Source organism: Primulina eburnea, chromosome 3 (genome assembly GCF_022965805.1).
Source record: "Primulina eburnea isolate SZY01 chromosome 3, ASM2296580v1, whole genome shotgun sequence".
NCBI lineage: Eukaryota > Viridiplantae > Streptophyta > Magnoliopsida > Lamiales > Gesneriaceae > Primulina > Primulina eburnea.
The window spans coordinates 31353917-31426005 of record NC_133103.1 but is presented as its reverse complement, the minus strand read 5'-3'; the positions used below and the strand labels follow the sequence as shown (position 1 = coordinate 31426005).

Genomic DNA, 72089 nt, shown 5'->3' with positions numbered 1-72089 from the left:
GTGTACCTGCGGGACAAGTGAAGCTTCAGAAATTCTAAACAGGTTTTGCTTAACAGTCTAGACTCGCTTGCACGGACCACGATTCGACACCCCAAGACTCATCCTAGCATGCCATAACATCAAACCATATTCGTACAAAATCCCAAAGCGACGATGTTCACCCTACGACACATACCACTCAAAACGTAGCAATTGACACCAATTCGTTTCCTACGACTTCTAATGCATTCGAGTGCCTATCGACGCTAAACGACGTATAAATTAACATCCCAACATCATACTAATCATACCTAGACGCAGCAACGATCACCCGTCGATCCCCAACGAAGCCTGCAACATAGAAACTTCAAGAACACAATTTTCGTAAAAGTCGTAGTTTGAGCAGTCCCACGAAAAACACCATAACTCACTCAATTTGCATCCAAAAATCTCGAATTTTATATCAAATCGAAGGCATCGAAAAGTTTTACAATTTTATAGTTGAAAGTTTATCAAAATCTCGAGCAAAAATTCTCAGTTTTGACCAGAACAGTAAAAACGTGTTTTAGATCTAAAAATTTTCCTTCAAAATCGATCCCAACAATTAACCGCTCAAACTATGAACATCATACATGAGTTTAACGCATAAAACAACGCAACACATAATATGACTTGATCAACGCAGCAAAAGAGAGATTATACGTGCCTTTTGATGATAAACTTTACCGAAACGGCGACACCGAAGCGGAGATAGAAGCGAGGTTGATCCGGGACGAACGTGACGCCATTTTCTTGCAGTAAAATCGATCAAAACTTGCTGAAAATTGACACGGGAAGGGGCGACTGCTGTTCTCCTCTTAGAACCCTAGGTTTTGTTCTTTTAAAAAAAATAAAAGAAGTGGAAATCTGAATGTGTAGGTGTGTTTAGGCGTTAATAGTGTGTGTGTGTGTGTGTTTGTGATTAATTAGGAGAAATTAGTGCTAAAAGTTAATTAATTAAAAATACTAATTAAAGGGTAACCCACACTAATTTTGTCAAACTATACAATTAAAATAGTTCCACACCAATTTTAAAAGTTTTAAACTCTTAAATCACTCAATACATAAATAAGGATTTAAAATACTAAAACTCTATAATTTATTTAAAATGCCACATCCATAACTTAAAATAAAATACCACATTTTTAAATTACCAAAAATCGTCACCTGGTCTTTTCCTCAATCCCGCTTCGAATGAACGCCTGAAACATGAAACTCGAAAAAAACATTTTAACGTGTGTCCAATTAAACATGAATAATTTAAAATAATGCATTTTCATAATTTATGCATGGCAAAAACTTATATAAAATTACTTAAATGATTTAATAATTAGATAAATGCATGGGTTATACGTGTACTGAATTTGGGCACTACAGTTCATCCCCAACTTATAAAAATTTCGTCCTCGAAATTAAGTCTTACCGAACAACTCCGGGTAGCGAAGTCTCATATCTGCCTCAGACTCCCATGTGGCTTCTTCCACTGATTGGTTTAGCCACCGAACTTTGACTAACTTAGTCACTTTGTTCCGGAGCCTACGCTCTTGCCTGTCTAGGATTTGGACTGGTTGTTCCTCATAAGACAGGTCTGGAGCCAACTGAAACGGCCCATAACTCATAATGTGTGAAGGATTGGCTAGATATTTCCTCAGCATAGAGACGTGGAACACATTGTGCACCCCGGCCAGATTCGGCGGAAGGGCAACACGATAGGCTAGTGTCCTAACTCTGTCCAAAATTTCAAACGGCCCAATGAACCTCGGGCTCAGTTTGCCTCTTTTTCCAAATCTCATAACACCCTTCATAGGTGCTATCTTAACGAAAACGTGATCACCAACGGCAAACTCAAGATCTCTCCTCCTCTTATCAGCATAGCTCTTCTGAAGACTCTGGGCAGCCTTCATTCTATCACGAATCTTGGCTACTACGGCTGCGGTCTGCTGAACTATTTCTGGACCAAGTTCTGCTCTCTCACCAATTTCATCCCAATGAACTGGTGACCTGCACTTCCTTCCATACAACGCCTCATAGGGAGCCATACCAATGGATGCTTGGAAGCTGTTGTTATAGGTGAACTCTACTAGAGGTAGTCTAGACTCCCAAGTTTCTTGAAAATCAATCATGTAGGCTCTTAGCAAATCCTCCAAAATCTAAATAACCCGCTCAGACTGACCATCTGTCTGAGGGTAAAAAGCTGTACTGAAAAGCAACTTCGTCCCCATGGAGGCGTGTAAGCTCTTCCAGAAGGACGATGTAAACCTCGGGTCCCTGTCGGACACAATCGAAACTAGGAACCCATGCAAACGAACTATCTCCCGGATATAAAGCTCCGCATACTGCGTTATGGAGAAAGTCGTCTTCACTGGCAAAAAGTGTGCTGACTTCGTGAGTCGGTCCACTATAACCCAAATGGAATTAAAACCTCTGACTGATCTAGGCAATCCAACGACGAAGTCCATCGTAATGTTCTCCAATTTCCACTCTGGGATGGGGAGTGGCTTAACCAATCCTGCTGGTCTCTGATGTTCAGCTTTTACTTGCTGACAAGTGAGGCATTCAGACACAAACTTGCGGATGTCTCTCTTCATCCCTGGCCACCAATACAAACTCTGGAGGTCCTTATACATCTTGGTACCTCCTGGATGGATAGAATACGGAGATGCGTGTGCCTCTGTCAAAATATCCTGTCTGATCGAACCAACACTTGGCACCCACATTCTGCCTCTTTATATCACAATTCCATCTGCCACTGTGTAGAGAACACTGCCCTTGGCTTCGTCTCTCAGTCTCCATTTCTGAAGCTACTCATCTGAAGACTGTCCTGCTCGGATACGGTCTAGCAGAGAAGATTTGACTGTCAGATTAGACAACCTCGGAGCTCTGCCCTTGCGGTAAACTTCTAAATCAAACCTCTGAATCTCAGACTGAAGATGTTTCTGTACTGACAACTGTGCTACGACATCCACTTTCCTGCTCAAGGCGTCTGCGACAACATTAGCCTTTCCCGGATGGTAGCTAATCTCGCAGTCGTAGTCCTTTACCAACTCTAACCACCGTCTCTGTCTCATGTTCAGTTCTTTCTGTGTGAAGAAATACTTGAGGCTCTTGTGATTCGTGAATATCTGGCACTTCTCGCCGTACAAGTAGTGTCTCAAAATCTTCAATGCAAAGACGACGGCGGCTAATTCTATGTCATGCGTCGGATAGTTCTTCTCATGCACCTTTAGCTGTCTGGAAGCATAAGCTATCACCCGACCCTGCTGCATCAACACTGCGCCTAATCCGAGCTTAGATGCATCGGTAAAAAGCACAAATTCGCCTTGTCTTGTCGGCATGGCTAGTACTGGCGCTGAAATAAGAGCTTGCTTCAACGTATCAAAGCTCTTCTGACATTCATCACTCCACACAAACTTAGCATTGGTCAGTGCCGTGAGTGGCACTGCTATCGATGAAAATCCTTGGATGAACTTACGGTAGTAACCGGCTAAACCCAGAAAACTGCGGATTTCCGATACATTCTTCGGTTCAACCCAATACTTAACTGCCGCTTCCTTGGTTGGGTCCACCACAATTCCACTGCTAGAAATAATATGACCCAAAAACTCTACCTTCTCCAACCAAAACTCGCACTTACTGAACTTCGCAAACAACTTGCGACCCTGCAAAACCTGCAACACTGTCATCAAATGCTGGCTATGCTCCTCATGGCTCTTCGAGTAAATGAGAATATCGTCATTTAATACTATGACGAACTGATCAAGGTAAGGCTGAAATACTCTGTTCATGAGATCCATGAAAATTGCTGGAGCATTTGTCAATCCAAATGGCATCACCAAGAACTCGTAATGCCCATATCTGGTCCTAAAAGCTGTCTTGTGGACATCTGCATCCTTCACTTTCAGCTGATGGTACCCTGATCGAAGATCTATCTTAGAGAACACGGTAGCTCCTTGCAATTGATCGAACAGGTCTTCGATTCTAGGCAACGGGTACTTATTCTTGATCGTCACCTTGTTCAGCTCACGGTAATCGATGCACAGTCTCATGCTCCCATCCTTCTTCTTTACAAACAGCACTGGTGCGCCCCATGGTGAGAAACTGGGGCGGATGAATTCCTTGTCGAGAAGCTCCTGGATCTGCTGCTTGAGTTCTAACATTTCAGCTGGAGCTAATCTGTACGGTGCCTTAGAGATTGGCACTGTGCCTGACATGAGATCGATTGCAAACTCCACCTCTCTCTCTGGTGGAAGGCCTGCGACGTCGTCAGGAAAGACATCTGGGAATTCTCTGACTACTGGCACATCTGATAGTGATGGAGTGGGCATGTCAGGTGCTGCGATGATGCTGGCAAAGAAAGCCTGACACCCCTTAGAAATTAGTCTCTTCGCCTGCATGCACGAAATCATGCGAGATAAACTCCTCCATCTAGCTGGCTCAAATAGGAACTGCTCCACGCCCACCGGTCTGACCAACACTGATCTCTTTTGAAAATCGATCAGAACTCTGTTCTTAGTCAGCCAGTCCATTCCCAATATGATGTCGAATTCTGGCATCGGCAATAGGATTAAATCTGCATATACTAGGTGGCCATGCAGTTCTAGATCGATATCTCTGACCACACTGGTAGCTAACAGCTCTTCCCCTGATGGGACTGTCACTGAAAAGTTCAGGTCTAGGCCAATGGACTTGAGGTCCAAATGATTAGCAAACGTCTCCGATATGAAGGAGTGAGTGGCTCCTGAGTCTATCAGTGCAGTTGTGGATAATCTCTTAATAAAAATGTTTCCTGAGATGCATTAGCACAACACAACTTATATTCCCAAAATTACTAACATAAACCTCAAGCATAATAGAACTCAATATCCCAAATCACTCAAAATTATTATTAGCACCCTAATGATCCCACATAAAATTCCACATGCGAGGCAAAATAATACTGAGCTTAGGTAGAAAAGTTTACCTGTCAGTAGGGTAGTGTCTGGGTTCGCCTCCTATGCATGCATGGCGAACACTCTGCCTTGAGTTGGCTGTTTCCACTGTGGGCACTCTTTCAGCATGTGATCAGTAGCTCCACATTTGAAACACTTACCTGTCCCGTATAAGCACTTCCCCGGGTGCTGGCGGTTGCATTTTGGGCACACTGGAAAAACGACTGGCCTCTGTGGCGCTACTTGATGTTGAATTGGACCCTTGCCCTTTGGCGGCCCTGGATATGGTTTCTTCCCAGGCGGCCCCTGAAACGGCCTCTTAAACTGGGGTCTCTGCTGTTGTTGTTGCTGGTGTTGCGGTGGTGCCTGATAGGACCTCTTGCCCTGCCTGTCGACCTCAATGTCCCTCTAGGCCTGCTCCGTCGCCAAGATTCTCGACACGGCAACTGCATAAGTCATAGGACCAGCAACTCGAACATCACGGCGCAAGATCGGCCGCAACCCATCCCTAAAATTACTCATCTTCTCCCGGGCATCATTTGCCACCAGGGGCACAAAGTGACACCCCTTCTCAAACTCCCTGACGAAGTCTGCCACGCTGCTGTCTCCCTGTCGCAGCGACATGAACTCCCTTGCCAGGCGAGAGCGTACTTCTTCAGTGAAGTACTCGGAGTAGAAAACCTCCTTGAACCAATTACACGTCAGTGTTTGTAAGTTCACTGACATTGACGCGCTTTCCCACCAAAGCCTTGCGTCTCCAGTCGACAAGAAGGTGGCACATCTAGCTCTGTCAGCATCCTGTAGCTCCATAAATGCAAATATTACCTCGATGGACTTAACCAATCCTTCCGTTATCATCGGTTCAGTGGTCCCCGAAAAATCCTTCGGATTCATCCTCCTATATATTTCATAGACTGCCTCCAGTCTGGACCTCGCCCCTGTGTCTACTGCAGTCTGGTTCCCCACAAATTGTACGAAGAACTGGGTCATCCCTGCAAGCATCTGAGCCTGCATATATGGGGTGGATGAGGAGAAGTGACCATCTCCCCATCCTGGGTTTTGCAATTCTCATCGCCTGCTTCACGCACAATCCCATGTCTGGGGGGCATACTGTTCTAACATTTACCCAACACGTAAACCAACATGCATGAACATAATATAGACAACATAAGATGCACGTACTTGAACTTCAAAATATGCGCATGCCGAAATCAAAACTTAATGCTTACTACATAACATAAATTCAAAACTTTAAAACTTACAGACTTGAGGTGTGACTTCGTGAGCTTCTTGCGACTGACGGTAGGCATAACCCTTAACAAGAACACCGCTCTGATACCAACTGTAACGTACCGTATGTTCATACTTAAAAATTTGCGGAAGAATTAAAAATTTTCTTAAAAGTAAATATCCATACGGTCGTCACTCAACATTCATAAAAATAGATCTCCAAAATCATCCGTCACCAATAAAATTTTGCTAAAAGAAACTGTCTCAAAATATTTCGCATAAAACGTAAACATTGCAGTCCTCGGGTCTAGCCTGCCACTCAGTCCAAGCCTGCCCCTTGGTCGCCACCTCCTGTCTCCTCAACATAGTCACCTGCATTGATCAAGTTTAGTGAGTCTAAAGACTCAACACGTATAAACTGGAATAACGAGTACTACGTAATAAAATCGCATGCAACTTTAAAATAGGACATACATAACTTGAAACTTGAACTTGCATAATAAACTTGAACATACGTACGTACATAACTAGACGTGCCATCAACATAAACTTTCATAAACATACTGCATACTTGAACATACATAACTTCATCATTTTGCGTAGAGGATGTTTCAAAGCAAGTGACCCATAACATAATAAATGCCTGATCAGACAACCACAGTACTGGGCTGACAGGGACGTATCCACTGCCACATACATGAGATCCCCGTTCATAATTTAACGGGCTGGTTGGTCCCCGTTCATAATTTAACGCTTTCCAACCACGATCTAACCCGTTCAAAATTTAACGGGCGGATTGGTCCCCGTTCATAATTTAACGCTTTCCAATCCTAAACATAATTTGGTCACAAGACATTTAGCATACCTCAAAAACTTAAAATATTTTCTTGCACGTCATACATACTTACTTGGCATTGAGGGATTCGTTTGACTTCGATCGGGGCCGTCGCTGCACATACTATCATGAATTCACTTACTTAAATTGCATAACTTAGACGTAGAAATCATACTTACTCTCAAGCTCAATCATTCCTTAGAACATTCTACAATTTCCCATGGCTCGACCTTGCAAATCATTGTACTAAACCATGACATCAAACCTCAAACATGTCATAATATTTTTCCCAAAATATGAAGGACACGGACCCCGTGCCTACCTCTGTGTAGGGGTCCGTGTAGACGAGGATGTAAGGTTCGGAAAGAAGGGTGGACACGGACCCCGTGTCAGGGTCCGTGTGGGGGTCCATGTAGACTCTGGAAAAATGCACTCCGGAAGGAACAAAGGCACGGACCCCGTGCCAGGGTCCGTCCGTGGGTCCGTGTACCTGCGGGACAAGTGAAGCTTCGGAAATTATAAACAGGTTTCGCTTAACAGTCTAGACTCGCTTGCACGGACCACGATTCGACACCCCAAGACTCATCCTAGCATGCCATAACATCAAACCATATTATTACAAAATCCCAAAGCGACGATGTTCACCCTACGACACATACCACTCAAAACGTAGCAATTGACACCAATTCGTTTCCTACGACTTCTAATTCATTCGAGTGCCTATCGACGCTAAACGACGTATCAATTAACATCCCAAAATCGTACTAATCATACCTAGACGTGGCAACGATCACCCGTCGATCCCCAACGAAGCCTTCAACATAGAAACTTCAAGAACACAATTTTCGTAAAAGTTGCTGTTTGAGCAGTCCCACGAAAAACGCCATAACTCACTCAATTTGCATTCAAAAATCTCGAATTATATATCAAATCGAAGGCATAAAAAAGTTATACAATTTTCTAGTTGAAAGCATTCTCAAAATCTCGACCAAAAATTCTCAGTTTCGACCAGAACAGTAAAAACGTGTTTTAGATCTAAAAATTTTCCTTCAAAATAGATCCCAACAATTAACCGCTCAAACTATGAACATCATACATGAGGTTTACGCATAAAACAACGCAACACATAATATGACTTGATCGACGCAGCAAAAGAGAGATTATACGTGCCTTTTGATGATAAAATTTAGCGAAACGGCGACACCGAAGCGGAGATAGAAGCGAGGTTGATCCGGGACGAACGTGACGCGATTTTCTTGCAGTAAAATCGATCAAAACTTGCTGAAAATTGACACGGGAAGGGGCGGCTGTTGTTCTCCTCTTAGAACGATAGGTTTTGTTCTTTTAAAAAAAATAAAAGAAGTGGAAATCTGAATGTGAAGGTGTGTTTAGGCGTTAATGGTGTGTGTGAAAGTGTGTGTGTGTGTGTGTTTGTGATTAATTAGGAGAAATTAGTGCTAAAAGTTAATTAATTAAAAATACTAATTAAAGGGTAACCCACACTAATTTGGTCAAACTCTACAATTAAAATAGTTACACACCAATTTTAAAAGTTTTAAACTCTTAAATCACTCAATACATAAATACGGCTTTAAAATACTAAAACTCTATAATTTATTTAAAATGCCCCATCCATAACTTAAAATAAAATACCACATTTTTAAATTGCCAAAAATCGTCACCGGGTCTTTTCCTCAATCCCGCTTCGAATGAACGCCTGAAACATGAAACTCGAAAAAAACATTTTAACGTGCGTCCAATTAAACATGAATAATTTAAAATAATGCATTTTCATAATTTATGCATGGAAAAAACTTATATAAAATTAATGAAATGATTTAATAATTAGATAAATGCATGGGTTATACGTGTACTGAATTTGGGCACTACAACTAGCAACCCCGAACCATCTATATTTTCTTAGAAATCTACATGCCACAAAAGCATTCATAATTGTCAAGTTTAACTTATGACCCACAAGTAGAACATCGGTATTACTAATAAAAAATCAATATGCTCAAATCATTAATATCAATTCGTAACCAATAGATGAATTCTCAAGCATGTCCAATACCACAAAACCAACATGCATGAAAGTCATATAATTTCACATTCATGTCGTAACATGCAATAAAACTTTAAAGATCCATTCTCAAATCATAACGACTGGAAAACCTGTACTCTAAAACGTATGTCATGTAAACATACAGATGATAGAAATAAAATATGCACATGCTAAAATCATGACTTGATGCTTACTACTTAAAAGACTTTAAAACTTTAAAACTTACAGACTTGAGGTGTGACTTCATGAGTTTCTCGCAACTAGTAGTAGGCATAACCCTTTACAGAACACCGCTCTGATACCAACTGTAACGTACCGTATTTTTACTATTTAAAATTTGCGGAAAAATTAAAAATTTTCTTAAATAAACATGAACGTTCAAAATTCAATAAAATAACTGTACGTCTCAACTTGTCGCAATGAAAGATCTAAAATAAAGCTCGACAAAAGTGTTTGAACGTTTTCATAAAGACTTAAAAACATGGGCGTTCAAAATCATATGATGATTTGATGAGATTGTTTGACACGTTATGCTTTTACGACATGTTTACGTTTATGCTTTTAAGATCATGAAACGTATTTTTATTACATTATTTTTCATTTTTACTTACTATGTATATGTATTCGTTATAATGTTACAGGTGTGTTTAGTCTTTAGACTCACTAGGCGTGAATGATCCAGGTGAACATGTTGATGCGCACGCGAACCCGAGGACCATTATTTTTTCGCACATCATGTTTTGAGTTAGGAGTGGACATACATATTTTATAAGCTCTGTTTTGACTTGTTGATGGTCGTGAGGATTTTTACTTGTTTCATGTTATTTCATTTTTTTACGTAAGTCTTGCGTTGTCGACCCGGTGATTTTTAAACTGCGGTATTTTTGTTTGTTATTGGATGGAATCTATTTTAAATGGGAAACTTTTCAGGATATTGCATGGATGCATAAGTTATGAATTTCGCTAATGATCTTTCAAAAAAAAGTTTCTAATAGCATTTTAAGTAGTAAAGTTTCAGTTGGTATCAGAGTAAAGGTCCTGTTTAGGGTTGTGTCAATGTCAGCTTCTGCAGCTCAGTATTCAAGCCTCAAGTCTATAAGCTATTACGTTTAAATGTTTTAAATATTTTATTGTTGTCGCTTGTATGATTGCATGTTATACGTTTTAGAGTGATTACAGAACATGTTTAGCTTCTTTCATGATTTAAAGATTAAATGTTTTGAAAACTAGATTAAATGTCATGATGGGTTACATTTAGAATTTAGACTGTATTCAGATATCATGCCCCCCAGACGCACTTCTAGTATAGATCGTCATGATGATAATTAAGGAGGCGATAGAGGCCTTCCGCCGCCGCCGCCGCCGCCACCATTGGATGCAACTACTCGAGTTCTCGAGGGCATGGCTAGACTTCTATAGCAGGAGCAACAGGCTCCTAGACCTCAGGCATACATTTATGAGCGGTTTCGACTTCTCAACGCGAAGGAGTTCGGAGGTTGTAAGGCTCGAGAATTGTCAATTGGCATTGATGTGAGACTTGAAACCATGAGAATGCATGACATATAGAGTGAAATTTTTGAAGCATGGCCGAAGCCACACCGCACCCGCGGTGTTAGAGATACAGCAACCGCGGTGCATTAAGAGGAAATTAGTGAAATTGTGCGAACAGACACCGCACCCGCGGTGCTAGCACGACCGCACCCGCGGTGTGAGACCGCACCCGCGGTCATGTAAGGACCGCACCCGCGGTCTAGGTGCTGCAACATTAGATTAATTTGCCGTGAGCACAGCGCACCCGCGCTCTTGAGTTGCCGCACCCGCGGTTTGCATGCGAAAATGCCACCTTTGAATTTCGTCTTGACACATGGCACGTATATATATATGACAAGCTGCTGAGTCTTCATTTTCAGAATTGCTCCATAACAAGAACTGAGAGCTCCCAAGAAATCCTTCAAACTTCTTTCAAGTTGTGATTTAGATTGTGCAAGATTTATAGATCCGATTTTTATTCCGAGCCCGGATTTATGATCCTTGCAACAAGAGCTAGCTAAGGATGTAAGTATGGTTCATTTTCAACATGGTTTGAATTATAGATGTTGGAGAAATGGTGATATGTTAGTTATATTGTGTTCTTGAGGTGTTGAGCATGGTATATTCGCAACCGCATCAAGAAACGGATGTTATTTGCCACGATTGTTAGTTTCCAGCATGTATTACGTTAAAATGGTACAGATTTCGGCTTATGTATTGAGGTTGATGAGTTCATGAGTTAATTATGATTGAGCATGTTATGGTAGAGTTATCGGTATTGAAGAACTACGTCGTTACGCTGTCGAATTGTATTGAAACCGATTTCAGTTATGTTTATTGAGTTGTTTGAGATGTATATTGAAAGAGTGCACCTTGACTATGCCATTTCAGATTTGTATTGGCTATTGTGAACTCGAGACTTCGACGACGACATCGACGATTCGGCAAGAAAGGTATAATTCATGTGGTCACGGGATTGCACAACTCGATTCAGATTTGATACGAGTTTCCCTAAATCACATACTAGATTGTTATTACATTTGATTATGTAATGCTTTGTTTATTGATTTATATTCGAGTCCTGAGATAGGAGAGATTGGCAGACTTGCCAAAACTAGACGTTTCGGTGTATCGACGCATAGGAGCAGATTTGCTATATGTGTAGACCCTCGATACAGAGTTGACCGAAGTCTAGGAATAAGACGTACCGTTGCCCCGAGTGGTTGGGTAGGTAACAGACCGTCTTATTCACACCGGGATCCCTAGATTAGAAAAGAGTCGAGTCAAGATTTGAATGTTGAATACAGATTTGTATTCTACTACATGTTTAGATTTATATTCATGTTACTTGATTTATGTTATGCATTTGTACATGATTTATTACATTGCATGCATCCATGTTTTATACTGGGATATGTTCTCACCGGAGTTATCCGGCTGTTGTCGTGTCTGTATGTGTGCATGGCAACAGGTGGGGCAGGATCGGGGTCACGAGCTAGATGAGAGATGATGATAGCGTGGAGATTTCGGGCATTGCAGATTACTAGTGTTTTCTTATGAAACTTGTACTACTTATGTTTTATAGTTATCATTTGAACACTAGTGTATGTTTGTACGAACAGACTTGTATGTACATTACGTTGTTTAATTTCTATCGAGATATGTTATGCTTTAGTTAATATATTTGAATTACAGTTAAAAGTAAAATTTTGACCCACATTTTCGAACAAAGATCCAATTAAATCCCAAAAGAATTGAGTTAGAGCCCGGGTCCCCACAACAGGTGGTATCAGAGCAGTAGGTTCTGTAGACTGAGATAGAATAGAATGAGCGGGGTAGATCGAGTCATCTTCCTTGCTTTTGAGATGCTAGCATGATCTATTGCTTTCCCTATTATATGTTGTGTTGTATTATCTGAATTGATTTACAGCATTTCAAGCCTGAATCAGAACCGATTCTTGATCAGAGTCTATGATCAGAGGAAGGCTGAGACAGATGATATTGATTATGTACTAATCAGTTTGATAATCAGATTTATGCCGCCTAGACGAGTGCCACAGCCAGAGCAGGGTAGCACATCAGGTGTACAGATGGATGTTACCGCTACACCGATGGAGACTTTATTGAAGAGATTCCAGTCTTTCCATCCGCCTACCCTGAAGGGCACAGAGAGTGCAGTAGAGTGCGAGAGCTGGCTTGATGATATCGAGATGTTGTTTGAGTCTTTGGCATATACTGATGAGCGACGTGTGAAGTTGATAGGGCATCAGATGCAGGAGGTTGCCAAGAGTTGGTGGTTGACTACGAAGAGAGCCTTGGAGCACCGAGGCATTGACATCACGTGGAAAGTCTTCAAAGATGAGTTCTATCAGCGCTTCTTCCCCGTCTCCTACCGGAAAGATAAGGGAGCTGAATTTGCGAATCTGAAGCAGGGACAGTGGAACATCGAGGAGTATGTGGCTAAATTTTCTGCATTGCTACGATTTGCACCGCATGTGGCCGGGAACGATGAGGCAGTGGCCGATCAGTTCATCAACGGGCTGAATCCCGATGTCTTTACTTTGGTGAACACGGGCCGGCCTAGTACTTTTCAGGAGGCACTGAACCGAGCGAAGGGAGCCGAGGCTGGCTTGATCAGGCAGCGAGGGGCTTCCTACGGTGTTCAGGGGCAGAGACCGCCACAGCCTACTACCGTACAGTTTCCACCACCTCCTCCTCGTTTTGACAGCGGAGCTAGTGGTAGTGGTAAGAAGGAATTTCTGAAGGCTAAAGGCAAACAGTTTAAGAAATCTGGGAGTAGTTCATCTAGTTCGAGTGGATCTCGACAGAGAGGTCAGGGGTCAGAGTATAGTGGCGCATACTGTGGTTCGTGCGGAGGGCGACATGCGACGGAGCAGTGTCAAGGAGTTCTGGAACGCTGCAACATCTGTAGGCAACAGGGACATTTCGCCAGAGTTTGTCCCCAGAGAGGTGCACAACGATTCCAGAGCACTGGATCATCAGCACCAGCGCCACAGATGGAGAGACAGACATCTTCTGTACACTCCTTCCAGCCACCCTCTACACAGACCCAGCAGAGACCAGGAGGTAGTCAGACGGTGAGTCAGCCTCCCAGACAGCAGGCACGTGTTTTTGCCCTGACAGAGGAGCAGGCGCAGGAGGCACCAGATGACGTCATTGCAGGTAGCTGTTTTCTTTGCGGTTATCCTGCATATGTGTTGATTGACACATGGGCATCTCATACATTCATATCTGAACATTTTGCATTGAGACATTCATTGCCTGTTGAGTCAATGTCGACAGTAGTGTCTATAGCTTCTCCGTTGGGAAGTGGTTTGATATCTGTGACTACTGTTAGACACTGTATGCTTCAGTTTGAGGGGCATGAGATTGATCTTGATTGTGTAGTACTTGGGTTAGCTGATTTTGATTGTATAGTTGGTACAGACATGTTGACCAAGTACAGGGCCACTGTAGATTGTTTCCACAAAATTGTCAGATTCAGACCCTAGATGACAGATGAGTGGAAATTCTATGGAAAGGGTTCCAGATCTCGGATTCCCTTAGTATCTGCTCTGACTATGAGTAGATTGCTTCAGAGAGGAGCAGAGGGCTTTCTCGTATATTCAGTAGACCTACTGAAGTCGAGCCCAGCATTGGCAGATCTGCCAGTGGTTTGCGAGTTTGTAGATATTTTTCCTGATGAGATCCCAGGGTTGCCTCCGATTCGAGAGGTTGATTTCAGCATAGATCTTATGCCTGGTTCTGTTCCTATTTCGAGAGCTCCGTATAGGATGGCACCGATAGAACTGAAAGAGTTGAAAGCACAGTTGGAAGATCTTTTGTCCAAGGGATATATCAGACCCAGTGTATCTCCTTGGGGTGCTCCGGTGCTTTTCGTTCGAAAGAAAGATGGTTCGATGCGACTGTGTATTGATTACAGGCAGCTGAATAAGGCAACAGTGAAGAACAAGTATCCTTTGCCTCGCATCGACGATCTGTTTGATCAGTTACAGGGATCTTCAGTATATTCGAAGATTGATTTGAGATCAGGGTATCATCAGCTCCGAGTTAGAGACGTTGATATTCCGAAGACTGCATTCCGAACCAGGTATGGACATTACGAGTTTGTTGTTATGCCTTTCGGTTTGACGAATGCACCAGCGGTGTTTATGAGTTTGATGAACCGCATTTTTCAGAGATATTTAGATGAGTTTGTAATTGTGTTTATTGACGACATTTTGGTGTATTCGAAAAGTTTGACTGAGCATGCAGATCATCTGAGAATTGTGCTGAAGACTTTACGACAGGAGCGGTTGTATGCCAAACTGTCCAAGTGTGAATTCTGGTTGCGACAGGTTGTCTTCTTGGGGCATATTATATCTGGAGAGGGTATTGCGGTAGATCCAAGTAAAGTTGAGGCTGTGATCAGTTGGCCGAGACCGACTTCTGTGCCTGAGATACGCAGTTTCATGGGTCTAGCCGGGTATTATCGTCGTTTTATTCGAGATTTCTCCAGTATAGCGAAGCCTATCACCCAGTTGACACAGAAGAATATGCCGTTTGTGTGGTCTAAAGATTGTGAAGCTAGTTTTGTAGAGCTGAAGAAGAGGATGACTAGTGCGCCTGTCTTGACGATTCCTGCAGGTACAGGTGAGTTCGTTGTATATTGTGACGCATCTCACAGAGGGTTAGGATGTGTTCTTATGCAGCGAGGGCACGTGATAGCATACGCCTCTAGACAGTTGAAGCCGCACGAGACTCGTTATCCGATTCATGATCTTGAATTGGCGGCGATTGTGTTTGCACTTAAGATCTGGCGTCATTATCTGTATGGCGAGAAATTTGAGATCTATTCCGATCATAAGAGCCTGAAATATCTCTTTTCTCAGTCAGAGTTGAACATGAGGCAGCGACGATGGCTTGATCTGCTGAAAGATTTTGATTGCGAGATCAAGTACCATCCAGGAAAGTCGAATGCAGCGGCAGACGCCTTGAGTCGAAAGGTATGTTCTTTGTCCTTGTCGACTATAGGTGTATCGAGTTTAGTAGAAGATTGTTGCTTGTCTGGATTGACATTTGATACAGAGAGTAGACCGTTGCAACTTGCTGCGATTCAGATTGAGCCAGATGTGATTTTGAGGATCAAAGAAGCGCAGAGAATTGATCCGAGTGTTCAGAGATCAATTGATATGGTCAGAGCTGGACATATCTCAGAGTATCAGGTCAGAGATTCTGTTCTGTATGTGAATAACCGCTTAGTAGTGCCAGAGATTTCAGATTTGAGACGACAGATCATGTCGGAGGCACACTGTAGTCGGTTCAGCATTCATCCTGGTGGCAGGAAGATGTATAACGACTTGAAGACACAATTCTGGTGGAAACTGATGAAGACAGACATTGCAGAATTTGTGTCTAGATGTCTGAATTGCCAACAGGTGAAGGCAGAGAGGAAGAAGCCCGGAGGTTTACTTCAGAGTTTGTCTATTCCTGAATGGAAATGGGATCACATTTCCATGGATTTCGTGACGAAGTTACCTCGATCATCCCGGGGCTGTGATTCGATTTGGGTCATCATTGACAGATTGACCAAATCTGCCTGTTTCATTCCGTACAGGATGACCTATCGACACGATCAGATGGCCGAGTTGTATGTCAGAGAGGTCGTCAGATTGCACGGTGTGCCGAAGTCGATCGTATCAGATCGTGATCCACGATTCACTTCTCACTTTTGGCACAGTTTGCAGCAGGCTTTGGGTACGACTTTACACCTGAGCACTGCTTATCATCCCCAGACAGACGGACAGTCAGAGCGGACTATCCAGACTCTAGAGGACATGCTGAGAGCTGTAGTACTAGACTTTGGTACTAGTTGGCAGGATTCATTGCCGTTGTGTGAGTTTTCATACAACAACAGCTATCAGACGAGCATAGAGATGGCACCGTTCGAAGCTTTATACGGAAAGAAGTGCAGATCTCCATTGTACTGGGATGATATTTCTGAGGTACCAGAGTTAGGGCCTGATATGATTCGTGCGATGACTGAGAAAGTGAAGATCATTCAGAAGAGAATGAAGATGGCACAGGATAGGCAAGCGAAGTACGCCAATATCAGACGCAGACCGTTAGTATTCGAACAGGGAGACAGAGTATTTTTGAAAATTTCACCTTTCAGAGGCGTTGTCAGATTTGGCAAGCGTGGGAAGTTGTCCCCTAGATACGTCGGTCCGTATGAGATCCTTGAGAAGATTGGCGATCGAGCTTACAGACTTGCTCTTCCTCCTTCACTGTCCGGTATACATGACGTTTTTCATGTATCGATGTTGCGCAGATATATGCCGGATGATTCTCATGTCATTCACCCTGACGAAGCTGAGTTAGATCAGACTTTGAGCTATGTTGAGCGACTGATACACATTCTTGATCGGAAAGAAAAACAGCTTAGAACCAAGACTATTCCGCTTGTGAAGGTTCAGTGGAGTCGTCATGGCATCGAGGAAGCAACTTGGGAAACAGAGTCTGAAATGAGACAGAGGCATCCCGAGTTATTTTTATGATGTGAGTCTTTCTTCCCGATTTGACTTTACAATTTTGTATATAACTGCATGAATAATTGCTTGTGAGTTCGAGGACGAACTCTTGTCTAAGAGGGGGAGAAATGCAAGGCTCGAGAATTGTCAATTGGCATTGATGTGAGACTTGAAACCATGAGAATGCATGACATATAGAGTGGAATTTTTGAAGCATGGCCGAAGCCACACCGCACCCGCGGTGTTAGAGATACAGCAACCGCGGTGCATTAAGAGGAAATTAGTGAAATTGTGCGAACAGACACCGCACCCGCGGTGCTAGCACGACCGCACCCGCGGTGTGAGACCGCACCCGCGGTCATGTAAGGACCGCACCCGCGGTCTAGGTGCTGCAACGTTAGATTAATTTGCCGTGAGCACAGCGCACCCGCGCTCTTGAGTTGCCGCACCCGCGGTTTGCATGCGAAAATGCCACCTTTGAATTTCGTCTTGACACATGGCACGTATATATATATGACAAGCTGCTGAGTCTTCATTTTCAGAATTGCTCCATAACAAGAACCGAGAGCTCCCAAGAAATCCTTCAAACTTCTTTCAAGTTGTGATTTAGATTGTGCAAGATTTAGAGATCCGATTTTTATTCCGAGCCCGGATTTATGATCCTTGCAACAAGAGCTAGCTAAGGATGTAAGTATGGTTCATTTTCAACATGGTTTGAATTATAGATGTTGGAGAAATGGTGATATGTTAGTTATATTGTGTTCTTGAGGTGTTGAGCATGGTATATTCGCAACCGCATCAAGAAACGGATGTTATTTGCCACGATTGTTAGTTTCCAGCATGTATTACGTTAAAATGGTACAGATTTCGGCTTATGTATTGAGGTTGATGAGTTCATGAGTTAATTATGATTGATCATGTTATGGTGGAGTTATCGGTATTGAAGAACTACGTCGTTACGCTGTCGAATTGTATTGAAACCGATTTCAGTTATGTTTATTGAGTTGTTTGAGATGTATATTGATAGAGTGCACCTTGACTATGCCATTTCAGATTTGTATTGGCTATTGTGAACTCGAGACTTCGACGACGACATCGACGATTCGGCAAGAAAGGTATAATTCATGTGGTCACGGGATTGCACAACTCGATTCAGATTTGATACGAGTTTCCCTAAATCACATACTAGATTGTTATTACATTTGATTATGTAATGCTTTGTTTATTGATTTATATTCGAGTCCTGAGATAGGAGAGATTGGCAGACTTGCCAAAACTAGACGTTTCGGTGTATCGACGCATAGGAGCAGATTTGTTATATGTGTAGACCCTCGATACAGAGTTGACCGAAGTCTAGGAATAAGACGTACCGTTGCCCCGAGTGGTTGGGTAGGTAACAGACCGTCTTATTCACACCGGGATCCCTAGATTAGAAAAGAGTCGAGTCAAGATTTGAATGTTGAATACAGATTTGTATTCTACTACATGTTTAGATTTATATTCATGTTACTTGATTTATGTTATGCATTTGTACATGATTTATTACATTGCATGCATCCATGTTTTATACTGGGATATGTTCTCACCGGAGTTATCCGGCTGTTGTCGTGTCTGTATGTGTGCATGGCAACAGGTGGGGCAGGATCGGGGTCACGAGCTAGATGAGAGATGATGATAGCGTGGAGATTTCGGGCATTGCAGATTACTAGTGTTTTCTTATGAAACTTGTACTACTTATGTTTATAGTTATCATTTGAACACTAGTGTATGTTTGTACGAACAGACTTGTATGTACATTACGTTGTTTAATTTCTATCGAGATATGTTATGCTTTAGTTAATACATTTGAATTACAGTTAAAAGTAAAATTTTGACCCACATTTTCGAACAAAGATCCAATTAAATCCCAAAAGAATTGAGTTAGAGCCCGGGTCCCCACAGAGGTACTACTGCCCTTTCGTAGCGAAGGGTTGGATTCGATCCTTGGAGCTACATTTCCACTATTTGCAGATGATGGATGGCGACCGGGTCGGGTGCAACACTTTTATGTTGAGAGATGATGCATCCCTTTGGTTGGAGGGAGCATCGCATGGGTTGAACATGGCTACACTCACGTGGGATCAGTTCGAGGAGGAATTCTACGGTAAGTATTTTCCAGCAGACGTCAAGGGCCGCCTGACGATGGAGTTTATGAGTCTCTGACAAGGGGACTCGTCTGTAGCAGAATTCATCAAGAAGTTTGACAGGGGCTAGAGATAGTGGAAATGCACCTATCCAAGATCGAGGATTTATTTGATCAGCTTCAAGAATCATCATTATTCTCGAAGATAGATCTCTGCTCTGGATACCATCAGCTGAAAGTAAGAGAGTCTGACATGCATAAGACGACATTCAAGATGCATTATGGGCATTATGAGTTTTTGGTGATGCCCTTCCGTCTGACTAACGAGCCAGCGATCTTCATGGTTCTCATGAATCGCGTGTTTCAGCCATATTTGGACCAGTTCGTCATAGTTTTCATTGACGAAATCCTGATCTATTTGAAGAGCAAAGGGGAGCACAATCAGCATCTGAGGACCATACTGCAGGCTTTACAGGACATACGACTGTATGTCAAGTTCAGTAGGTGCGAGTTTTGGCTAGAGAGAGTGGCATTCTTGGGCCATGTATCTAAGGATGGTATAGAGGTCGACCCCAGTAAAATTGAAGCAGTCAGAGATTGGCCAGTTCCTAAGAGCGTGACAGAGATCTGTAGCTTCTTGGGATTGGCTGGATATTATATAAAGTTTATTTAGGGCTTCTCTTCTATTGTAGTGACATTAACCGTCCTGACGAAGAAGAATGTGAAGTTTGTTTGGGGACCGAACTGCCAGAAGAGTTTTGACCGGTTGAAACAGGCGTTGTTCATGGCACCATTTCTAGCTATGCCATTAGGACAAGGAGAGTTTGTGGTATATACAGATGCTTCGAAGCTTGGGTTGGGCTCAGTGTTGATGCTGCATGACAGAGTTAAAGTTTATGCGTCCCGACAGTTGAAGGTCAATGAGCAGAATTATCCGACTCATGACCTCGAGCTAGTGGCAGTGGTATTGATCTTGAAGAATTAGAGACATTATTTGTATGGGGAGAAGTGCAGGATTTTCACTGACCACAATAGTCTGAAGTACTTCTTCACACAGAAAGAGCTGAATATGAGAGAGCGGAGGTGGCTAGAGATAGTGAAGGATTATGAATGCGACATTAGCTAACATCTGGGTAAGGCTAATGTAGTTGCTGATGCCTGAGCAAGAAGACTGAAGTGATCACTCAGTTGTCAGTACTGAAACCGTTGAAGGCATATATTCTGCAGTTTGAGCTTGTAGTTTATGCCAGGGGCAACTCCCCTAGTCTTTCTACCCTTGCAGTACAGCCGACATTGAGAGACAGGATCCGAGCGGGGTAGGTGTCGGATGAGCCGTTACAAAAGTGGAGACAGAGGGATGAGGCTAAGGGCTGGAGGTTTTATACAGTTGTGAATGGCATAGTCAGTTATTGGGACCGACTATGTGTTTCAACAGTGATTCCCTAATAGCAGATATATTGAGTGAGGCCCACAACACCCCGTACTCCATCCATCCATGGAGTACGAAGATGTATAAGGATCTTCAGTATCTTTATTGGTGGCCGGGCATAAAGCGGGATATTCTGTGTTTCGTATCCGAGTGTTTGACATGTCATCAGGTTAAGGCCGAGCATCCGAGACCTGCAGGGAAGCTGATACCACTCCCTATTCCCGAGTTCAAATGGGAGAACATTACCATGGAATTCGTGATAGGGCTTCCGAGGACGACTGGTGGGTATAATGCCATTTGGGTGATAGTTGATCGGCTCACTAAACCAGCATACTTTTTTCCATGACTCATTACGCAGTTCTGTACATCAGAGAGATATCCAGGCTGCATGGGATTCCAATGTCCATCGTGTCAGACAGGGATCCGAGATTCACATATGCTTTCTGGAAGAGTCTGCATTAGGCATTGGGTACTAAGCTGCTATTCAAAACTGTTTCAATCCTCAGATCGATGGACAGTCGGAGAGGGTGATTTAGATATTGGAGGATCTGCTCAGAGCTTGTGTGATCGAATTCCAAGGCAGTTGGGAGCCAAAGTTACCTCTTGTGGAGTTCACATACAACAACAGTTATCATACATCGACTGGTGTGGCTCCATATGAGGCATACATGAGGAAGTGCAGGTCTCAAGTGTATTGGGACGACAGAGGAGAGATGGCAGATATAGGGCCAGATATTGTCAATCAGACTACAGAGTTAGTGGTCAAGATCCGAGATAGGATGAAGACCGCTTAGAGCCAGCAGAAGAGTTACGCAGATCATCGACGCATAGATCTTGAGTTTGCTGTAGATGATCATGTGTTCGTGAAGGTCGCACCGATGAATGGTGTGATGATATTTGGGAAGAAGGGCAAGATCAGTCCTAGATATATAGAGGGCCATTTGAGATCCTAGAGAGAGTTGGACACTCGCATATAGAGTTGCATTACCGCCGAACCTAGTGGGAGTTCATAATGTGTTACATGTCTCCATGCTGCAGAAGTACATGTCGAATCCTTCACATGTGCTGAACTATGAGCCACTTCAGCTGACACCGAACCTGTCTTTCGAGGAGAGACCCACTAAGATATTGGACATACATGAGAGGAGGCTCCGAAACAAGGTGATCCACATGGTCAGAGTTAAGTGGCTAAATCATTCCGAGGAGAAGGCTACTTGGGAGACGGAGTCCAAGATGAGGAGTTATTCAGTATGTTTTAAATTTCGAGGACAAAATTTTGTTGTAAGGGGGGAGAATTGTAAGGTCCGGGAAATTCGAACTATGTAACCTAAATGCATGCAATCTAGGGTTTTATTTAAAATATGTATTTAATGATTTTTATGCATTTAATGCAAGATTATTGCATGGCTAGGGTTTATTTCAAGATTTTTTTATGTTTCATGCATTAGGGCTTTAAGTTGAATTTCGAGTTCGAACGAGTAACAGAGACCGGGGTTAATCAATAAAATATTTTTGTTGAATAATTAATTTTAATTATTTAATATTAGGTGTTTTTAAGTATGATTTTGTAAAATGGGCCTTGGTTGGTATTTTTACTTGCCGAGTTATATTTTTACCGGTACACAAATTTTAGCGATTCGAAGGACTTTTTGAGGGTTCGGACAATATTTTCTAAAATGTATCAAAACGAAATATATTTCGGGAGTGTTATTGGGCTTGATGGGTTTGCGTTAATGCTTAATGAGCTCAAAACCCACCCTTTTTATCCTTTTAAAATTTAATTAAGGACCCATTAGTAGGTTATTATACTAACTTAACCTAGCTTAATATACCCTAAACCTACTACCAAACCCACGGCCGCCCCTCCCCTCCATCAGCAGCTATTTTTAAACCTTCTTCAACAGCAACCTCGATTTCCTGCATAATTTTCAAAGCAAGCTCCTTCCCCGCTTATCTGGTGCTAGTCCTACGCGCGTATCTTTGAGTTTTCAATCGTAAAAACGTTACGGCATTCTTTGTATTATTCTTTTCTCATCATTCATGCTATGTGTTCATGTATATGTAAATGCATGAGAATTTATTGATCTATCTCGAGGTTTCGGTTTTAGAAAAGATTTGACATGAAAGTAAATCCTTTTTGTTTTATTCTCATGTTTTCTTGATTTTGGTGCAAGTGGATGCAAGAATTAGGACCTTAAGGGGCTGCACACGTCGAGGATGAAGTTGTGATAGGTGCTGGATTCTCGGGTTGTCGAGCTTGAGAGGGAATTGTCTGGATCGAGAGCTTTGTTCAAGGTGTCGGGTAAATCGGATGATAGAAGGGAAGCCGACAGTGCGAGGGTGGCTCCAGGCCTTGGACTAGAAATCGGTGGGTCTGAGTCATGTACTGGAAAGGCTCGAACACCACTGGTCTTGACCTTAGGGCCACACGAAGGAGACAGGTGAAGGGAGTGTCACGGTTGTAATGCCCGAGATTTAATTATTGTAATCAGACGTTGATTGAGTGACGTAATTGAAGTCATAAGAACTCAAATGAACCAATATGCCGAGATCGAGCGTTGTTGCGTGGTTAGCCAAGAAGTTGGACAGAACCTTCGGCGCTCGAGCGGTAGAAAAGGACCGCCCGAGCGCCAATCCACCACAAATATGGAAGTTGGGCAGAATGTTCGGCGCCCGAGCGGTAGAAAAGAACCGCCCGAGCGACAGTATTCCGTAAGAGTAGGCTTGGGGCAGAATATATGGCGCCCGAGCGGTAGAAAATTACCGCTCGAGCGCCAATGGATAACCACCCGAGTATTTGAACAGAAAGTGTCGCGCCCGAGCGGTACTTTCTTACCGCTCGAGCGCGAGACGTGGAATAGGCGAGACGAGCCACTTGCCTTCTTGCATGTTTCGAATGTATATATATATATATACACATGCTAATCTTTCAGAGAAGAGAGAAACGAAAGAAATCGAGAAAGGGTCGAGAAATTCCTCCAGAAATCCTTACGCCTTTTGTGAGAAATCCGTCCGTCTTAATTAGAATCCGACTTCAGTACCGTGTTCCTATCAACACAGGCTACAACTGGACGTAAGTTTTATTACGTTTAGACAAGATTTGAATTTATGATGTTGTTAGAATTGAATACGATTCAGATATGGGATTTCTGCTACCGTAGATATTGTAGAATCGAAGTCAGATTTAGAAACAGATTGTTTATGGAATTGTTATGAATTTTAGAGTTGATTTGATTGAGATTGCTATCAGAATTATGCTGTTATTCATTTTAAAGTGTACAGATATTGAGGTTATAGATTGTACTGAGATTTATTAGGAATTCTGATATTATAATTGGGATGTTAAGACTGACGGGGTTACAAGACTGTATTGTTATACCGTCTAAACATCAGTGGTACAGATTGATCAGATTCAGTATTGGTTTCTGTTATCTTGTGATACTGTTGATATGAATCAGATTGTAGATTATTCAGATATTGACCAGACAGATTGTGAATTGGATTACACATTGATACAGTGTATTGGTTATTGTCATTTCAGATCAGATATGGACAGATCAGATATGGACAAATTCGACTTCGAGACGTCTTCTTCATCAGATCAGGAAGACAAAGGTATAATTCATGTGATATTCGGGAAGCATAACTCAAATTAGATTAATCTGAGTTTCCCAATAAAATCACATACTAGATTATTGTTTATACTGTTACCTGATTATGCTTTGATTATAGAATTGTATTCAAGCAGGTAAGATAATTGAGATATTCAGTTATGGATATGATTATGCTGTGTTTACAAATTCTTATTCATTGCATCTAAGATAGGAGAGTCTTTGACAGGCATTGTCAAATAGCTAGACGTTTCGGTGTATCTCAGCATAGGAGTAGGTATTACTCTTATTGCCGCCGTTGATACAGCTCAGACCGAAGTCTAGGAGTGAGACGTACATTACCCCGATTGGAGGGTAGGTAGTGACGTCTTATTCACCCCGGGATCCCTAGAGTTATAGTTGAGTCGAGTCTAGACATGATTTGATTAGGACTGCATGCTCATATGGATGTGGCTCCTAGATCATGGGACCCATCATTATTACTTTCAGTTATGATAGCATGTTTGTATGATTTAGATTGTTTATATGCACGTTTAGCTGATTTGAAGTGCATGCTTGTTGTGATTAGATTTCATAGCTTATGAAATCTAATGTTTTGATTTTATTCGTGACAGCATGTTTCATGAATTATTTTATGTATATACATGTTTACCATGTTTTATACTGGGATTTATTTCTCACCGGAGTTATCCGGCTGTTGTCTTGTTTTGTATGTGTGCATGACAACAGATGGGACTGGATCAGGGTCAAGATGATGAGGAGAGAAGACGAGTGTAGCGTGGTGATTCCGGACTTACAGTAGACTTGGTTTTATTACTGGACTTTAGTAGTTGCACCTTAAATTAGCTTGTTGTACTTTAATACTGAAATGTATTTTATACAGACATGTATAGTATTTATATTCCATTACCTTCCGCAGTTATATTTTAAAATGAAAAATTTTTAGACCCTGTTTTATCTTAATTGATAATTAAATCCCAAAGATGATTAGCGTCCGGGTCCCCACAACGGTTGTGCGTTTTGGGTGGCTAGCGAGTTGTTTGCAGCATGCATTGGGTTCTGAGTTGTGCTTAGGTTCGTCCAGGAGGGCCCTAAGATGGGCTAGGAAGGGCTGGTCCAAGGCTAGTCCTCGAGGGTTAGGTCTAGGATTGATAAAACATGAGTTTGGCGCTACTAGGGTCTGAGGTTCGCAAGGGCCGAAAATCCAGCAGCTTGCAGGGGCTATTCGATGGGCTTAGTGGACTGGTCTAGATGGTTTAAGGGCTGGATGTGATTAAGGTGTGTTAAGAATTTGGGAAAAGTTTGGTTAAGTTTCGGGTTGATTCGGGATAAAACCGGGACCCTGGTCCAAGTTTTAAAACGAATCACATAAGTTTGGAATCGAACTCGAGTTTACGTCTAAGAAATGCTTATAAATATGTTTTAGGGTGTTTTAAGGAGCTTGATAAGCTTCGGGTTGAAATTTTGAGGTCCAGGGGCAAAATAGTCATTTAGGGTTTCCAGGGGCAAAATGGTCTTTAGGGTTTCCAGGGACAAAATGGTCATTTTGCACCTGAATCGAGTTTTTAGTCCTGGCAGCGCCCTAAACACGATTTTACATGTTTTAAATGTTTATATTATCATGTGTATGATTCTTTATAAAATTACGTAAAATACGTTACATTCTTGATTTAAAGAAAAATTTACGTATATGCATAATTTTTATAAGTGGTGAAAATGATGATGTTGTTGAGGGCTGGGATCGGAGTTGGTTGTGACAGATGATATATGTGTACGATGAGCTGTAAGGCCAAGTCTCAGTGGATGGGTAACATTGTTTGTAACCTACCATACATTAAAACTACGTAAAATTTGCGGAATTTTTTTTTTCTTAAATAAGTAATAATCTTTCAAAAAACAATATAAATAAAATTCTTGACTAAATATTTGAAATAAACGAGTACAAACTATTTCTATGTCATCAATGTAACAATCAAAACGAGCTTGCAAAAAGTACTTGTTTAAGCAACATGAAGTAATTTCGTTAAAATCAGAGTAAATGAATTTAACATGTATCAAATTCTTGAAAACTTAAGCGGTCCTCAGGTTAGTCCTCCGCACAGTCCGAGCCAACTCACTGGTCCCCATCTCTCGCCTCCCCGTACTCGTCCTCACCTGCATCGATCAAGTTTAGTGAGTCTGAAGACTCAACATGTATAAACTTAGAATATCAAGTAATACATAATAAAACCATATGCATTTTAAAGTAGCACATACATATTTAAACTTTAAACATACTTAAATAAACATAGACGTGCCATCATTTCATAAAATTTTTCATAAATGTGCTTGCTTCATACATACATAAACATGCATAATCATCATTTTTTTTTTGTATAGAGATATGTTTCAAAGTAAGTGACCCATAATATAATGCGCCTGATCAGATTAAACCACAATACTGTGCTAGCAGGGATCATCACAGCTTTTCGACCGAACATCCACTCCCACATACATAAGATCACAGGTCATGTTTTACCTGGTGGATTGGTCCCTTGTCATGCTTTACCGCTTTCCAATCCTGATCAAAACCTGGTCATGCTTTACCGAGGTGCAGAGGTCCTTGGAAATGTTCTCCGGATTCCAAACCCATAATATAATTGGTCACAAAACAATTTGCATACCTCAAAAACATAAAACATTTTTTTTGCACGTCGAACATACTTACATAGCGTTGAGGGCTTCGTTGGATCTCGCTTGGGTTACTGCTGCACATACTAACACATTATTCATGGAACTTAAATTCCATAACTTAACCGTACTGATCGTACTCACCACCGAAGTAATTAAATAACTTATGACTTTCTAGACCACTCGGGACTTAACAATGTTTAATCATCATACTAACCATGACATCGACCCCGAAACAATCCTAATATGGAGTATGAACATCTCCCAAGCAATGGAAAATACGGACCTCGTGTACGCGACCGGGTCTGGGTCCGTGTAGACTTTGTAATTTCACACTTCGAAAGAAACAAGGGCACGGACCCCGTGTCAGGGTCTGGCTTCGGGTCTGTCTACCTAGGAAAATGGGAAACCAGCTGAAATCACTACGCTTGTGGCTTAATCCTCATAACTCGATCATACTGACTGTGAACCAACATATCGAGACCCATCCTAGGACGCTATGGCATTGACTCAAACCCATACAAACGTCCCCAAGCAATAACACACAACCACAACGCTTCACAATCCCATAAACCCGAAATTCGACATAATTCGCTTCCCCACGATTTCTATTATAACCAAACCCTTTCCGACCCAAAACAAAACACCAAATAGCATCTAATCACAACACATGACATACCTAAATGTAGTAGTGACTACCCGACGGTTCCCAACGAAGCCTGCAACCAATAAACCTCAAGAAAACATGAAGAACACATTTTGATAGCATCACAGTTTGAGCAGCCAAACGATAATGATCATAACTCACTCGTCTCTTGTTCAAAAATTACGAATTTATTGTCAAATCGAAGATATCAAAAAGTAATACGTTTTATATGTTGAAGGTTTTCCAGAAAACCGATTGAATTTCGCAGTATTTGAAATGACAGCAGATTCATTTTTTATATATATATCTAAAAGTTGTTCCAAGCATCATCGCTCAAACTTTGCATAACATATATGGATTTTTACACACAATATGCATCAAAATATTTACTATGACAATATCGATGCCGAAAAATGAAAGAGTATACATGCATTGATGATTTTTACTCACGATACGACGAATATCGAAGCGAGAAGAAGCGTGAACCGATCTGGGACGACTTGTGGCACGTTTCTTACTATTAATCAAACGTGAGTGCTTAAAAACCATAGGGGAAAGGGGTTGGCTACTAGAGGAACTTAAGAACCCTATATTTTCTTTCAAAAAGAAAATCCCAAAGAGTGTGTGTGTGTGTGTGTGTGTGTGTGTGTGAAAGCCGATGAGTGTGTGTGTGTGTGTGTGTTGTAACGTGTGAGTAAATATATGTGGTGATTAGGGAGTTAATTAGGAGCTTAATTAGACTAACAAAAATATATAATAACCAATTAACAGGTTAATTAAAATACTAATCCAATACTATTAATCCACCAATAACTTTACTAGAACCCATATTTATAATAAAATACACATATGTCAAATTTTCAAAATCTAAAATCCCCAACGATTCAAATTAGTATTTTTGAAAAGCTTAAAATCTTACAAATAAAAAACCACATTATTCATAAATAGTCTAAATTATTACTGGTCTCTTTTCCAGATCCCACGTTGAATATTCGCCTGAAACATAAAACTCAAGAAAATATTTTAACGTGCTTCAAATAAACATGTAATAATTTAATATAATTCAAATCATAAATCATGCATCGTTAAAATTATTTTAAAATTAAATAAATAATTTAACAATTTAATAAATGCATAGGTTTACGTGTACTGATTTTGAGTTCTAAAATTACTCCCTCAGTTAAATAAATTTAGTCCTCGAAATTAAATCTTACCAAACAACTCCTGATAGAGACTTCTCATATCTGCTTCGGCCTCCCAAGTGGCCTCCTCCACTGATTGATTCAGCCACGTACTTTGACTAACTTGGTCACTTTGTTTCGAAGTCTTTGCTCTTGTCTATCTAGAATTCGTACAGGTCTTTCTTCATATGACAGATCTGGAGCCATCTGCAATGGCTCATAACTCAAAAAATGCGAAGGATTTGCCATATACTTCCTCGGCATCGAAACGTGGAACACATTGTGTACTCCGGCCAGATTCGACGGTAGAGCTAGACAATAAGCAAGTGTCCCAACTCTGTCAAGAATTTTGAATGGCCCAATGAATCTCGGACTTAGGTGCTATCTTCACGAATACGTTGTCTCCTACGGCAAATTTGAAATCTTTTTTTCTCTTGTCAGCATAGCTCTTTTGGCGACTCTGGTGGTTTTCATCCTTTCTCGGATCTTGACCGCTAAGTCTGCATTCTGGTGAAAAATCTCTGGGCCAATTTCCGATCTCTCACCGACTTCATCCCAATGAATCTGCAATCTGAACTTCCTTCCATATAATTCTTCGTAGGGAGCCATACCTATAGATGATTGAAAACTCTTTTTGTAGGTAAACTCCACTAGGGGTAGTTTCGATTCCCAATTACCATGGAAATCGATCACACATGCTCGTAACAAATCTTCAAATATCTAAATCACTCGCTCAGACTGGCCATCTGTCTGAGGGTGTAATGCCGTACTAAATAGCAACTTCTTCTCAATAGCTGCATGTAAACTCTTCCAAAAGGACGATGTGAATCTCGGGTCCCTGTCAGACAAAATAGAAACTGGGATCCCGTGCAATTGGGCTATATTCCGGATATAGAGCGCTGTATACTGAGTCATGGAGAAAGTCGTCTTCACTGGTAAGAAGTGTGCCAATTTAGTAAGTCGATCCACTATAACTCAAATGACATTAGACCCTCTGAATAACCTCAGCAATCAAACAACGAAATCCATGTCGATATTCTCCTATTTCCAGTCGTGAATAGGGAGCGGTTTATGCATCCCTACTGATCTCTAATGCTCTGCTTACAGTTGCTGACAATTGAGGCATTCAGATACAAATCGGCGAATGTCCCGCTTCATCCCTAGCCACCAATACAGCATCTGTAAGTCCTTGTACATCTTGGTACCCCCTGGATGGATGGAATACGGAGACGTATATGCCTCTGTCAAAATATCCCCTCTGATCGAATCAACACTAGGCACCCACATCTTTTCTTTGTACCTCACAATACTATTGTAGAGTACATTGTCCTTGGCTTCATCCTTCAGTCTCCATTTCTGTAAATGCTCATCTGAAGGCTGACCTCTAAAGATTCGGTCTAGGAAAGAAGACTGGACTGCCAGATTAGACAACTTGGTGTTAGAGTAGGTGCATGTCGAGCCAAGTGTTGGCCGAGTGTTCACAATGAAACTCTATGTATAAACAATCTTTATTTTAATAATATTTGAATTTATTTTTTTGGCACTTCTTTATCTGTATACCCATGCTAGTTGCATAGATAAAGCCCTTGAATATACAAATAGTAGAAAGTATGAGATGCTCATATGATGAGTATCATGAAACTCATATTTGTAATACTGTATATTCTAAACGGTTCCTAGTCGATTCAGCCGCCACTAAGAAGGATATAGGACGCTAGAGCTCGAGACTAGTATCTGCGATGTGTGTACCATGTTTCTTTGGTAGGGGACATTGTGATGTCCAAGCATGCAGATAGGTGCTCCTGGTAGTGTGCACTGAACAACCCTCTATAAAGGACTTTTCAAGTGGTTCTCACTTATCGATTGGAAACGTCCTAGTTTATGGTTGTATACCATTAGTCCTTATGACCCGAGACAACATTGAGACTCTATATGCTAGCGTTTCACTTTGGCTTGTTTACCGACTCTCATGGGGTCATCAGGTGGCAAGGTTGGGTGTTATGTCGAAACATATAGGAGTCGATGCATTGTAGTCGGGGATTCACCGCTTACCTACGGGTATGGATATCCTATGTGTTATCATGTGTATGTAGTTTGAAATCTCTGATCAGAGTATGGTGGTAATTATGAAAGGGGTTTCATAGATTACACCATCGATGCAACTACGACATGACACATAGTATCGATTCATTGACAACTCTCGATATACCAATGGTTGTCGAATCGGTCGGGATATATGAGTTGAAGGGACCGTACTGTACGCTAACCATAATTGAATGGTTCTTGCAGGCACTATCATTTGATACCTAGGGAATCATGTAAGCGATGCTGCTAGGCGTTTAACATGATTGGTTGGGTACTATCAGACCTGAGTTTTGACGTTCTTATTATCAAGAAGTTGATAAATAAGAATGGAGCAATTGGGGTATGCTCATATAAGGACATGTTTAGTCCGAATCACATGGAGATGTAAACCCACGGGTAGTTGTATCAGTGAACCATTGAGGGCCACACAAGTACTTGCTTTCTAGATCCCGTTGAGAAGTAAAATAGTTCAATGTGTTGAACGGCTTAAAAAGAGTTTATAAGCGTAAAGAAAAATAGAATTATGAATTCTATGAGAGAAATGTAAATTTTAATTTATGAATGTGTTCCTAAATTAAAAGTTGGCCAAGTGAATAATGTATTTGAAAATTGTGATTTTCATAAACATTATTATGGACTAAATTAAATTAATTCAAGTGTTGAATTAATTAAACACTAGTGGACCTAGTAGAGTCCAAATAATTAAATTAATTCAAGTGTTGAATTAATTAAATTATATTGAGTCTTGTGGAGCTCAATTTAAATAAATTATTTAACTAGTGGACTTGAGTAAATTCAAGTAATGTTTAATTAGTCTCAAATATGTTTGAGATAATTAAATTTAGTCCATGGTTTTTAATTTTTAAAAAACATATAATATATGCATGCATGGGAGGTGAAGAGTTGGAGACAACTTTTTGTGGCTCCAAGGCTTGGCATGCAAAAGTCGGTCTCTATTTTTTCACAAAACAAGACAACTCATTTACTTTTCCCTCCCACAAGCAATGGCCGAAATTCAAGTTGTTCTCTCCTTCAAGTTTTTATCTCTTTTCTTTTTCAAGTGTTGAGGAAGAAATAATCTTCTCCTTGAAAAATCCTCTTGATTTTCTAGTGCAAATTAAGAGGGGATTTACCAAGCAAGTGGTGGACCTAATTTTTGAACGAAGGAGGAAGCTTGTAGATCTTCTTGCCATTCAAGAGCTTTGTTGTTTAACAACAAAGTTGGATCCACAATCATGCGTTTTTTATTGTATTTGCTACACATTCTTGTGGTGACCAAAAATTCTTGATGAAAATAAATTTTTTGAACTTTCGTTGCGCTTCCGGTCAACGTAACCGATCCCCTTTCAAGTGGTATCCGAGCTAAGTTTACGATTTCTTGCCATTCCAGAGCTTTGTGTATTTTTGCAACCAAAAAACCGAGGCTTATTGTGGGGAATTTCGGGCAGCATGTTGCTGCCCGTTTCGGGTAGCTCGGGTTGCCCGAGGGGCTGCCCATTTCGGGCAGCTATGGCAGCCCGAGGGGCTGCCCGAACTGCTCCATTGAAAATTAAAAAAAAAATTGCCGGAATCCGGCGACGGCGATGACGACTAGGGTTTCCAAAAGTGTTTTGGAATATCAAAGTGTCATGGACCTTGAGTTGTTGGGCCATTGGATGGCTAACATATTTGTGAATTTTAAATGGGCCAAAATATTTTTGGGCCCTTAAGTTTAAAATTACAAAAGTTGCAAATTTTTCTCATAAAATAAATAATTGAAGTTGGACTTTAATTATTTATAGTAAATTGTGATTTACAAGAAATTCGGTTATAAATAAATTAATTTGAAAGTAGACAAAGGTGTTTGTATACTTTGTTAATTTAGTTTATAATCGTGGCGGTTAGTGATTGGATCAAGATATATAATATTGGATCAATTAATTATTGTGATAATTAATTGATGGTGTATGATATGTGATATTATGCATGAAGGATGATCAAAAGCCCAAGTCCAATTTGCTAGGTGTATGCTAGGATATTTGTGTTGAATGATTGTAATAATTATCAATTTATAAAGTGGGCTTGGTTTATGGTCCGTTCTCATCCCATGAGATGTATCCCTATTTGCCATGGATATTTATTTGTAAATATTAGTATAGTGGATGATCAAGATTGGACGATGGTGGCCATGATGATTATGAAGATCGAAGACATGTAAATATTGGAAGCTAATGTAATAGTTGCATTTGCATCCCATGCATTTCCCTAGTATTGGACCTAGGCCCGTGTTTAGCTCACACGGGCCATTAGTTTTGGGGCGATTGATCATCCTTGTTTTGTTTACTGTTTATAATATATGCATGATATGTTATAAATAATGAGTATGTGCGTTATTATTATGATAATAACAAAGTTGCATGAATCCGGCAAACATACGATGAAACATGGCGAGCTTTTAAATAAAATTAATGATGAGACCTTTCAAAATTAAAAACCCTCATTTTGAATAAGATTCAAAATTAATATCAACCCTGAAAAGGGGAATTATAAATTTGTTAATAATTTCCATGTCTTTCATCGACAATGGGTGCATGATGAACGCTACCCGTACTCGGGGCTCGGCTCTTATTATTGGGGGGGGGGGGGGCCCTGGGTGCCAGAAAGCTGTGACATCCATTGACATGGTGATGTGAACTACTTGGAACTCCCATGATTTCGGCTCATATTATTGAGGGAACTCATGGCGACCGTCCATTAACGTTCAACTTCGATGGGTAAGGCTTGACACGTGAAGATGAACGATGTCATATTATTGGGTCCTAATCAAACGTGAGACAAAAGTTTACGTAGAGGGTTGCATTGTGATGCAATTGGAAACTACCTTTTAGGAATTATGATTGGCTGATATTATTCGGGATCATAATTCGCTAATTGGACCTTACGTACCTACTGAGGAAAGGAGTTTCCCGTTTTCACTAGAGGGTAGTGAAAGATGTCAAAACAGTGGGAGCAAATATTTATGAAGTAAAAGTCCAAACATCATATCTTACTAAATATTTTAAAATAGTCATCAACATTTATCTGTTTTTACTTTTCAGTACAAATTGACAATGTCTTCGATTCGCAATCCGATATTCGTAATACTCGACAAACACATATTAACTGGACCTAATTACCTCACTTGGCTAAGAAACCTGAAAATCGTCTTGAATTCGGAAAGGGTAGCATATACATTGACTGAGTTGCCCTCTGTTGAGGCTCCGACTGACTGCACTCCTGAGGAATTGCAGGCTTACAAGGAATGGTGTGATCATGACTTGATAGCCAGGTGTTATATGCTAACTTCTATGAATTATGAGCTGCAGAGGCGTTTTGAGGATGAAAAGAGTGCTGCTGACATTCATTTGCATCTCAAGGATCTCTTTGGTGAGCAAACACGGCCTCTTAGGCATGCTACCGTCTAGGAGCTGATCACTTTGCACATGCGAGATGGGGCCTCGGTCCATGAGCATGGCCTGAATTTGATTGGGCTCGTGGACAAGCTCGTTGGCATGGATCCGATCTTTCCTTCGGAGTTGACCACCGACGTGTTGCTGTTATCATTGCCTAGCTCATTTGATCTTTTTGTGGTGAACTTCAACATGAACAAGATGGAGCCGACCCTTGAGGAGTTTGTGAATATGCTTGTTACGTTTGAATCAACCATCAAGAAAGAGAAGTTGGTTCTTTATATGGGTTCTTCATCTGGTACGAAGATTGATCCACATGGGAATGGAAAGAATCGTTCTTTCAAACGTCCCAAGAAGAACGTGCCCTTGATGAGGCAATCTCCGAATCCCATTGAGGTAGCCAGACCAGTTAAGGCTGACAAGACTAGTGATGTTTGTCATCACTGCAAGAAGCCTGGACATTGGAGGCGAAATTACAAGGAATATCTGGCCCAGAAGAGTTCTGGAAACTGGTATGTTCTATATTGAAGTAAACATTTCAATTAACTCTACTTCTTGGGTATTGGATACCGGTTGTGGCTCACATCTCTGTAATGAGTTATAGGTGATGGGAAGAAGTAGGAGGCTTAGGGAAGGTGAGACCTTCTTGAGGGTGGGCAATGGAGCAAGAGTTGCTGCCAAGGCCATAGGAGATATTTACTTGCTGTTGAACAATAGTTTTAAGTTAATTTTATGAGATGTTTTGTTTGTACCTAATTTTGTGAAAAACATTGTTTCCATTTCTATGATGATAAAAATGGATATTCTTGTTTATTTTGCAAAGGTTTTTGCAACATTTACATGAATGAATGTTTGATTGGTACTGGTGAACTTGAAAACGATCTCTATAACTTAAAATTGAAGGATATTCCATTAAAAGTCCATTCAAAGGCAGACACCATATGAAATATGGATGGGTAAGCCTCCCAAATATTCTTATCTTAGAATATGGGGAGCCCTGCTTATGTGAAGCAGGTAGTGGAAGATAAATTGGATAGTTGATCCATTTTATGTTACTTTGTGGGATATCCAAAGAATTCGGTTGGATATCATTTCTATCATCCCCAAGAAACAAAGGTGTTTGTTTCTAGGAATGCAACCTTTTTGGAAAAAGAATTACTATTGGATAGAAAAGACGAGATGATTGAACTCGAAGAGGTTCGAGAGACACCCACAATTGTAGAACCCACACCCGAAGAGCCAAGAGAGGAGATATAAGCTCCTAGAAGATCCGAGAGAGTCTCGAGATCACCTATGAGGTATGGTCTGCTTCTTGAAGAGGGCCAAGATGAGCCTAACCATGGATGTGATCCAAGGACCTTCAAGGAAGCATTATCTGATGCTGATTCATCCAAGTGGCTTGAAGCAATGGAATCTGAGATGAATTCCATGTATTCGAACCAAGTGTAAAATCTCGTGGATCCACCTGAGGGAATTGTTCCCATAGGGTGTAAATGGATTTACAAGAGGAAACTTGGGGCGGATGGGAAGGTATTGACCTTCAAGGCGCGATTGACGGCAAAAGGATGTACTCAAAGGCAAGGAGTTGACTTTGAGGAAACTTTTCCCCAGTCGCAATGTTCAAGTCCATAAGGATTTTGCTAGCCATAGCTGCATGGTATGACTATGAGATAGGGCAGATGGATGTCAAGACAGCCTTTCTTAATGGGGATATTAAGGAAGAGATTTACATGTCTCAACCTGATGGGTTCACATATGTCGGAAGTGAGCATATGGTATGCAAACTTCAGAGATCTATTTATGGTCTAAAGTAGGCATCTAGGAGTTGGAACCTCAGATTCGATAGTACAATCAAAGAGTTTGGTTTTGCTAAGAATCGTGAGGAACCCTGTGTGTATAAGAAGGTCAGTGGGAGTGCTGTGACATTCCTGGTGTTGTATGTTGATGACATTCTACTCATTGGGAATGATGTAGGAATGTTGCAATGAACTAAGATATGGTTAGCAAGTAAGTTCTCGATACAGGACTTAGGTGAAGCATCTTTTGTATTAGGAATACAGATCTATAGAGATAGATCAAAAAGATTGCTTGGTCGCACCCAGTCCACATACATTGATACCATCGTGAAGCGGTTCTCGATGGATGAGTCCAAGAGAGGACATCTACCAATGTAAGGCTCGAGATTATTAGTTCTCATTGACGTAATACTCGGAATATATGAGTATGCATGATATATATAATGAGGAGTGTTAATTGAGATAAGAATAGGAAATACATGGACAAGAGGAGAAAATATTCAAATTAGGACAGAATAGTTGGCGCATATGCGCGAAGATAAGTGGCGCATATGCACGACAATTCCAGTAGCATTGGCGCATATGCGCGGCATGAAGTGGCGCATGTGCGCGACACCTCCAGAAGCTTTGGCGCATATGCGCGAAAAGAATGGCGCATATGCGCGAGGTGTTGTGAATTACATTGCCGAGACCAGTAGGTCTCGCGCATATGCGCGGGTGATGTCGCGCATATGCGCGAGACGTGTATGTCAAAGGATGAGCCATGTGTTGGTAACCATGCAAGATATATATAAGTTTGCTTCGATTCTTTCTTCATTTCAGCAGGATTCGATACTTTCAGAGAGAGGAAACTTCATGTTCTTAGGTTCTTTAAATTGTGATTTTACAAGATTTAGATACCCAAACTTTAATCCGATTGCGGTTTTGAGCTTCTCTCATCAAGTGCTACAAGGTAATGTGAATATTTTTGAATTCCAACATGGTTCAGATGTCATTCATAATAGCATGTTTCATGTCTAGATTGATTATATGCATGTATACATGTTTATACTGGGATTTGTTCTCACCGGAGTTTCCGGCTGTTGTTATGTCTGTATGTGTGCATAACAACAGGTGGGGCAGGATCTGGGTCGAGACAGAGACGAGATTGATATAGCGTGGAGACTACGGGCGCAGCAGAGGACTAGTGGTTTTTAGTAGACTTGGATTATTTTTATTTGCTTTATTGTATTAAACACTAGTTGGACAAATGTACTAGAACAAGATATGTTTGTATGTTGTAATATAAATAAGACTTGTGCTTGTATACATACATTAGAAGTAATGTTGTAAAGCAAAAATTTGACCCACTTTTTATATTAATGATCCATTTAATCCCAAAGAAAAGAGTTAGAGCTCGGGTCCCCACAACCAATGTGTCATGGTGTGTCCTATCCAAGTCTATGTCTCCCAAGACTGATGCAGAGATAGCGGCGATGACAAGCATTCCTTATGCATCTGCGATTGGTAGCATCATGTATGGGATGATATCTACACGTCCTGACGTGGCTTTTGCACTAAATGTAGTGAGTAGATATCAATATAACCCTGGTCTTCCACACTGGAAAGCTGTGAAAGACATCCTCAAGTATTTGAGAAGGACCAATAAGTTGTTCTTGGTCTATGGGGGTGGAGAACTGAAATTGGAAGGCTATACCGACTCTAGCTTCCAAAGCGATATCGATGACTCGAAGTCAACCTCTGGATTCGTATTCATGCTCAATGGTGGTGCTGTCTATTGGAAGAGTTCCAAGCAAGACAGCACTGCGGATTCCATCACTGAGGCCGAATACATTGCTGCATCGGCTGCAGCAAAGGAGGCTGTTTGGATTAGAAATTTCGTCCAAGAGTTGGGCGTCATTCCTAATGGAGTTGCTCCTATCCCGGTGATGTGTGACAACACGGGAGCCATAGCTCAGGGGAAGGAGCCAAGGTCTCATCAGAAGTCCAAACGTATACTGAGAAAGTACCACATCCTCCGAGAGATCGTGGAAAGAGGAGATGTCAAGATTGACAAAGTCGGCTCCGCAGATAATGTTGCTGATCCGCTAACTAAGCCTTTACCTGGACCATTATTCAAGAAGCATCGCGAATCGATGGGTTTAAAGCATATGGGTAGTTGGCTCTAGTGCAAGTGGGAGATTGTTAGAGTAGGTGCACGTCGAGTCAAGTGTTGGCCGAGTGTTCACAATGAAACTCTATGTATAAACAATCTTTATTATAATAATATTTGAATTTATTGTTTTGGCACTTCTTTATCTGTATACCCATGCTAGTTGCATAGATAAAGCCCTTGAATATACAAATAGTAGAAAGAATATGAGATGCTCATATGATGAATATCATGAAACTCATATTTGTAATAATGTATATTCTAAACGGTTCCTAGTCAATTCAGCCGCCACTAAGAAGGATATAGGCCGCTAGAGCTCGAGACTAGTATCTGCGATGTGAGTACCATGTTTCTTTAGTAGGGGACATTGTGATGTCCGAGCATGCATATAGGTGCTCCTGGTAGAGTGCACTGAATAACCCTCTATAAAGGACTTTCCAAGTGGTTCTCACTTATCGAGTGAAAACGTCCTAGTTTATGGTTGTACACCATTAGTCCTTATGACCCGAGTCAACATTGAGACTCTATATGCTAGCCTTTCACTTTGACTTGTTTACCGACTCTCATGGGGTCATCAGGTGGCAAGGTTGGGTGTTATGTCGAAACATATAGGAGTCGATGCATTGTAGTCGGGGATTCACCGCTTACCTACGGGTATGGATATCCTATGTGTTATCATGTGTATGTAGTTTGAAATCTCTGATCAGAGTATGGTGGTAATTATGAAAGGGATTTCATAGATTACACCATCGATGCAACTACGACATGACACATAGTATCGATTCATTGACAACTCTCGATATACCAATGGTTGTCGAATCGGTCGGGATATATGAGTTGAAGGGACCGTACTGTACGCTAACCATAATTGAATGGTTCTTGCAGACACTATCATTTGATACCTAGGGAATCATGTAAGCGATGCTGCTAGGCGTTTAACATGATTGGTTGGGTACTATCAGACCTGAGTTCTGACGTTCTTATTATCAAGAAGTTGATAAAAAAGAATGGAGCAATTGGGGTATGCTCATATAAGGACATGTTTAGTCCGAATCACATGGAGATGTAAACCCACGGGTAGTTGTATCAGTGAACCATTGAGGGCCACACAAGTACTTGCTTTCTAGATCCCGTTGAGAAGTAAAATAGTTCAATGTGTTGAACGGCTTATAAATGAGTTTATAAGCGTAAAGAAAAATAGAAGTATGTCTTCTATGAGAGAAATGTAAATTTTAATTTATGAATGTGTTCCTAAATTAAAAGTTGGCCAAGTGAATAATGTATTTGAAAATTGTGATTTTCATAAACATTATTATGGACTAAATTAAATTAATTCAAGTGTTGAATTAATTAAACACTAGTGGACCTAGTAGAGTCCAAATAATTAAATTAATTCAAGTGTTGAATTAATTAAATTATATTGAGTCTTGTGGAGCTCAATTTAAATAAATTATTTAACTAGTGGACTTGAGTAAATTCAAGTAATGTTTAATTAGTCTCAAATATGTTTGAGATAATTAAATTTAGTCCATGGTTTTTAATTTTTAAAAAACATATAATATATGCATGCATGGGAGGTGAAGAGTTGGAGACAACTTTTTGTGTCTCCAAGGCTTGGCATGCAAAAGTCGGTCTCTATTTTTTCACAAAACAAGACAACTCATTTACTTTTCCCTCCCACAAGCAATGGCCGAAATTCAAGTTGTTCTCTCCTTCAAGTTTTTATCTCTTTTCTTTTTCAAGTGTTGAGGAAGAAATAATCTTCTCCTTGAAAAATCCTCTTGATTTTCTAGTGCAAATTAAGAGGGGATTTACCAAGCAAGTGGTGGGCCTAATTTTTGAAGGAAGGAGGAAGCTTGTAGATCTTCTTGCCATTTAAGAGCTTTGTTGTTTAACAACAAAGTTGGAGCCACAATCAATCTTTTAAAGATTGATAGGTATATCTCTCAAACACCCTATGAATATCATAATGCGTTTTTTATTGTATTTGCTACACATTCTTGTGGTGACCGAAAATTCTTGATGAAAATAAATTTTTTGAACTTTCGTTGCGCTTCCGGTCACCGTAACCGATCCCCTTTCACTTGGGAGCTCTGCCATTAGGATCAGCTTCTAGGCCAAACCTCTGAATCTCTGACTGAAAAGATCTATGTGCTGATATATGTGCTATGACGACTACTTTCCTGCTCAAAGCATCTTCCACAACATTAGCTTTCCCTAGATGGTAGCTAATTTCACAATCGTATTCTTTTACTAACTCCAACCACCGTCTTTCTATGTGAAGAAGTACTTGAGACTCTTGTGATCAGTGAATATATGACATTTCTCGCCGTACAAATAAAGTCTCTATATCTTCAACGTAAAGACAACGACAGCTAACTCGAGAACATGAGTCGGATAGTTCTTCTCATACACTTTCAACTATCAAGAGGCATATGTTATACCTCGACCGTGCTGCATCAATACTGCGCTTAAACCGAGCTTAGAAGCATCGATGTATAATACAAAATTGTCTTTCCATGATGACAGAGAATCATAATTGACGATATTGGATCATGACATCGGACTCGGTAGCAATTATTAATGATAACCAGAGGTAAATGAATTTTGATTAGAAACCTAGCCCAACACAAATTGAATGTGAGAATCCCCTACTAAAAAAAAGTCAATTTACTAAAAAAAAAATTGGGTTCTTCGACTTTAAAAAAAAAATAACTACAAACCCAAATAGCCGTTTCATAGAACATAAACCATATTTCTGAAACAAATTTCAAATTATTTTTACCTTAATTTTACTCATTCCTGACAATGAGATCCAGTTAATTCACTTGAAGCAATGAGTTTCACAATCCTATAAGTCCTGGTAACACCTTAGAAAAACAAGGGCGAGATTTTAGTAGATAAATTAGTTAGTTGTTTTTCAGAACATTAAACCAAAAAGTCTTGCTGTCACTCAAATCTAGAATCGAGAAATATGTAGTTGAAATATAATAATAATAATTGACTTACAAGACTTTTACTTTTGTTTTTCAAAAGAACTGAAACAAAATTACTGTACATTCAAACAAAAAAGGTTTTTGGTTTTGTAAAATACTTGTATATTAACAGCTAGAAAATATCTATGAAATCGATCAATGTTGATCTGTAATAAATTCACATTTCTTTGGAAAAAAAACAATATGATACGATATATATGAAATTTAAAATTTTATCATATGTAAAACTATGCACTTATCAATCCATGGACTTGCCAAAAATTGATTGACAATCCACTTTTTTGGACTAATTTATACACTGAAAATGAAAACATGCACAACTTTTGTCGAAACAAGCAGTTAGTTCTATTTGAATCACAAATTCATAGTGCAATATTTCAAGTTTATGCATTCATTTACAAAAACTTGTAACCCCAAAGTATAATCAAATCCAAAGTACACTACATTAATCCACTCAATTGAAAATCTTTTCAAGATCGTGTCTCCTGAATTCAAATGAAGATCATAAATCATAACCGACTGATTCAGGGCTATCCATCAGATAGACACCATTGATAGTTTCATCTGCGCAAGGACCATGTACGCTTTTTGACTACGACTCGTTCATAAAGACGGCACCATGTCCATTAGCTTTCAAAAACTTCTTTAGTAGAAGGATGAGTATAGAAACCGCAAGCACAAAAGCTGCCCATGTGAACAATCTGTCATCAGCCTGCTTTGGAACTCTTAGTTCAGGGTTTCGCAACAGCTGATGCACATTTGTCGGGACGTTAGAAGCGATTTGCGATGTTTGATCGCTGTTGGCAGTTCTAGGTGTTTCATTTGGTTCCTCAACAATCCCATCTTCGACAGCAGCATGGGGATGGAGTCCAGTAGTGGTATCAACAAGGTCATTTTGGAGACCACGCTGATCTTCATTCTCACCACTTCTAGCCTGTGCTTCAGAGATTTGGTTGCCTTGAGGTACTGGGGATGCTTTACTTAGCATATATTCGTGAATCTAAGTAAAAATATCATTAGTTCCAGATCAAGTGATGTTCATAAAACATGAAAAGTAGGACACCACAAACCTCGTCAATTAACTTTTGGCGTTCAGATGACCCAAATGTCGGTGCAGCTTCACGAGATTTCACGGCAAGTTTTCGCCTCTCTTCTATCGGGTAATCCAATGATCCGAGTGCACCATTTGGGCTTGTAGGCATGAATGCGATTAGTGCTACCAACGCAGTTCGAACTGCCAAAATAACCGCCATGTATTGTAGTTCTTTGTAGATGATTAAATAAATAAAACATAGTGTATAATAATGTGAGACTCCTCAGGTATTAGCAAAACACACATCCTAGATACTAGAATTTTGTTTCTAGACATTTCTTCACATGTTGCATTCCTTGCTATTTTTATTCAACACCTGAACTCAATATTATATGCGCACAGAGACTTCCCACCATACGGAGAGAATAGTCGACTATCATAATAGAAAGCTCAGATTCATAATTCACAACAAAATCAATCAAAGTAATGTGCACTTGATACAAAGAATATCGTTAATGACAGCATACGCAAGTTGCAGCATCTATTCCTGTCCTTATCAATTTGCTATATACTACTCATTGTTGTATCATCGGTCTGCTTATCAATTTCTATAAAATAAGAAACTTCAACTACATACAGCATTATCAAAACACCAGTACACACAAGATGCCCAAACCCTTAAGCATCTATATATATCGTAAGCAATTGATTCCACAAGAAAGTATAATTATCAGAAAAATAAAATGTAAAAAACAAATACCACTCCAGGATGGTTGCCAGTGTTCCGGATGATGATTGGAAATGCTCAAGCATATCTTGGTTTGGGTTTCGAATCGACCATTTGGCTGCAAACGAATTTTCAACCGATCATCATACCATCAGACAAACCTGAGTATAGTCACAGTAAATAGAAGATGTACATTCTTCATTCACAATAATAAACTATATGATTGGAAACAAACACAGTACCGTCAACAACAAGAATGAAGGAGGCTTGAAAGGATATTCAGCAGGCAACTGAATTCTTCCATGGTAAATTCCCCCCTCAAACTCTGAATCCGTCGGGCCCCTGATTGCAAACTGCCATTCAAATATATTTTCCTGAAAAATACAAATTCAAATCAGCCAGCGTTTACGGACAGGGAAAAAGAAAAACAAAAGAAATCATTCGGCTTTGAACACGGACAAGCGAAAAGGAAAAAAGTTCGAAATAAATGTGACCTTTATGGAAAAGTAAAGAGAGAGCAAATAACAAAATCAAACATAAAGTTAAGAATCATCGAATTCCTCGCACTAAAAAACACAAAAAAGTAAATTAACTCGGAATTTCGGTAACAATAAAAAAATGATAAAACCAAAACCACCATTAAGATCCATAAACACATAATAAAAATCAACAAAATAAAATTTCCAAGCAAGAAACGAGCTCGAATCGAATTTCCCCAGAAAACCACACCTCGAGAGGAAGGCTCATGAAATCATCGGAGGGATTGGATTGCATCTCTTTGAGCTCCTGCAAAATCCTCTTCACCGCGGGGTTCTTCCGATTGTACTTCTCCTCCGCCATAATATATCTGAATCTTTGGTAGATCAGGACCGTACCCAATTATACTCACGAGGAAGACCTTGGATTTTTTATTCTTACGAACGAGAGGAGTGCGTTTCTTGTTTAAAGTGGGCGACGACGTGTCACAATTTGATTAGTTGGGATTTATAGACTCTGGTTGGATATCGCTTTCTCCTGTGACCTCCCGTGTAAACAAGAGAAGCTTAGGTCTTTGGTGAACTATTATTACATTGTCTGAGATAATAATTATGATTCAACAAACAACAACGTTCGAAACATTTGAAAGAAATTTTTTTTTGTGGAACTTTGGATTCTTTTTTTTGTTACGGAGTAGTACCTTGTTTACACCAAAATAATAGTTCAACGAATGATGCTCGGCTAGATCATACGGGACGTTTTAGAATACCGTTTTTTTTCGCACTCAAGAAACAATGAATTTTTTTTTTTTTTTTTTTGTTTTGACTATCAAAATCTATTGAACGTCATATGATTTTATTAAACATGCATTAAATGTTTACATTTGTATTCTAAATGCTTGCAACGAACTAATTCAAGATTAGGGGATACAGTCTTTCTTGTATATTTCTGACAAACAATCAACTGGATCTCTCCGTTTTTCAATCGCCTAATTTTGTCTACGAACGAAGAATGCATTTCTCGTATAGATCTCACTATAGAACTATGCGAAATTTGTAAGTTGAGAGTAATTACCGAAAACATCAATGCGATGACGGCGGCATAGAATGGTGGAAGTGGTGGTGTTCGGCCGTGACTACTTCAAGTAACGGTGGTGGTCAACATTTTTGGGGAGAGAGAGTGTGTTTGTAACCTTTGATATGTACCTTGAATTATATTGTATGTCTTCAACTATTGATTATGGTATAGTTTGGTACATGGGATAAGAGAGGGATTGATAAATAATTATCCTTATCCCATGTTTGGTACCTTTTTAAAAAGCTCATGATAATATCATGGGTCCTTGATAAATAATTTTTTAGAAGGATAAAATATCCCTGATAAAAGGTGTGATAATTTTAATCAAATGATAAAATACACTACAAATGACTTAATTACCCTCAATTTATAAATGATTTTTTTATAAATCTATGCTAGTAGGTAGAAATTAAAATCAAATAAATATTTTATTTATTTTTATATATTATATAATATGATAATTATATAAATGATTTCGAGATAATTATATAAATAATTTTTATAAATCTCAATAAAATTATTATTATCACTCGATTAACCTTAAAAATTGATATTTGACTTGACTCAAAAAATCAAGGGCTCAATTATCATATTATATAATTTATAAAATTAGGTAAAAATAAATAAATCATGGAAGTACTATCGGCACATGTACAGATAAAAAATATGAACTCAAGCAACAACTCTGAAATTATAAAATTTATTATGATAAAGTTAATTTTGTTATTACAATCTAATATATAAATTTAATCACTCTTATTAAAATCATACCAAACATTAAATATAATATCATACATCTTATTTATCCTTAACTTATCCTTATATTATATATCACATGTTTATCCTATCATGTGTACCAAACTATGCCATATATGTATTAATAATATCAAAGTTTTTTTATCATAGTTTAACCAGGACTCTCCTTTCATAAAATTCTCATTAAGTTTTTCTCCCTTATAGAAGCTCTTATAGTAACTATGTGTTACTATATAACTATGTAGTATTTGTCAACTTTTGATGACACATGTCTTAGTTAAATAATTATCATTTTTTGACACCATACTATAATTTAATTAAAAATCTATTATTTAATTGGTTTAATAAATTTAGACTCCTCTAAAATATTTCATAAAAAATTAGTAATCAAAACTACTCAACTGTTATTTAATCAGCATGTTAGAAATCCAGTCATTAAATAAATGTGAACTCATTACAATCTCGATCGATGATCAGACCGCGCCAACATATTAAGGGTACAAATCTTGTTCATATATTGAAAACTAAAAATTTGGATGACCAAAATTTTCAATGTTAATTTTTTGCAGCTTCCTATTTTGTGAATCTCTTTACTAGATTTGACATTTCCACTCATTACAAAATTAACAGTCAAGCTAACTTGCACAACTTTCAATAATGAAATCTACCTATAAACTCCTTTATAAGCAATGCATTTGATCTCTATCAAACTACACTCGCCAAATCTAACTATTTGAATTCGACTATGTCAGTGGGAATACAAAATAAAATACTTGTTTGACCCTCAACTATTCAGTGATACAACTAGTTGTGAGTTCACTCAACTCAGGTGATTCGAAACAACATTTGTTTCTTATTCGGGTTTATCTTTGTTTGCCTCATTCTTAGCATCAACCTTTTTTATCACAAGAATATCAGAACTCAAGTATGATAGCACTCATTGGATCATAATAAGAGCATCTACAAAATTGCTCTGTTATCCTCTAGGTATTACAGATATGATGGATCGGTTCTAATACATGTGAATGTGCTTCAAACAAAATATTCTCAATAAGCTTCAATAGCTCGTTTTCTAAGAATGTAAACACCGATGAATTAGATCGAGTTTGGTTTTAAACCAAGCAAAAAATACTCGAAATAATCATTCGTTAAGAAAGCTGATTAATTTGAAAGACTTTTAACTTGTGTAAACTGAATAACTAAAATAAAGGGAATTAGTTCTTGCATATATCAGTTCAGTTATGGTGAGAACTGGACTGATGACAGCTCGAACTGATCAAATCAATTTGAAGACAATAGTTAAACAGTTAAGTATACAAGATATGTTTATGGATGTTCGGAGAATTCAACTGTTCATACGTCACCTCTTCTACCACCTCGGGTAGGATCACCTAAAAGACTTTGATTTATACAATATATTGTCACTCAACTTAGGTCTTACACCACTTTCTAACTGAACTCCTAGCGTAGATTGAAGGCAACACCTTCCAGACAACACTTGTTTAACGTCTATGTGTTAAAGACTACATATACAAGTTTAACGTCTTTGTGCATGACTAACTCAACTATTCAATAAGCTTAACTCTCTGTATATGTGAGTGATTGTGTTTGAGTATGTGAGAACTGATCTATGAATACAACACGAAAGTGTTCTCACAAATCAAGGGAAATGTGCTTATAATATAAGCTAATAACACGTTGAAGTGTTGCCTCAAATCTGGACTGTTGCTTCTTGTAAGCTGATATATGATGAGCGTGCCCTTCTTCTTTTATTTGTTTTCCACACACTTGTTTATTGATGTCTTGATCTTATATTTATAGAAGCTTTGTGATCGTTCTTCAAGACTAATCAAATATGTCAGTTGCAGTTTGAATATGTTCCTCGATATTTGTCTTGTCCTTTCTGACAGCTATTCTAGAATGTCTTGACTTTAAGCTCTGCTGCAACGTTCATCATTGTCATTCAACTGGACAATTTCTTTTCTTAAATGCGTATAGCTGGATTCCATTGAGATATGCTTGTCGTATTCTGCAAACTGGTCGGATCCTAACTGATGTCCTGAAATGATCTTGAACTGGTTTGGTGAAATCAGTTGGCTCGTCAACTGATTTCACTGCTCAGTTGAACTGCTCTACTGGGCTCTTCATCTGTTGGCCAGGCTTCTGAAGGTCTTCTGCTGAACTACCTATGTAAGGTCTAGGAAATTTGAACTACGTAACCCGACTGCATGCAATCTAGGGTTTTATTTAAAATATATGTTTAATGATTTTTATGCATTTAATGCATGATTATTGCATGGCTAGAGTTTATTTAAATATTGTTTTTATATTTCATACATTAGAGTTTTAATTTGCAGTTCACTGCTCGAACGAATAATGTAGACAAAGGATAATCAGGAAAAAATATTTTTTATTGGATAATTAATTTTAATTATTTAATATGAGGTGTTTTTAAGTATGCTTTATGAAAATGGGCCTTGATTGGGTATTTATACTCGCCGAGCCGTATTTTAAACCGGTACGCAAATTTTATCAATTTTGAGGACTTTTTGAGGGTTCGGAAATATTTTCAAAAACAGTACCAAAACGAAATATTTTTTGGGAGTGTGTTGGGGCTTCATGGGTTTATTTTAGTGCTTAGTGAGCCCAAACCTTTTTTAATTCATTTAACTTGACTAGGGCCCATTTATGCATGTAATTTTCTATTTAAAACCCTACACCCTCAAACCCTAACCATAACCCTAGAGCTTGGCCGCCCACCCCTTATTCCAGCAGCCATTTTCACGTTTTTGTAGCAACCACCAGCAGCAAGCTTCGGCCTTTGCATTTCATTCAAGAAAAGTTCCTCACTCGCCTCTCCATTTCACGTCGCACGTGCGTATCTTCAAGCTTTTGATCATATAAACGTTAATGCACTCCTTGTATCTATTTTCTCATTATTCACATTTTATATATGCTGATATGTGTGTCATGTATGAAGAATGCATCGACCATACACGTTAAGTTGTTTTTATTGCATCAGTTGTCATGAAGTTTGCACTTCCTTGAATTTAACTCATGATTTCTTTGTTTTGGTGCAAGAGGCTGCTAGTTGTAGCATTCTAGGCGATGTATCATGTGCAGATCAAGGGTATCTAAGGCTGAGAAATCAACGAATCATGGATGGTTTAAGAGTTCGAGAGTTTGGGTCGTATAGTGCGTGAAATGGCAAGATCGAAGATGTGTGTGTGCAGCCGTGCATGGTTCAATCTTGGCCAATAATCTGACCCTCTTGGGCCCGTGACAGGGCTGGGAGAGGACCATGAGCAGCTGGTCTTGGTCTAGAGCCGATCGAAGGAGTAGGATGAGGGGTGGCTCGGTTGTCTTGTTGTTGTGGCTTCGGGTGTAGCGTTCAGGGTTTGTTGTTTGGGCAGTAGGGTTAGCTAAGGTTGGTCAATGGGGGGGGGGGGCCTCTTGGGTTCGGTCTTTGTCCCAGTATAGTTGGTTAAGTGCTGAACCGCTTGGTCTTGAGCTAGGATCGATTATTTAGTGCCCTAGGTGCATTAGTGTTTTGTTCTTCTTTGTGCAAAAATTTTCAGTAAGGATCATGGAGTTTTTGAGGGTTCCAAATGTTGTGAAATGGGTTGTAATGGTATGGTTAAGTATTATTAATTCATGGTTTAAATTGAGAAAAATTTGGTCAAGTTTCGGGTTGATTCAGGGTTAAAACCGGGACCACGGTACAAGCTTTAAAACGAATCATTAAGTTCGGAACGTGCTCAAGTTTACGTCTAAGAAATGCTTATAAATATCTTTTGGGATGTTTTGAGGAGACTGGTAAGCTTCGGGTCGAAATTTTGAGGTCTAGGGGTAAAATTGTCATTTTGGGTTTCAGGTGCAAAATGGTCATTTTGCACCCTTAGCATAATTTGGCATGTTATATTTAATGTTTATGTATCACAAACATGATTTTTATAAATTATGAAAATACGTTACATGCTTGATTTTAAGGAAAATTTACATATGCATGATTTTATTAATTGATGAATATGATGACACGTTTTGAAGGATGAGAATTGGTTATGACCAATAAGATTATATGAGATATTATGAGCTGAGTCCAAGGTTCAATGGACGGGTAATGCTGTCGTTGAAGTCCCCGCCACCGGGTACCGCGATTATATTAGATGGATCCATCGAATAGAGCTGATACGATAGAGTTGATACGAAAGTCACAACTAATTAACTAAATTCAATTAAAAGAAAATTTATACGTATATGACGTTATGATAAGACATGTTTTGACACGTTATGATTTTATATGACATGTTTATGTTATGTTTTTAAGTTCATGAAATGTATGTTGCGTATATTATTTTTAACTGTTTCATGTTATGTATATGTATTCGACATAACATTACAGGTGTGTTGAGTCTTTAGACTCATTAGGTGTGAATGATGCATGTGAGCATGTTGATGAGGAGGCTTGAGGTGCCGAAATCTGAGTCGGTAGGGCTGGATGTGTGCATATGAACCCGATGACCACATTTTCCGCACATCATGTTATTTTTTTGAGTTAGGACTAGACACGATCATTTTTATACGCTTTGTTTTGACATGTTCTTGATTACCAGGATTTTTACTCATTTTACATTTACCTACATCCAGGATGGACGAGTTGGCGATCATTTTTAAATTGTAGTATTTTATATGTTATATGATTACGATTAGTTTTAAAAGACGTATTTTTCAGCAGTATTACATGCATGCATAATTTTAAGAATTTCGAAAAATATTGAGCTTGTCAAATATTTTTTTTAAACATTTTTAAGTAGTAGATGTTCTAGTTGGCATCAGAGCAAGGGTCATGTATAGGGTTATACCACGCCAGCTTCTGCAGCTCATTCTTCAAGCCTCAAGTCTGTAAGATTTTATCTTTATAATATTTTAATTAATTTACTGCTATCACCTACATGTTTATATGATACATGTTTTACAATGATTTACGGTACATGTTTAGATGCTTTCATGATTTGAGGATTTACTGTTTGGAAAACTAGATTAAATTGAATGATTGGTTACGTTTAGAATTTGGACTATATTTAGATATCATGCCTCTCAGACGCGCTCCCAGTACTGATCGCCAGGATGATACTTTTGGAGGCAGCAGAGGCCCACCTCCACCACCCCCACCGCCAGGGGACGCAGCACCCGTGTATTGGAGGGTATTGCAAGGCTTATGGGGCAGGCTCCCCGATCACAGACTGACATCTACGAGCAGTTTAGATGGATCAAACCGAAGGAGTTCGGGGATGCCCCTTATCCGATTTTAGCATAGGGATGGATCCGCTCGTTGGAGCTCCATTTTCAGTACTTACAGATGAGAGATGGCGACCGGGTCAGGTGTGTCACTTATATGCTGAGAGATGACGCATCCCTTTGGTGGGAGGGAGCTGCTCATGGAGTGGACTTGGATACCCTCACTTGGGATCGGTTCAAGGAGATCTTCTATGACAAGTACTTTTGTGTAGATGTCAGGGGTTGCCTGACGAGGGAATTCAGGAGTCTCCGACAGTGGGACTATTCTGTGACAGAGTTCATCCGGAATTTTGATAGGGGCTGTCATTTTGTGCCCCTTATTTCTAGAGATGTCGTCCAGAAGCTAAGCATTTTATGGATGGTCTGAGACCCACTTTGCGCGGGGATGTGATTGGCCACAAGCTATGTGCCATTTCTAGGCGGAGCAGGTCCTCCGAGATATTGATTTTGAGATGCAGAGGAAGATATCTCAGGCTCAGCCACAGAAAAAACATTTTACAGGGCCGCCGAGGCAGCAGGGGCAGTAGAAGCCCCAGGGACAGGTTAGGAGGCCCTAGCAGCAGAGACCAGCGCAGGCGCCAGGGTCGCCTAAGCCAGAGGACAGACAGCCAGGAAAACAGTGCAACATGTTCCACTTCAGAAAGTGCATGTGGGGAACCTTCAAGTGTTTTGTTTGCAAGCAGGAGGGTCGCAAGGCTACAGAATTCCCTAGAAACAAGGGCCCCAATACTGGCAAACAAAACACTTGAAGGTTCCCCGCAGGAGGGTCACAAGGCTACAGAATTCCCTAGGAACAAGGGCCCCACTACTGGCAGAGCATATGTGATGCATGCCGAGGAGGCTGAGGCGGACTAAGAATCTATGTTGATCACTGGTAACCCTTATATTTAAGATTTTAATTTATCGCTTGATTGCATGAGCTATATGTTTGTTATGAGAATTAATTTATGGGATTGATAACATAGAGTAAATAAGGATTCATGCTCTACCTAGTCAGATTTAAGTATCAAATTGTATGATTGGAGAATTTTAAGGACCTAATTGTAATAACCGATAATACGAGGACCTAATTGTAAAAATCGAAATTTAACGGACTATTTTTGAATTTTCTGAATTGATAGGATTTAATACTTAGTTTTCAAGAATTTTACGATTTTATGGGGCTAAAATTCAAAATTTTATGGGACCAAGTTGGATATTTAGAAAATTGTATGGCCAAAAGTGTAAGTTTCGAAAACTTTAAGGGACAAATTTCAATACAAAATTTTTTGAGGATTAAAATTAGAAACTTTTGAAGAATAATCGGGTTAAATTAGTAATGTTTTGAGGATTTTGGTTTATTGATGGTAAAAAATTTTTTTTTTTGTTTCATCTCGAACATATTTGATAGTATGTTTCACAGGAAGGATATATATTTCAGGTGTAGCCACACATGCATTGCTAGATTCAGGAGTTACACATTCGTTTATATCTGAGACGTTCGTCCAGTGATTAGGAATCATATTGGTGGTGACGGATCAGGATTCAGAGTATCGATTCCATCCGGGAATTAGATGTTCACTTCGCAGATAGCGAGGGGATTGGAGCTTGGTTACAGAGGAATGCAGTACAGACATACTTAATTGTGCTACCGTTGTCGGAGTTTGATATCGTTTTGGGTATAGACTGGCTTTCTTCTAATGGAGCTGTCTTAGATTTTGGACGGAGGTCACTATCCGTCCGACCGCCCAGAGGTACTGCCCAGCGGTAAGCCGTTTGTGTTTGAATCAGGCAGACATCAGCAGATGCTGCACAACATTTCTTGCATTTGTGTGAGGAAAATCATGAGGAGAGGCTGTGACAGTGTCAGAGCCAGTCAGTCAGAGGCTAGAGGAGATCGAAGTAAGAGATTTTCCCAGTGTTTTCCCTGATGATGTTTCAGGCATTCCACCAGACCGAAAGATGGATTTTTCTATCGAGCTTATGCCTGGTACAATGCCTATTTCTAAGGCACCCTATTATCTAGCACCTGCAGAAATGAAAAAACAAAATGATTAGATTCAGGACTTGCTAGATAACGGTTTCATTCGTCATAGATTTTCTCCATGGGGCGCACTGGTACTTTTTGTGAAGAAGAAAGATGGTAGAATACGGCTTTGTATTGATTACAGAGAGCTGAACTGAGTCATGGTCAAGAACAAATATCTGTTGCCAAGGATTGAGGATTTATTTGATCAGCTTTAGGGAGCATCGGTATTTTTGAAGATAGATCTCCAATCCGGATACCATCAGCTGAAGGTTAGAGAGTCTGACATGCATAAGTTGACATTTTGGATGCGTTATGGGCATTATGAGTTTATGGTGTTGCCCTTTGGACTGACTAACACATCAACAATCTTCATGGATCCGATGAATCGCATGTTTCAACCATATTTGGAGCCGTTCGTCATAGTTTTCATTGACGACATCCTAATCTCCTCTCTTTTCAGCATCTGAGGACCGTATTGCAAACTTCACAGGAAAGACGGCAGTATGCCAAGTTCAATAAGTGCGAGTTCTGCCTAGATAGAGTGGAATTCTTGGGCCACATATTATATCGGGATGATATAGAGGTCGACCCCAGTAAATTTGAGGCAGTCAGAGATTGGCCAGTGCCTAAGAGCGTGACAGAGATCCATAGCTTCTTGGGATTGGCTGGATATTACAGGAAATTTATTCAAGGCTTCTCTTCTATTGCAGTGCCTATGACCGCCTTGACGAAGAAGAATGCCAAGTTTATTTGGGGACTAGAGTGCCATGAGATTTTTGACAGGTTGAAGCAGGCGCTGACCACGACATCAATTTTAGCTATGCCATCAGGACAATGAGAGTTTGTGGTATATACAGATGATTCAAAGCTCGGTTTGGGCTCAGTCTTGATGCACCATGACAGAGTTATAGCTTATGCGTCCCGACAGTTGAGCTTGCAGTTAATGCCAGGGTAGTGCACCTAGTCTTTCTACCCTGACAGTGCAGTCGACACTGAGAGACAAAATTCGGGTAGGGAAAATGATATGAATCTGGCCGGGCATGGCATTCAAAAGATTGAAAGGATGTTCACGGAAACATTGCATGAAGTCATGAACAATTGAGGAGAGCTTGCAGGCAAGATTTTATGTCTTGAAGGGTTCGTGATACATGGAAATGAGCTTGGAAGCCATAAGATCATTGTGCGTGTGTTAAATGAACATGAAGGCAGAACGCTTCGCGCCCGGGCGGTAAAATATTACCGCCCGCGCGCCAAACTTACTGTGCGAGAAGTGAACTCCAGAACCATCCGCGCCCGAGCGGGTAAAACATTACCGCCCGAGCGCGAACAATCCAGAAGACCCCGCGCCCGAGCGGTAGAATCTCGCGCCCGATGGCGCCCTGCTGCGAGAAAATTATTTCCTTCCTATTTTAGAGTCCTAATTGTTTAGGTAATTAGATTTTCATATCTTTCTGATTTTATATGAATATATGGACAAAAATTTATCATTGTAAAAAGAGACTTTTGAATTATTCATTGAGTTTAATCAAATTTGTGAGTTTTTCTCTCAATTTCAAAGCTTGGCTTTGCATACACCTTCGTGTGTTTCTCGAATCAAACTTATCAAAGTTTAACACTTTGTGGCGTTTGTCGATTGTTCTTCACTCGGATTGTCAAAGACGAGTTCTTTGAAGGTTCGCTTGAATTTCGATTGTTTATCTATTTAATATTTATTGCTAAATTCTTCATAATTTAGAGGTGAATATTAAACAATTACTTGTTTCAAAAAGATCGGGACTACACAGCTGTTTCTTTGTTCATCGAATCGAGCGCGTGACTCCATTTTGAGCGCGTTTGCTTTTCGTGGTTTGAAGAATCGCATATGCAAACTTCCGACTAGTAGTTACAGAAGTGGAGACATAGGTATGAGGCCAAGGTCATTCTCTAGACTAGAAGATCCCAAAGCTATGAGGTATGAGGCTAAGGCCATTTCGTGTATTTTTTATATAGTCGTGGATGACATAGTAAGATATAGGGATCGAATATAGGTTCCTAGCAGTGTTTTCCTGAGAGTAGATATCTTGAGCAAGACCCATAGCACCCCTTACTCCATCCATCCAGGGAGTACGAAAATTTGTAAAGATCTTCAGTCCCTTTGTAATGCACATGGGCTGTTCCCGATTGGGCTTAAGTCCCCTCACGGTTATCCCATTACCCATTACTCATAGAACTTCTCCAGCCCAGGCACTGGAGGTTTTACCTCCCCAGGATTAGAACCGAAGACCTCCTGGACTTATATAGATCTTGGCAGCAATCCTTTGCCAAGATCTATAAAAGTCCAGGAGGTCTTTGGTTCTAATCCTGGGGAGGTAAAAACTCCAGTGCCTGGGCTGGAGAAGTTCTATGAGTAATGGTAACTAATACCAGGATTGCCAAGATCTATATAAGTCCAGGAGGTCTTCGGTTCTAATCCTGGGGAGGTAAAAACTCCAGTGCCTGGTCTGGAGAAGTTCTATGAGTAATGGATAATGGGATAACCGTGAGGGGACTTAAGCCCAATCGGGAACAACCCACGTGCATTACAAAAAAAGGCGCTTTTTTTTGTAATGCACATGGGCTGTTCCCGATTGGGCTTAAGTCCCCTCACGGTTATCCCATTACCCATTACTCATAAAACTTCTCCAGCCCAGGCACTGGAGCTTTTGCCTTCCCCAGGATTAGAACCCAAGACCTCCTGGACTTATATAGATCTTGGCAGCAATCCTGGTACCAGTTGAGGCCGGACATGAAGCGGGATATTTTACGATTCGTCTCTGAGTGTTTGACATGTCAGCAGGTCAAGGCAGACCATCAGAGATCTAAGGGAAAGCTGAGACCACTCCCTATTCCAAAGTGAAAATGGGATAATATTATCATGGATTTCGTGACTGGGCTTCCGAGGACTACTGGAGCATATAATGACATTTGGGTGATCGTTGATCGGCTCACTAAATCGGCACAATTTTTACTGATCAGGAAGAATTTCACCATGATTCAATACGCCAAGCTGTACATCAGAGAGATAGTCAAAGTGCATGGGATTTCAGTGTCCATTGTGTCAGACAGAGATCCGAGATTCACGTCTCCTTTCTGTAAGAGTCTGCATCAGGATAGGTACTAAGTTGCTATTCTGTACTACCTTCCATCCTCAGACCCATGGACAGTCAGAAAGGGTGATTCAGATTTTGGAAGACCTGCCCAGAGCTTGCATGGTTGACTTCCAGGGTAGTTGGGAGTCGAAGTTACCTATTGTAGAAGTTCACGTACAACAACAGTTTTCAGGCATCTATCGGTATGGCTCCATATGAGGCATTGTATGGAAGGAAGTGAGGTCTCCAATGTATTGGGACGAGGTAGGAGAGAGGGCAGAGATAGGGCTGGATATTGTCAGTCAGACTGTGGAGTTAGTGGTCAAGATCCGTGACATGATGAAGACTGCTCAGAGCCGACAGAAGAGTTACCCAGATGTTGCGTGTTTCTTGATTGCTCGCAAGCGCACGACGTCAAGTAATAGTAAAATGTAATTTTGAGTACAAGTGTGTATCCCACGATGAGTGTGTAAATAAACGTATATCAATTCTTGTAATTAGAATAGTCCCGAATTTATCTAGAAAATTCAAAGGAAGTTTGATTTGTTAAAAACAACGTAATTGAAAATAAATAATTAAAATAACACCGAACTGAGAAATAACAATGAGAGAAAATATCTAGAGAAATGATTTCACTAAGTTTCCACGATAATTTTTCCCAGTTTAATTTATATTCATGAATTTTATTTATTTAATGGCCAAGAACATTTAATTATTTTATTCCCCTTTTTACAAGTGACGAATAAACTATATCATTCAAACCTTGATTCAAACAGTCCTAATAAAAATCTAGATTTACATGATAAATGCAACCAATGTTCTTGCCTAAGCCTCGCTAAAGTTATACGCCTTCCGAACGCTATAAACATTAAACGATGCGTCTCTAATGATCTATAATCCTATTCCCTCTCCCGAGTTGTAGAATTAATTAGATAACACACAATTTATGGACAGTAAATTGCAGTCAAAACAATACAAAGAAACCCAATTAAACGAGAATGAATTCAATCATATAAAGAACCGAGTCAAATTATCGTATCAACAAAGCTACGTCATTCTCTAGACTAGAAGATTAGTTCATGATGAAATCTAAATAAAAACAACTCATGTGCAAATATTTAGACATCGAACTACACGAAAATATAAAAACGAAAGAATAGATGACAAATCCGAAGTGTCGTCTCCGTCCCCAGATCCGTCGTTCTTCGAATTTGTGATCATTCTTCGTACTCTGGATCTTCGTCTCGTGTTCGTGCCTGTCTCCTGTATGTTTTTCTCTCCAAAAACGGCTCATCTCTCTTCTGAACCCTCGATTTCTTCTTATATCCCCCGTCTGGGTTGTGAGTCAAAGCCCATTTAATCGTGTTTCGCCGTCATTGGCGCCGCGACGCTGAGTAAGTGGCGCCTAGTCGCCTGTAAATTGTGAATGTTAGCGCCATGGCGCTTGTTCCTTAGCGCCTAAGCGCTTGTCTCTCGGCCTTGAGGCGCCGCGGCGCCATGTGGGAATTTCTTAGGCGCTTATTCTTTGGCAATGATGCACCACAACGCTTCTTGAGCAGCACCTAGACGCTCGTGTTTCGCACAAATGAGTGTTGAGGCGCTTGTTGTGGTGTTGAGGCTCTCGTCTATAGCAGTTTCATACTCAAACACATCTCTGATTGCTCTAAACCATCAACCAGTTGTTTATCCTCTGCACAACACAAAAAAGAACAAAAACCAAGCTTAATTCTGTTCGAAACCAGCATAGATCAAAATGATTAACATATAAATTAATTGAAATTCTTGCACTTATCACTAGATCAGCGGCACAGAGATCTTGAGTTTGCCTTGGGCATCATGTGTTCGTGAAGGTCGCACCTGATTAAGGGTGTGATGAGATTTGGGAAGAAGGGCAAGCTCAGTCCAAGATACATAGGGCCGTTTGATATGAGGTTTTTTAAGTATGATTTGTGAAAATGGGTCTTGGTTGGGTATTTTTTGTTGGAAACTAAATTTCGGATGTTTGACAAACTGAGCATCTAAACTGATCTACAAAAATGATATAAACTCATCTAAAATATGCAAACTATCGGTTGCCAGTAACTGAAGCATAATACGCAGATTTTAGAAGGCAACTCAACCAGCAATTGGACTACGTAGACAACTGATTGATCAGTTACTACATACAGTTGTGAGATTATCAACTACATTCAATCAGCTAATCTCTCAGCTGTACACGTCATCAGTTAAGGATAAAGACATTCAGCCGACAAAAGCTGACTGCAACTGTAATGCCCGGGATTTTTATCTGTTAACCTGTGATTATTGATTTATGATTGGACATGATTATAGACGGAAAAGATTAGACCGGGAAAGACGAGAAAATAAACGAATTATGTGCGAGGACAGTACCCCTCGCGCATATACGCGGCACTGATGCGCGCATATGCGCTAGGCAGGCAGAGGACCTCGCGCATATGCGCGGCGATGGTGCACGCATATGCGCGAGATGATGAAGAGAAGACTGCTGAGACCAGTAGGTCTGGGTCTCGCGCATATGCGCCGGTTGAGGTCGCGCATATGCGCGAGATGTGTTGTGTTAAGGTGAAGCCATTTGCCCCTTACATGCAAGATATATATATATATATATATATATATATATATATATATATATATATATATATATATATATATATATATATATATATATATATATATATATATATATATATATATATATATATATATATGAATTGGCTTCATTCCTTTCATTCTCCAGCAGCAAGCACCGAGAGAAGACTTAGAAATTTCTTCAAGTTTCAAGATATATTAGCAAATTGGTTGTGCAACATCTAACCATTCGATTTTGAATCCGAGCTTAGATTCTTGCTCCTTGCATCATAGACTTCTAAAGGATGTAAGTTTTGTTATGTTCTTGCTTGAATTGGAATATTATGTTGGGAAAATCAGATTTTGAGCTATAGGATGTGTTCTTGATATGTTGAGATAAATAGAATTGAAACCGGATCGAAGAAATGTTATGGTATGCGATTGTTGTCGATTTTTCATGCTATATGTGAGATAGAATGTACAGATTTGGTATTAACATGATATGTTAATTGATTATAAGTTATTGAGATGGGCCGTATCTGATTTATATTGCCGGTATATCAAGATTTCGCTGTCATGCCGTCGAAATGTATCGAGATTGCGTGTTGATATTTTTACGTTGAGTTGGAGATTGATATAGTGCATATCAACCATGTTATTTCAGATTGGTATTGAAGGTTTTGAAGATTGAGACTGATTTCATCCAACCAAACACCAAACAAAGAAAGGTATAAATCAATGTTGAACCGGGAGATACGACTCGAGTTAGATTGGACTATAGTTTCCCTAAACCACATACTAGATTGTTTATGCGTTGAGATATTTATAGTTTGTCTATTGAATTATAGAAATGTACTTGAGATAGATGAGTCATTGGCAGATCGGCCAAGTTACTAGATGTTCGGTGGTATCGAATTGCATAGGAGAAGATCGATTTCTATTATAGATGTTTGATACAGAAAGGACCGAAGTCTAGGAATAAGACGTACCTCCACCCCGATTAGGAGAGTAGGTTGGAGATTTGCATGGCAACAGGTGAGATATGATCAGCATCGAGAAGAGCTTGAACGAGTGATGATTAGCGTGATGATCCGGGCCTAGACATGAAACTAGTGGTTTATTCCTAGACTCGTAGTGAAGAACAATCAACACTAGTTATGAGAATTGTATTTAGAATAAGATTCTATGTGATCATGTGTTGTAGACTTATCTTTGATCTTGTACAATAAATAAAATTAACTTGTTGTATGCTTATAAACACTTTTGATTAGCAATGCATTTGTAATGCCCTAGATTTTAGATCATGTTAAGCGGAGATTATTGAATTTGAACTAATGTGATTATAGCCGGGCTATTACGAAACCGAATTGGGCCAAACATATGAATTACACAACTTGGGGACATAACTGTTGGCGCCCGAGCGGTAATTGTTGACCGCCCGAGCGCCAGTGTGCATCAATTATATGTTGCGGGCAGAAGAGGTGGCGCCCGAGCGGTATTTTGTGACCGCCCGAGCGTCAATGTGTGAATCTTGACCGCCCGAGCGCTGACTGCAATATTGAAAAGAGGACACGTTTCTTTATCATGCAAACTTGATATATATATATATAAATATATATATATATATATATATATATATATATATATATATATATATATATATATATATATATATATATATATATATATAAAAGTTGCCTTCAGAATTTATGAGAAGAATAAAAGAAACGTAGAAAGCTTCAGAGAAACTTCGTGAAAAATTCTTACGCCTTTATATTTCGATCCGTCTGTCTGATTTTGAATCCGAGTACGGCACCGTGTTCCTAGCAACGACATCTACTACAGGACGTAAGTTTCGTTACGTTTTGTTAAGATTTGAAATTATGCTATGTCCAGAATCAGACACGATTCATATATGGTGCTCTTGACATAGTAGACATCATAAAATCGAAGTCAGATTAAGAAAAATATATCATATGAAATTGTTATGATTTTAGAATGGAATCGATTAAGATTGATGTCAGATTTGTACGATGGTTGATTATAAGCTATCGGAATTAGTAGATACTGGTGTGGTATCACCGGTATCGCAGGATTGTACTGTTGTACCGTCAGAATTTGATAAGACAGAGATGTCTTTATTTGAATAGAATATTGATACAGTATATTGGTCTTGTCATTGCCAGATTGAACATTGACAGACTTTGAGTCGAGACTTCGATTGTATCAGAGCGACAGAACGAAAGGTATAAATAAATGTTGATTCGGGATTGCACAACTCAAGTTAGGTTTAACTTGAGTTTCCCTAAATCACATACTTTATTTCATTGCATTGATATTTTCAAATTATCAGATTGATATGTTTAATCTATTGAATTATAGTAGAGCAAGAATTCGAGTCTAGGGCAGATCAGCCTAGCTAGAGCAGAACCGCTAGGTCTTCGACGGAACTGCTAAGACCCTAGATTTACGGTGTATCGATGAGCTTAGATGTAGATCGACGTCTATTGTAGACATTCGATACAACATGCCAAAGTCTAATATAGATCGGGATCCCTAGATTAGAAATGAGTCCTCGATTTAGGTACAGAGTTGTATTGATTCATGTGGTCAGATTTGATACACGTTTTAATGTTTGTTTATGCTCTTATATATGTTTTATATGATTGCATTGATACATTGTTTATACTGAGATTTTATTCTCACCGGAGTTATCCGGTTGTTGTCGTGTTTGTATGTGTGCATGGCAACAGGTGGGACAGGTTCAGGGTCACAGAGGTGAAGAAAGATCGAGATTAGAGTGGAAACTACAGACTTGGACTAGAGATAGGGTTTAAAGACTTGATATATAGTTGTTAAACCTTAGTTTTAGAATGATTGTATATAGTACCAGATTTGTACTGTCATACGGATATGTATGTTAGAATGTATGGCCTTACGTTCCGCAGTTGATATTTGTATTTTAAAAAAAAATTTAGACCCTGTTTATTATAATTGATTAAATTAGTCCCAATGACGACTAAGAAGATGATTAGTGTCCGGGTCCCCACAACAGGTGGTATCCGAGCGATAGATCCTTTAGATTGAGATAGAAGAGGCTAGTGAGCGGGGTAGATTGAGGTTTTCTTTCCTGATTTTGAATGCTATCATGTCTCACTGCTTTAATACATGTCACTCCCTTATCTGATTTGATATAGTAATATGTTTTATTGAGAATGGATCAGCACCGATTCTAGATCAGCAATAAGATGATCAGAGGAGGGCTGAAGCTGGTTGTTTTATTTGAGTTGCTAATCATGTTGATAACCAGATATGCCTCCCAGACGAATCCCAGAACAGGGTAGTACATCAAATCCTCCAATGGATGTAACACCGACTCCAATGGAAACGTTACTGAAAAGACTCCAGTCATTTCACCCGCCAACTTTGAAAGGAACAGAGAACGTTGTGGAGTGCGAGAGTTAGCTTGATGATATTGAAATGCTGTTTGAATCATTATAGTATACAGATGAGCGGCGAATTCGGTTGATTGGACACCAGTTACACGATGTTGAAAAGAACTGGTGGATTACGATAAAGAGGGTCTTGAAGCATAGAGGTACGACTATCACCTGGAATGTATTTAGAACTGAATTTTATCAACGATTCTTTTCAGTGTCATACCGATAGGACAAGGGTGCGGAGTTTGCCAATCTAAGGCAGGGACATATGAATATAGAAGAGTACGTGTCCAAGTTCTTCACCTTGTTGAAATTTGCTCCACATGTTGCTGATAGCGAGGAAGCTACCGCGGATCAGTTCATCAATGGCTTGAACCCAGAGATTTTTACATTGGTGAACACAGGGCGACCGAATAATTTTACTGACGCCCTGAACAGAGCTAAGGGAGCAGAAGTCGGTCTGATAAGACAGAAAGGGGCTTCATTTGTGCCTCCAGCACCGAGACCACATCAACCACCTCCCAGATTTGAGGGTGGCAGCAGCAGTGGAGGGAAGAAGGAATTTTTGAAAGCCAGAGGGAAGCAATTTAAGAAATCTGGCAGCAGTTCTTCTAGCTCCGGTGGTTCCCGACAGAGCCAGAGTTACACTGGAGTTTATTGTAAGACTTGTGGAGGAAGACATGCAACTGAGAAATGCCAGGGAGTGACTGGTGGTTGCAAAATCTGTAAACAGCCGGGACACTTTGCTAAAGTATGTCCACAGAGAGGTTCTCAAAGATCTCAGGGAGCCGAGTCATTGGGATCAGCAGCATAGACTGAGAGACGATCAGCTGCTGTTCACACATTCCAGCCAACGCCAGCTCAGTCACAGCAGAGGCCAGGAGGTAGCCAGACTATTAACCAGCCTCCTAGACAGCAGGCCAGAGTATTCGTTTTGACAGAGGAGCAGGCCCAGGAAGCACCAGATGACGTTGTGGCAGGTAACTGTTCTTTATGTGGTTACCCTGCTTATGTATTAATTGATACCGGTGCTTAACATACATTTATTTCTGAACGATTTGCATTAATTCATGCATTGCCTGTAGAGTCATTAGCTACTGTAGTGTCTGTCTCTTCTCTTTTGGGGACATGTTTGATATCCGTAAATTCTGTGAAACATTGTGTACTACAGTATGAAGACCATGAGATTGAGTTAGATTGTATTGTACTGGGGTTGTCTGATTTTGACTGTATTATTGGTATTGATATGCTGACCAAGTAAAGAGCTACAGGTCTGACATGGCTGAAGAGTGGAAATTTTACGGTAAGGGTTCTAGATCGAGAATTCCTTTAATATCCGTATTATCTATGACTCGATTGTTACAGAAAGGAGCAGAGGGATTCCTTGTCTATTCAGTAGATGTACTGAAGTCGAGTCCATCATTAGCAGACCTGCCAGTGGTACGTGAGTTTGCTGACTTCTTCCCAGATGAGATCTCGAGATTACCTCCAGTTAGAGAGATAGACTTCAGCATTGAATTGATGCCAGGTACAGTGCCGATCTCTAGAGCTCCGTACAGAATGGCACCAATTGAATTGAAAGAATTGAAGAATCAGCTGGAAGACTTACTGGCCAAGGGGTACATCAGACTGAGTGTTTCTCCTTGGGGTGCTCCAGTACTGTTTGTAAGAAAGAAAGACGGTTCGATGAGACTCTGCATCGACTATCGGCAACTGAACAAGGCAACGATAAAGAATAAATATCCTTTGCCTCGTATTGATGCTTTGTTTGACCAGTTGCAGGGTTCTTCTGTATATTCAAAAATTGATTTAAGATCGGGATATCATCAGTTGAGAGTCAGATATTCTGATATCTCGAAAGCAACGTTCAGAACCAGGTATGGACATTATGAGTTTATTGTCATGCCATTTGGTTTAACGAATGCTCGAGATGTGTTTATGGGATTGATGAACCGTGTATTCCAGAAATATCTCGATGAATTTGTGATTATATTCAATTATGATATTTTGATTTATTCAAAGAATATGAGTGAGAATGCTGAGCATTTAAGAACTGTGTTGCAAATTTTAAGGGCAGAGAAATTATATGCTAAACTGTCGAAATGTGAGTTTTGGTTAAGACAGGTAGTATTTCTGGGTCATATTATATCCGGAGATGGGATATCAGTGGATCCCAGCAAGGTGGAAGCCGTAATTTCTTAGCCAAGATCGACGTCCGTGCCCGAAATTCGCAGTTTCATGGGTTTAGCGGGATATTACCGTTGTTTCATTAAAGATTTCTCGAGTATTGCTAAATCAATTATGCAGCTGACTCAGAAGAATGCTCCATTTGTTTGGTCTGAAGAATGCGAGACCAGTTTTCTGGAGTTGAAGAAGAGGTTGACCAGTGCCACGGTGTTGACTATCCCATCCGGTACTGGTGATTTTGTGGTTTATTGCGACGCTTCTCATAGAGAGTTGGGATGTGTGCTGATGCAGCGAGTGCATGTTATTGCTTATGCCTCAGGACAGCTTAAACCACATGAGACCCGTTATCCAATTCATGACCTTGAATTGGCAGCCATTGTCTTTGCATTAAAGATATGGCGACACTATCTTTACGGTGAGAAGTTTGAGATATATTCTGATCATAAGAGTTTGAAATATCTGTTTTAACAATCTGAATTGAACATGAGACAACGGAGATGGCTTGATTTGCTTAAAGACTTTGATTGTGAAATCAAATACTATCCGGGAAAGTCTAATGTAGCAGCTGATGCACTGAGTCGAAAGGTATGTTCTTTATCCTTATCGACGATCGGTGTTTCACATTTGATAGAAGACTGTTGTTTGTCTGGATTAGCATTTGAAACTGATTGTAGACCGTTGAGACTTTATATGGTTCAAGTAGAACCAGAGCTGATTATGAAGATTAAAGAGGCTCAGAAAGTTGATCAGAATGTACAGAAATCAGTATCAATGGTCAGAACAGGGCATCGATCGGAGTATCAGGTACGTGATAACATCTTGTATGTGAATAGTCGTTTGGTTGTGCCAAATGTTTCAGATTTGAAACGACAGATATTGTCAGAAGCGCACAAAAGTAGATTCAGTATTCATCCTGGCGGCAAAAAGATGTACAACGACTTGAAAAGACAGTTCTGGTGGAAACAAATGAAGACTGACATTGCCGAATTTGTTTCCAAATGTCTGAATTGCCAGCAGGTGAAAGCAGAAAGAAAGAAACCAGGAGGATTATTACAGAGTTTGTCCATTCCTGAATGGAAATGGGATCACATTTTCATGGATTTTGTGACACAATTACCGCGTTCCTCCCGAGGTTGTGATGCGATTTGGGTCGTGATTGATAGATTGACCAAATCCGCATGTTTTATTCCGTACAAGATGACGTACAGATTTGACCAGATGGCATAGATCTATGTCAGAGAAGTGGTCAGATTGCACGGAGTGCCGAAGTCAATTGTATCAGACCGTGATCCTCGATTTACTTCGCACTTCTGGCAGAGTTTGCAGTAGGCTCTCGGTACGAAGTTACATATGAGTACCGCATATCATCCACAGACGAACGGATAGTCAGAGCGGACTATCCAGACACTGGAAGATATGCTGAGAGCAGTAGTGCATGATTTTAGCACTAATTGGCAAGATGCATTGCCGCTTTGTGAGTTTCGTACAACAACAACTATCAGACAAGTATTGAGAGGGCACCATTCGAAGCGTTGTACGGAAAGAAGTGTCGATCCCCTCTCTATTGGGTTGATATCTCTGAGGTGCCTGAGATTGGACCTGACATGATAAGAGATATGACAGAAAAATGAAGCTAATTCGAAAGAAAATGAAGGCAGCGCAAGACAGACAGGCCAAATATGCCAATGTTCGCCGTAGGCCATTGGTATTTGAAGAAGGGGACCGAGTATTCTTAAAGATTTCACCTTTCAGAGGAGTTGTCAGATTTGGAAAGAAAGGGAAACTGTCTCCACGATACATTGGGCCTTATGAGATTCTCGAGAAGATAGGAGATCGTGCCTATCGACTCGCTTTACCGCCTTCATTATCCGGGATACATGATGTCTTTCATGTATCATTATTAAGTAAATACCTTCCTGATGCTTCACATGCTATTCAGCCAGACGAGGCCGAACTGGATGAGACGTTGAGCTATGTTGAAAAACCAATTCAAATTATTGATCGTAAAGAAAAACAGCTCAGAACGAAGACTATTCCACTTGTAAAAGTGCAATGGACTCGTCATGGCACTGAAGAAGCCACCTGGGAGACTAAATCAGATATGAGACAAGAGTTCCCAGAGTTATTTCAATAATGTAAATTTCCTGTACAATTTATGTATATACTCCCTATTGATACGATTGATTGCCTGTGATTTCGTGGACGAAATCGTATCTTGTGGGGGGGGGGGGGGGGGGGGGAGAAATGTAATGCCCAAGATTTTAGATCATGTTAAGCGGAGATTATTAAATTTGAACTAATGTGATTATAGCCGGGCTATTACGAAACCAAATTGGGCCAAACATATGAATTACACAACTTGGGGACAGAACTGTTGGCGCCCGAGCGGTAATTGATGACCACCCGAGCGCCAGTGAGCATCAAATATATGTTGCGGGCAGAAGAGGTAGCGCCCGGGCGGTAGTTTGTGACCGCCCGAGCGCCAATGTAGAAAGCTTCAGAGAAAATTCGTGAAAAATCCTTACGCCTTTATATTTCGATCCGTCTGTCTGATTTTGAATCCGAGTATGGCACCGTGTTCCTAGCAACGACAGCTACTACAGGACATAAGTTTCGTTACGTTTTGTTAAGATTTGAAATTATGCTATGTCCAGAATCAGGCACGATTCATATATGGTGCTCTTGACATAGTAGACTTCATAAAATCGAAGTCATATTAAGAAACAAATATCATATGAAATTTTTATGATTTTCAGAATGGAATTGATTAAGATTGATGTCAGATTTGTACGAAGGTTGATTATAAGCTATTGGAATTAGTAGATACTGGTGTGGTATCACCGGTATCGCATGATTGTACTGTTGTACCGTCAGAATTTGATAAGACAGAGATGTCTTTATTTGAATAGAATATTGATACAATATATTGGTATTGTCATTGACATATTGAACATTGACAGACTTTGAGTCGAGACTTCGATTGTATCAGAGCGACAGAACGAAAGGTATAAATAAATGTTGATTCGGGATTGCACAACTCAAGTTAGGTTTGACTTGAGTTTTCCTAAATCACATACTTTATTTCATTGCATTGATATTTGCAAATTATCAGATTGATATGTTTAATCTATTGAATTATAGTAGAGCAAGAATTCGAGTCTAGGGCAGATCAGCCTAGCTAGGGCAGAACCGCCAGGTATTCGACAGAACTGCTAAAACCCTAGACTTATGGTGTATCGATGAGCTTAGATGTAGATCGACGTCTATTGTAGACATTCGATACAGCATGTCAAAGTCTAAATTAGATCGGGATCCCTAGATTAGAAATGAGTCCTTGATTTAGGTACAGAGTTGTATTGATTCATGTGGTCAGATTTGATACATGTTTTAATGTTTGTTTATGCTCTTATATATGTTTTATATGATTGCATTGATACATTGTTTATACTGGGATTTTATTCTCACCGGAGTTATCCGGATGTTGTCGTGTTTGTATGTGTGCATGGCAATAGGTGGGACAGGTTCAGGGTCACAGAGGTGAAGAAATATCGAGATTAGAGTGGAGACTACGGACTTGGACTAGAGATAGGGTTTAAAGACTTGATATATAGTTGTTAAACCTTAGTTTTAGAATGATTGTATAAAGTACCAGATTTGTATTGTATGTATGTTAGAATGTATGGCCTTACGTTCCGCAGTTGATATTTGTATTTTTAAAAAAAAAAATTAGAACCTGTTTATTATAATTGATTAAATTAGTCCCAATTACGATTAAGAAGATAGTTAGCGTCCGGGTCCCCACAGCATTGTTATGATATTTTTTTTTTTATCAAAGAAGCATACACAATTGATCCAATTAGTCCCAATTATTAAAGAAGATGAATTAGCACCCGGGTCCCCACAACAACAAATAGTGGGATCGCTGTATTTCAGAAAAGCTGCAGTGTACGACTGTCAGAAGAATGTTGACGTGGCATGCAACGGATTGAAAGCTTCAAATTGTATTTAATATTACTGTTGGAGGGAATCATATAAATAGCAGAGAAGAGAAGCTGAAGAACAACTCTTGAACTTTTGAATCTTTGAACTCTAAACAACTATCGATTTACTATTCAGTTACTCTGCTGAAATCCTTGAAAACATTGAAGCTCACGCTTATTGTATACACTCATAGCTTTCAGGCTATACGTTGAGTTTTCAAGAACAAACTATAATACTCGATCCAGAAGAAATCAATTGTGTTAGATTACTTCAGTTCTATTGAGCACTGTAAACAAGTTTATAACTAAGAGTTTCAGTTCGGCATTGTTAAGTCCAAAACTGAAGTGGGTCTGTACAACTGCTTGTATTGATCAAAGTCTTTTTGAGTATATCATATTCTTTAGATTGAAGGGGTGACGTAGGAGTATTTGAAATCTCGGAACATTCATAAAATCTTGTGTCCTCTTATTTCAGTTTATATTCTATCTATTAGTCAGTTTGTCTCCGCACGTTATTTGTTAACTGATTGATATTGACTTACAAGATTCCTGAGTATCAGTTTATCATTAAACTGACTCATCAGTCGAAAACGGTTTTAAAAACCATAAGTGTTTATTCAATCCCTCCTTCTAAAAACTTTTCCACCTTTAACAGATCTTATCAAGTGGTATTAGAGCAATTGAATCTTGTTCCTAACATTTCTATATACAAACTGATCAATATGTCTTCATTCAACAAAATTTCAATGTTCTCCAGAGAAGATTTTGATGATTGAAAAATCAGAATGTAGGCTCATCTAGCTGCACAAGACGATGACATGTGGTACGTTATTACAGACAGATACATGAAAATATTGAAGGCAAACATAGCTGTTGCCATAACTGATGGTGCACCACATCATATTGAAAACCCCCTAGATGAATGGACCGCTGAAGACAAGAGAAAAACCAACTTTGACAACGTGGCCAAAGACATTCTATACAAAATGATGGATAAAGTCACTTTCAGCAAAACAAAAATGTGCGAAACTGGCAAGGAAATTTGGAAGAAACTGATTCAGCTCTTTGAAGATAATGAGCAAACCAAAGAGAATAAGCTATCTATTACTATTCAAAGTTCTGACAATATCAAGATGAAGAGTGGAGAATCTATGCATGAATATGATGAAAGAATCAGTAGCATAGTAAACGAACTGAATGCACTCGGAAATGTGTCTTCAAATAAAGAGATAGAACTGAAAGTAGTCAGAGGTCTTCTCAAGTAATGTGATGTTAAGACCATGGCAATGCGAGAATCAAAGGACCTGAATAAGGTCAAACTTCATGATTTATTTGCTGACTTAAAAGCCTACGAGTTTGAGTTGCAAACTAGAGAAGGGAACCTTCTACACCAGGTGTTACAACTGCCCTAACTGCTGTCACTCTGGAACCAACTGGTTCAGTTGACAAATCTGATGATTAGTTAAGTAATGATGCTATCATTATTCGTCAAAACGTTTGGAATATTCATGAGAAGAAATCAAGGAAATGTCCAAAGACAATCAGAAAAATCACTCCTAAGATAAACATAATGCTTGCTACAACTATGAAAAAACTGGTCATTTAATTGCTGACTGTCCCAAGCCTAAGAAGGACAGTCGAGGTTCAACTGAAAATGTAAAGAAATCCTATGAGCACAAGAGAAGATCGAAAGATGACAAGATATCTTACAGAAAGAAACATGAGGTGCTTCTAGCTGAGGAAATCAAGTCAAAATGGGTAGAATTTGACAGTGATGATTCAGAATCTGAGAGCTTGACTGCTCAAGTGATGATGATGATGATGAAGTCAGGTGTCTAATGGCTGATGACACAGAACTGGAGTCAATCAGTCAATAGGTATTTGACTTTAGCTCAACTAACTTTACATGAGATGAATTATTTCTACACATGGTGAATGAGTATCACAAGCTTGTCCTATCTTTTAAGAAGGCCAAAGCAAAGAAAATTTATCTCAAAGACGATAAAACCGAAACTGATGAATCAGTTGATCTGTTGAGTCTTAAACGGGAGATTTCTGAGCTGAATGCTGAAAGAATCAAGAATCAATAAATGATTTAGCAGTTGATTCTTAAGAATAAAAAGCAAACTGAGCTTATTAAGGCATGGAACAAATCATCTGTTGCACTAGCAGAAATACAGGATAAGCAAAAGTCAGTTACTGATAAAATTGGTTTAGGGTTCAGCAACCAAGATGAAACTTCCACCAATGATACTCAACCAAAACTGAACATGAACAAAGGGAAATACATTCACTTTGTAAAATTAGTTGTGGTACAAGAACAACCAGAGCCAAGTAAACCAGTTATTCAGCCTATTGAAAATAAGAACAAGGCTAGAATGTATTATATTTGTTATAGCCCAAAAATTTCAACTGACCCACAAAGTCAGTCATCAAAAAAGTTCAACAATAAATACCCGAACTATTCAAATGGCTACTCCAATTACTATACCAGCAAGCCAGTTCAGAAAATATATAGGCTGAACAACCAGTTGAAGAAGGCTAAAATTCATATTGCTTCATCTGCACACTACACATCAAGCACACACAAGCCGAGAAAAACTAACTGGAACACAGCAACTGGAAAGTTAGTTATACTAGTCCAAGTCTGGGTTTCTAAAGGGCTAATCAGTTTAGGACCCAAATAGTGTGGATACCAAGATTATATATTGTGTGTGATTGCAGGCGACAAGTGAATGCTCGTGTCATATAACAGGGGATGCAAGTTTTCTATCCCAAATGATCAAATACACTGGTCCAAACATCAGTTTGGAGACAACACCAAACTGTGGGTAAGGGTAAACTTATCCATGATAACTTTACTATTAAAGATGTTTTACTAGTTGAAAATTTGAAGTATAACTTGATTAGCATCAGTCAGTTATGCGACAATAAATTCTCAGTTCAGTTTGACAGACACACTTGTTCATTTAGAGACTCAATTGATGAGGTCATCATAACTGAAAATCGTTCTAGGAATACCTACAAAGTCAGTTGTACTGAACAACCTTATGCACCAGTTTGTCTTAAAGCTTCCAAATCTTCTAAAAACTGGTTGTGGCATAAGATATTGTACCACCTAAACTTTAAATCTATTGCCTATCTGTGTAACAATGATCTTGTAACTGGTTTACCCAAAATAGGCTTTTCAAAAGATAAAATTTGTTCAGCATTTCAGTTTGGTAAGCAAGTAAGATCTTCATTTAAAACAAGGGTAGTAAATCATCTTCCCGATGCTTAGAACTGCTACATATGGATCTTTTTGGTCCTATACCAGTCATGAGCTTAGGGAGAATGAAATACACACTAGTAGTCGTGGATGACTTTTCCAGATTTACTTGACTTATTTTTCTCAAATCCAAATACCAAACTGCTGCACAACTGATTAAGCTTTTCAAAAGATTATTAAATGAAAAATCAGTTGGGATTGATCAAATAAGGTCTGATCGAGGGAATGAATTCATCAACCAAAATCTTTCACAATTTTTAGAAAATACTGGAATCAAGCATGAGCTCTTAGCAGCAAGAACTCCTCAGCAAATGGTATACTTGAGAGAAGAAATCGGACCCTTAAAGAAGCTGCTAGAACAATTCTTGCTGATTCTGGTATTTCTCAAAGGTTTTGGGCAGAAACAGTAAACAGTGCATGTTACACTCAGAACAGATCAATGATTAATAAGAATCATGTGAAAACACCGTATGAGATCCGACATGGACGCAAAAGTGTGGTTTTTTGTTTCAAAATATTCAGCTGCAGATGTTTTATTCTTGACAATGACAAAAATCATATAAAAGCATTTGATGCTAAATCTGCAAAGGGAATATTTTTGGGATTTCCATCAGTTAGTAAAGCTTACAGAGTTTTTAACAAATGCACTTTGAATGTAGAAGAGTCTATTCATGTTGTATTTGATGAATATGTGCTAACTGATATGCCAACTGATCCAGTTGAGCTAGTTGACCGCTTTACAGATATCAGTTTGGAGGATGAAAGTGAATAAGAGAATCATATTAATCGAAATATCCTTCAAACACCATAACCAGAAGTGTTGGATCAATCAGTTGAACAAGAAATTGTTACTGATAATCTGTTGGTGGAGCAAAATGATAACAATCAGT

General features: G+C 39.6%; 2 protein-coding genes across 2 annotated transcripts; both read right to left on the bottom strand.

The window, feature by feature from the left end:
* Positions 1–5354: 5354 nt before the first annotated feature.
* Positions 5355–5960, bottom strand: LOC140827249 (uncharacterized). The gene has a single exon (XM_073189886.1). The coding sequence runs from the start codon at positions 5958–5960 to the stop codon at positions 5355–5357; it is 606 nt and encodes a 201-aa protein (XP_073045987.1).
* A 35613-nt stretch (positions 5961–41573) lies between these two features.
* Positions 41574–44014, bottom strand: LOC140827518 (ubiquitin-conjugating enzyme E2 32-like). The gene is made up of 5 exons (XM_073190198.1): positions 43742–44014; positions 43255–43386; positions 43046–43130; positions 42323–42486; positions 41574–42252 (listed from the first exon to the last, which is right to left on the bottom strand). Exons 1-5 carry the CDS (start codon positions 43850–43852, stop codon positions 41845–41847), a joined length of 900 nt encoding a protein of 299 aa, XP_073046299.1. The 5' UTR covers positions 43853–44014; the 3' UTR covers positions 41574–41844.
* Positions 44015–72089: the final 28075 nt, after the last annotated feature.

Excerpts from the sequence above, each read along its gene's own strand:
- LOC140827249 (XM_073189886.1), bottom strand. The coding sequence starts at position 5,960 with ATGCAGGCTCAGATGCTTGCAGGGATGACCCAGTTCTTCGTACAATTT.
- LOC140827518 (XM_073190198.1), bottom strand. The coding sequence starts at position 43,852 with ATGGCGGAGGAGAAGTACAATCGGAAGAACCCCGCGGTGAAGAGGATT. Across the intron at positions 43,131-43,254 it reads CTTCATTCTTGTTGTTGACG|CCAAATGGTCGATTCGAAAC; the intron begins GTACTGTGTTTG and ends ATTCGTTTGCAG. Across the intron at positions 42,253-42,322 it reads GCCAAAAGTTAATTGACGAG|ATTCACGAATATATGCTAAG; the intron begins GTTTGTGGTGTC and ends ATTTTTACTTAG.